The 52,042-nt window shown below is 39.9% G+C and overlaps 1 protein-coding gene across 2 annotated transcripts; it reads right to left on the minus strand.

Moving 5' to 3' along the window:
• Positions 1 to 338: 338 nt before the first annotated feature.
• On the minus strand, positions 339 to 39,534 carry LOC104586084 (Spc97 / Spc98 family of spindle pole body (SBP) component). Of its 2 annotated transcripts, none has more exons than XM_088896570.1 (21): positions 39,360 to 39,534; positions 39,175 to 39,233; positions 39,028 to 39,073; positions 38,652 to 38,774; positions 37,853 to 37,984; positions 14,411 to 14,485; positions 14,232 to 14,330; positions 13,987 to 14,078; positions 11,071 to 11,143; positions 10,803 to 10,955; positions 10,581 to 10,700; positions 10,336 to 10,389; positions 3,924 to 4,007; positions 3,730 to 3,804; positions 3,494 to 3,625; positions 2,736 to 2,861; positions 2,538 to 2,645; positions 1,801 to 1,863; positions 1,547 to 1,621; positions 762 to 967; positions 339 to 631 (listed from the first exon to the last, which is right to left on the minus strand). In XM_088896570.1, exons 1-21 carry the CDS (start codon positions 39,378 to 39,380, stop codon positions 505 to 507), a joined length of 2,043 nt encoding a protein of 680 aa, XP_088752696.1. In that variant the 5' UTR covers positions 39,381 to 39,534; the 3' UTR covers positions 339 to 504. The 2 variants fall into 2 exon arrangements, with proteins under 2 accessions (XP_088752696.1, XP_010241500.1); XM_010243198.3 differs by having other exon boundaries at positions 14,411 to 14,494.
• Positions 39,535 to 52,042: the final 12,508 nt, after the last annotated feature.

Consider the following 52,042-nt stretch of genomic DNA (forward strand, 5'->3'; position numbering starts at 1 on the left):
AGTGAGAAATATAGCTTTTATTCACCTTTACAAAAATATGGAAAATATTGAGGTTAATATTTTAAATCAACTCATAAAAGCTTATCCAAAACACTCAAAGCAACTGAACCAGCTTAACCAAATGTTCAGCTCAGCTCCCCCAAACAGGGCCTAACTGCAAACATATGCCATGTTTGGCTTGGATAGATTATCTGTATCATTTGATCATATTTAGAAAGAGCAAAAAAAATTGTGTTCTACGATTGTAAACAATCCTATCTATTTTCTTTTTCTATCTTGTATTTTCTCTTTCCATGCATCACACGGGTTTGTCGCTAGTAAATCATTAAGCCAAAACATTGTAATGAATGCTTACCCATCCTACTATGACATGTCTTGGTCTGTACAAAAAACGGATATAATATACACAATAATAAAAATACTTATGTTGCCATGGAACGAAAAATTCTAGCACTGTTCATAACAAATGGAATACACAATAATCAGGCTCATAAAAGCCACGAGTTACTGGTCATTTCCAACACCAAGAATAGACTGTGCAAGATGCGTCAAGTATGGTTCTACTTGGGAACTGTTGCTCAAGATTGGTCCGAGACTCAGGAGCTCGAACTTGAATTCCTTCTCAAATTTCCTGTAATCCATATATGTAGATGTATAAGCTCAAAAAAGAGAATCTAAAAAATGACATTCTAACTATGAAAGAGGGTGCGTAAATGTGCAGTTCATTTGATTATTTACACAGATGGTTTTATCAAACTCACAGAACAGAATCAGTCACAGTTGTTGCATTTTGAGCCGTTAATCTTAGTGCCTGGGATTTACTCCTGGGTCTCCATTGTTTTGATTTCTCCAATCCAATAGAACCTTCGCATAGTACATCTGACTTATGAATGTTGATGGATGATGAGACCAACCATTGACTTGCTGCCGCATATTGAAGGCATATTGACTTCAGCTTCTCCACCTTCTGCAAATAGACAACTTTGATATGAGAACTAACCATGGCAAGGAAATCAATGTGAAACATGGTACCAACTCAAGAATAAATAAACATAACTCCTGAGACTAGGAGTCCATATTTCAAATTTTATGGTGCGTTTGATCAAAATTTTGAGTTCAGAATTGATGGCAGCAGTTCCACTAAAAAGTAAAAAGTACTATGTAGAGAAGAACTTAGAAACTGGGTGGCAACTTTTTCTATCTGCCAGCCCCAACATTATCATTTATATGAAATGATTACTCTAACAAGTACATTACAGCCCAAAAACCCATATAACTTGGGTCTCACAACACCAAGGTAAAATAGAAAATAAAGAAAAAGAATAGGAGGGAGATAAATAGAAATTATTGTTTAAGGAAAACAGAATAGGGCTATCAGCCATATTTCTTTATTTATATCATGATGTCTGGAAAAAAAATCCACTAGGGGCAATGTAGTAATATCAACATAACTAAGATGTTTTGGCATAGAACCATCCCTGTGTTTTTACCAATTGCATAATTGATCCTTCGTTCAAAATCAATGATATTAGGACCTATTGCTTACCTTCACAAGTTCGGGCAAAAGAAGCAGGCATTCTTTCAGACACTTGTCAAGGAAAAAATCATGGTATTGAATAACCTGTTAGGAGAACTATTATTAAACATTCATAAAGAAAAAAGAAACATACATTACAATGTAAGAATGAAGTGTTTATTTTATACACAACACATGTATTTTGAAAAAAAAAAAAGACACGTTGACATTCAGATGAAATTCCAAGGAGAAAAATAAGTTTAATAAGAGAATAAGGAGTAGACCTCATCTATGCTTTTTGCTGTTTGAAGTCTATCATGCATTGCGTGCCAATTAGGTTCCAGAACCTGATAACAAGAGATACCCATGTAATGTTGTGAAAGCTAGCAAGCCTAGCATACCACATATGTTTCTTCAGAATTCTTAAAGAATTAAGATGAGTAGTTGGGTGAGTTAAATCAGTGATAAAAGCAATATATTCCAAATTCATGTAGTACCAAGATGAGCATTGGTGTCCATTTAAGAAGTAATAAAAGGATCATAGGACCATTACCCAATGTTGATCCCAGTTATCAGAGGTCTTCAGCATTTTCTTTTACGAAGTGGTTGTCTCAGACTCAAACCACCATTCTCATACTTGTCATCCCAAAATTTTACCATTTCACAAAGTGATAAATGCATTGATTAAAAACAAAGGGACAAAAGCAGTCATACTCATAAGGAGATCAAACAATGACAAGTCAAGCATCCACACATAGGATCATATGCAAGAAATCAAACTAGAAGATGCCATTGCTTCCTTGATTGCTGTGGTTAAGCAGAAAGGTTAACTCAATCATGAACGGGATTTTCCAGAACACTTCAAATACTCTCTTAAAATTTCCAAAACACTTTGATTAGATAAACTGATTTAGACCTATAATTGTTAAAATTTTGAAATTGCTTGAAAAATGGAAAAGAAAATTCCTGAAATATAGTCAAGTGTAAGATAATGAAGGCAAAGGAAAAGAATAACACCTACCTCAAATGTTAGATAATGTAAGAGGCTAGTAATAAATTTGAGCATTCTGCGACAGAGAATTGATGATCTTGAGATGACAGTTCCTTGCATGTTAAGTGCACGAACTCCCTAAGGATACGTAATATAATTACTAAATGAGAAAAGAAAGAAAAATATACTACTTTACCAGAGCAATTGCAACAGATGCCAGTGTCTTACTTGGTGTACTTGCCATGCCGCACAAAGCTGACGGTGAACATGTTTACAGTGAAACAGGAAGCAAAAAATCAACTGATACTTTGTTAAGGCTTTTCTTGAAATTACGAGGGACAATGGCCATTGAACCTGGCCCATGAAACCAAATATTCAGATCAATAGAAGTGGGTTACCATGAGAAAATAGAATGATATGTGGTAATCATATGAGATTATGACAATGAGACAACAGATGTAGACAAATGGCACTCCAGGATGGCTTTGCAGGAGTCAATGCAATCATTCAAGGAATCCTCCTAGGAGATCAATCAAGGTGCATAAAATTTTGAAATGATAAATAACCAAGCCACTTCACCTCCTCATCATCATCCAAGCCTTATCCCAACTATATTGGGTCAGCTACATGAATCCTGTTTCACCATTCCATTCTGTTTAATGCCATATCCATTGTTAAATTATTGGGACTTAAATCATTTCTTACTACTTCTACCCATGTCATTTTTGGTCTTCCCCTAGCCCTTCTAGCCCCTTCAACTTGCAATAAATCACTTCTTACAGGTGCTGTTGATGGTCTTCTATGCACATGACCAAACCATCTTAGTCTACTTACTCTCATTTCACCTATTAATTACTTACAATTGTAAACAGCATTACCTGAAACACAAGCACCACAATGCAGGCCGACTATCCTTAACACACTAATCAACAATTGAAGGTTCTCCATAAAAAGGGCACAAATACACCAATGAAGTACCAACTGACCTTGTAACTCAAGGAAAATGTTTCCAAGCCAGTAATGCTTACTGGTTCCTCAGTATCATTACTATCAGAAACAGGCCTACTAATTTTGAGATCTTTGAGTGTGCCCAACCTTTTGAGCAATGATGATCTTTCCTGTAACCACATACAAATATATCAAATGAGGACAGGTAAAGGAAACAAAACTATCCCATTTTAGGTCAAACAAAAGAAGGAAAATAAAATACTAAATCGCTTACCACACAGCAGGTCAAGTCCTCATGACAAGGATCAGCTGCAGCAGCCGTGGTTCGCAAAGCAAGATCCAGGAGAGACTACTTTGTCAGAGAAACATCATGCACAAAGAAATATAGGTTTCCCTTGGATTTAATATAAGTCCCAAAATAAAAGATTTCTTTTAAAAATCCATCATGAGAAAGAAAAGTGGTCCAACCTGCAGTTTCTCCACAGAAATCTCATCAACCCTTTTCACAAGCTCATCCCGAGCTATGTCCATAAAATGAACCAAAAAGTCACCCTGTGAGATGGTGGACAGCTCGTTCAAAGACATTTATAGAAACAAGTTTGTGAAGTGACAAGATGAAAGGAAATTAGGGGCAGCGTTGCATATCCATATCAAGCATGCATTTTCCAAGTTCCCAACAAGTTTGTGATAATGGATACTTTTGTATGCAATTCGAAATTGAAAAGTATAACATTATAAATTATAATGTTATAAATGCACCTCACTTGTATAAAAACTATTGAAATTGGCATATTATCCAAGAAAAACTATTGTACACCCTGACAACACTTGATCTAAAAAGTTATTACATTTAAAAATACAGTTTTCAGTTTCACAATGTATTGGTGCCCTGTATGATATTTTCAGGATCATTAGCTGTGGCGATTTGATCTGAAAGACATTTTCAGAGAAGACAAAGTTATCTCACAAAGATTAGTAGAGTTTGGCTGAGCTATACTGATTTCTCCTCTCCATATTTTCTGTCACTCCTAGTTTTCTTCTGTTTGGGTTCTGCAAGAGATGTTGGTGACATCAATTTACTTAACATGTCTACCAGTGAAGGATGACTGACATTATGTTAGTTGGTAGGATTACAATGAATTCATGGCTGTTCATTCAAGATTCAACTGCACTCTTACAATTGTTCTTGGCAAGTTGGGATAGCAGTCATATGGGAATTGGTGATAGTTCTAATATTCAAATAATGACAATGAAGCTGGGTGGAAACACTTTACTGGACTATTTGCAGACAAAAAGCTGTCTGTCAGTGATCAAGGTAAATTAGGGTACCTCACCGAGGAGGTAAAGCCCCACACTAGTGACCACTCTTAAAATTAAATTGGGGTACCTCAACTAACTAATTCTTGAAGGATGAGTAAAGCCCAAGCTAATGAACAGGAAAAGGCTGATGTGTTCCTTTGTACTAGTTTTGAGTCCCCCCCCCCGTCTATCCCAGATATGAAGTTGAAGGCAGAAGTGAGGCTGCAAGAATTGTAGACGAAGACAGAGGAAGGGGAATTTGGTAACTGATAGAGGAGTTGTTTGAATATTTAAAAAAGAAAAAGTTGGAGAAAGAGGGGAGTCTTGAAGATAGTAAAGATGACAGAATTTCAAATGAAAATAAGGAGTGGAAGGTAATGCTAATTATAGTCTAAGAAGAGATAGCTCCTGAGTGCTGAATGGAGGAAGAAAACCCTGTAGAAGGGTCCTTGACTAGGATCGTTGAAAAACTTGGGTGCAAAATTAAGAATCCAAGAGATCTGAAGATGTTTATTAGGAAGGAGGAATGCAAGGCTAGGAAAAAGAAACGGAGTGAAGTTGAAAGATTGAAATTGGACATTGAGGGGGGATAAGCATGCCAACAAGAAAAAGGGTAGGAGAAGAGGGAACAACTGGGGGGGGGGGGGGAAGTAAGGGGTTTTAGATTTATAGGTGGACATGAAGGTCGCCGATTAGAACGTTTGAGGTTTGAGAAATGGTAGAAAGAGGTCTACAATTAAGGAGGTGTTGAGAAAAGAGGATCCAGATGTGGGGATTATCCAGGAATCGAAATCGGCAGAATTTGATAACAGATGGGCTAGGAATGTGTGGAGGGCTCGGGGAATTATGTGGTCATAATTCCTTCTTGGGGAGCTTCTCGAGGTGTTGTAACAATGTGGAAAGAGGAGTTTGCAAAGGGAGTTGAAGAACTTGTGGGTAAATTTATTGTATCTCTTAAGTTCAAGCAAGTGACTGATGGTTTTGAATGGATGTTGACAAATTTTTGTGGCCCCAATGGGTATAGGGAGAGAAATAAGATGTGATAACTGGGAAGAACTAGCGGATATCAAAAGGCTTTGGGATGGGCCATGGTGTATAGGGGGGATTTCAATGTGATCAGTTGATCACATTTAATGTGACAAATATGGTCAGGCAAAGAATTATCACTAGTATGAGGAGATTCAATGAGTTTATCAATAATTTCAAATTGAAGGAGCTACCTCTTCTGAATAATATCTTCACATGGTCCAACCTGAAGGTTAACCCAATCTGTTCCAAACTAGATAGACTCTTATTCTCTATGGATTGGGAAGAACGTTATGGTAATTTAATTTGTAGGGATTTACTAAGAGTAACTTCTGATCACTCGCCAATTTCCATTTGCTAGGATGATTTAGGAGGTAGGCGTCCAACCCCATTTAGATTTGAGAACATGTGGTTGGGTCACCATGGATTTAAAGAAAAAGTGAGTGAGTGGTGGGAAGAAAGCAAACCAAGGGTGAATTGGGAGGGGATGAATTTTATAGGAAGCTGAAAAACTTGAAAGCCAAAATTAGATTGGAAGAAAGAAAACATAAAATGATTGATAAAATTGAAGAATTGGATGGTAAAGAAGCTTATGGCACTTTGAGGAAAGAAATAAGATAGAGAGATGGGAGCTTAAGAAGCAACTGGAGGGCATCCTTTTTAAAGAAGAATTAGCTAGAGATAGAAATCCAGACATAAATGGGTGAAGGAAGGAAATATAAACACTAAAATTTTCCATGCCTTGGCTAATGGCAAAAGGAGGAAAAATTATATACCCAACTTAGTGTTGGATAGGGATTTTGTTGATCACTCCAAATCTATTTTTAAAAGGTCCCTAAATGAGAGAGTCTAGATTGAAATCATATTGGCCTACTTTGTCTGAAGATCACAATGCTTGGTTAGAAGAATTGAGTTGGAGAAAATTAAAGAAGCAATTTTCTCAATTGATAGATCTAAAGCACCAGGTATGTTTGGGTTAACAATGGCCTTTTACCAAAATTGTTGGGAGTTTCTAAAAATTGATATTCAAAGAGTATTTAATGAGTTTTTTAGGAGAGGGTGATAAACACAGGGTTGAACTCCACCTTTATTGCTTTAGTCCCTAAGAAATCTAGGGCAAACCATCCAATAGAGTTTAGACCCATTGGTGCTTCCATCAATCATTTCTCTTAACCAAGGGGCTTTTGTGTAGAATGGGCAAATGATTGATCAAATTTAATTGCTAATGAATGAGTTGAGGAGCTAAAAAGAACTGGAAAAAAGGGCATTGTCTGCAAGCTTGATCTAGAAAAAGCCTATGACTTGATTGATTGGTCCTCTTAGATGAGGTGTTAAGAAGTTTTTGGTTTGGAGTAAGGTTGTTTAAAGACTTATCACTACTCTATCTTGGTGAACGACACTATTATGGATCACTTACCTGCTATTAGGGAAATTAGGCAAGGGGATCCTCTTTCTCCCTTTCTTTTTACCTAATTGCAAAGGTTCTTGGGAAACTAATTACTAGAGCAAACTCTAGAAACCTTGTGAAGGGTTGGAAAGTTGGTAGGATATGGTGTCGGTTACTCATCTACAATTTGTTGATAATACTATTCTTTTCTGTAAGGGAGATGATTTAAGGAAGGTTAGGAGTCTAAAGTTGGTGGTTCAAATATTTGAGAAAAGGACAAACTTAAAGATCAATTTCAACAAGAATCGTGTGGTGGGGGTGAATATGGTTGAGAGGAAAATGTTTGAATGTGAAAAGATTTTGGGGTGTGAGATCTCCATTGGCCATTGAAATACTTAGGGTTACCATTGGGAGCTAACCCAAGTAGTAGCTTTTGGAGTCTGGTGCTTGAGAGATTCACTAAAAGTTTAGCATCTTGGAAGAAAAACTACCTCTCTGTGTGGTAAAATAACATTTGCAAAGGCTACATTGGCTAATTTGTCGGTGTACTTCCTTTCTGTTTTTAGAATCCCAAAAGAGGTGAGTAGAAGGATTGAAAAATGATATGGGACTTCTTGTGGGAGCCAGGGGAGGAGTAGAGGGACCATAGAGTAAGATGGGAGGTGGTAAGTAGAAGCAAAAAGTATGGGGGAATAGGGATAGGTAACATTCAAAAGAGGAATGCAGCATTGGTGGGCAAATGGCCTTGGAGGCTTCCAATAGACAAAGATCAATTATGGATCAATGTGATTTTGAGCATTCATGGGCTGCGGCTAATGGTTGGGATGTGGGAGTATTGGCTAGGGCTACAAGAACTTCTTCACCTTGGAAATCCATACACGACATTCTTTCGTTTTTCCTTTCCTTTATCAGGTATAATCTTTTCTCTAGAAATTGTGTAAAATTTTGGGAACGCACTTGGATGAGAATCTTGGCTTTGAAACAACAATACCCTTCTTTGTATTTCTATATCAAACCGTAAAGATGAACCGGTGTCTAATTTCTAGGTCCCTTCTAACTCAAGATCTGGTTTTGATTAGGACTTGGGTATAAGAAGGGGGGTTAAAGAATGTGAATTCATTGATGTTTTGGCTTTATTACAAACTTTGGAAGGGGTGTTCTTGGATCAGTCTAGAATGGATAGTCATCTTTGGACCTTGTCTCCCTTGGGTTCCTTTTCTTGTGCTGCTTTCTTTAAGCTTGTCCAGCCATCTATGGGCAACCTTTTCCTATTAAAGAAATTTGGGGTAAATCTATCCCTCCTAGGATTACTGCTTTTTGCTAGGAAACCTTGCTATTACTCATTAATCACCTACCCCTTTGTTCTGTCTATTTGGGTTTGGTTTCTCTCTCTGATTATAGGTGGACTTCTCCGCCAAATACACAAAGCTTGTTTACTTCCTTTTCTGTATGTTGGACTATATGGGAAGAAAAGAATTTGAGAATTTTCTTGGAAAAAGTGAGAAGCAAGGAAGCTTTAATTGAAAAAGTGAGAAGCAAGGAAGCTTTAATTGAAGTTATTACTATCAGAGTGGTACAGTAGGTGAAATCTCTAGAAATCTTTGAGGATATTTCTACAGATGCTCTACTTAGCAATTGGAAGGAATGTCTGACTCAGCCCCCTCTATGGCTCAAATCAGATCCATTGGGGACCAGCTGCATGTCTTATAAGCTAAATTTTGACGGGAGTAGTTAAGGGAAACTAGGCCCTTCAGGTATTGGAGGTCAATGTTTTAAAACATGAAGGCGTGACACAAGGCGTCGCCGCGTTCCACTACCTAGAGGCGTGAGGTGTAGGTCAGAACGTAAGAGGCATAAGCCTCCCGAACACAAGGAAGCATAAGCCTCCCGAACACAAGGAGGCATAAGCCTCCTTAAGAGGAGGGGGATCAAGAAGAAGGAGGAGGAGGAAGGGGGGATCTCATTTTTTCTTTATTTAGAAATCTTTTATACTAAGAAGAACAAAGATGCATGGCACTAGTTTCTTTCCCCTTATCCTTTCTTCCCTTCCCTTTTGTTTTCACTTTTTTCTTCTCTTTCTTTCTTTTCTTTCCCTTCCCTTTCTTTTCTTTTCCTTTCCTTTCCTTTCTTTTTTTTCTTTTTTCTTTTTTTTTCTGTCTTTTTATATGAGGTGTGCATTGAGGCGCATGAGGAGGTGTACGCCTCTAGCACCTGAGGCGTACACCTCAGAGGTGTCAGAGCCTCTGGCATATGCCTCGAGGCGTTCTTGGAGCACCTTGCCTGGAGGCGCACCTCCAGGCATACACCTCCCACGCCTTTTAAAACACTGTTGGAGGTGTTTTCAGAAATGAAGAAGGAAAAGTTGTTGCATTCTTCTCAGGACCAATTGGCACAAGCAACTCTCTTAGGGATGAGATCATGGCTGTTGTGGAAGGAGCACAAAGGGCGAAAGAACTTAATATCAGTAGACTAATTGTTGAAGGTGATTCTGGTTTGGTGATTAATTGGCTGCAAAAAGAGGAACCTAGATTCTAGCTTATGTGAATGAGCAAAGGATGTTCAATCTGCAAACTCAGAATATGGGAGATTTTAGTGGGTGAAGAGAAGTGCTAACTCCTTTGCTGATGTACTTAATATTGTTAAAATCTTACGATTTATGATTTGAATCATGAATCCCAAGGGTTTTGATTCAAATCTTACGTTCGAATCCTTTTCTGCAAAATTCTTACAATTTATACACTTCATTGTGATTCAAATCAATTCAATTAAGAATTAGTTCTCTACTCTCATTTTGTTTTGATTATATTTATTTTTGTCAATGGTGACTTGTTTTAAAGACATTACTAGAAATTGATTTATTTATGTTATTTAAGTCCATAATTTGAGTTTACTTTCTATCATATGTTGAATAAAGACTCATTGTATGTGGATTATTTGAGTTTCAAGTTAGACTTGATTATATCATCTTAGACTTCTATCGTATATGTGGAAAAATTCTACTGTTTTAGGTATATATATGGTAGACATAACTTAAAAAAAGGGTAGAACACTATTCTATATGTATTTAGCCTTTTAGCTTATGTATATTTATTTTTTTGACAAATTTGTAAAAAATAGAAATGATCTTACGATTTACAATTCCTATGAGACTGATAATCAGAGACATACCTGATCAAGAAGAAAATAATGTTTTATAGACCGCAGTTTTCCTATGAGATCATACTGCATCAGGAAAAACAAGAAAAAAATGTATAGCATAAATATTTGATACTTATAACACTTGCTAGAAAAGGCAATTATTTTAGCAAAGTAAATAATTGCAACGAATATCTTTTTTATCTATCAGAGAAAAAAAAAAGAATTGCGAATGAATATGCCCATCAAACTACCATGCAATAGAAAGTGCATCTCACCTTCTCTTTTATGAGATTCAAGAGCTCACCACTGGCAAAATCATAGGCAGATTTTATGCACTCAAGGTAGTGATGGTTTGATCCAAAGCTCACAAACTTTGAATTTTCAGATGCAGGAACCTACCAATGACAAACTTATCATTGCCTTACACAAAAAAAACAGGATGAACATTGAAGAAAGGTGTGTCAAAGAAATTTTAGTACAAAATATAAAGTAAGAACCTGAACATTGTGCCCACATTCTCTCATGACATTTAAATATTTTCCTGTGGTCAATATTGTGCCTGAAACATTTGTAAGGAAGCTAGGAATACCATCCTTGAGGCTATAACGTTGTTGCCAATATTTAGCATCATAATCTTGAGTGAGACTTTCCTGCCAAAAATGCCATCATCATTATCTTGAGTGACTTTCCTGTCAAAATGTAAAGCAAATAAAAATACAAGCCCACAGTGCACGCCATCCTTATTGTATGGAAAAATACTTTTACCTTTTTGAGCAATTTGTTCTCAGCAATGAAAAATTCTCCATAAGGATCATCAATCACCCCTTCATAGACCCACCTAAATATTGATTTAAACGAGTAAAGTAAAATTTATTAAGTGTTGCTTAAACTATCATAAGCATCAAACCAATAACACAGAACTAGACTATGGATCAAAAAGAAAATAACACAAAACTAAGGTAGGCAAAAGTCAGTCTAGATTGGTAAATCCACAGCACCTAATTCCAGCACAGATTCAAACCACATTGAAACTTGGGATTGGGTTGGTATGGGAAGTACAAACCAAAACGAAATCAGATAATTAGCCAATATGAAACTATAAAATACATAAATTGATGTGGCAGCTCAAAATTTTCCATTATTTGTATTTTGTCAAAACTGTATAAAATTATAAATATAATATATCTGGATTAAGAATCTACTAATGATAAGCATGAAGCACTAAAAAAGGCATATTTTTTTAGTGCAAGAAAAAGGCATACTTTCTACTAGTGTTGTATCTCCATACCTTTGTGGGTTGAAATCCAACCGGTTGTAATTGTACTACTCCCAATCATATCAGGTGTGTTTAAACTATACATATCCCTCTAAACAATCTTATGATGAATAAAATTGAATTGTTTCATGAAATTCTATGGTTTGGCATTGACTCTTTCTTCTCTAGGTGTTCACTATTAAAGAAAACTAATGGTGCTAATTTCATTAGTCTAATCATTATGATAGGTACTTTTATTTCCTTACTGCATGTCACTTGTTGAATATGTGCTACTAGTCTCAATTTATGCTTCCTTTTCTTAGCAAGGTTTAAAATATCAATATTGTTAAAAATCTCAGTCATCCAACCATAGGAAACATGTAAGATATGTTGATAATGTCATATGGTATATCTTAAAAGTTATAGAACGGTGGAGACATTGTAAACTACGAAAAAAATATACAATGATATTTTCTTAAATGATGAAAGAAACATAGACACACCCTTTTCTATTATTATCTTGTTCCAAATCATTAAAGTGAAGTGGCTGGTAGTGAGAACAGCACACCTCATCCAATATGGCCAGTAGTGCGAGCAAATAAGTTAAACTACACTGAACTCCTTAAATCCCAGGGAATAGTGAGGCGGAATTAAACTGGGTCAAAACAAATGAGTTGGATTAGGAGCAACCATTTCTTTCCTCGAATCAAAATGGTAGAAACCCCAGTCTTCTGCGCGTTAACTATGTAGTTCTCAAAGGGGGAGGCAAAGATTAAAGAAAGTGAGTTTAAGTTCTAATTGGACCCAGGTTTTGATTGGATCAAATGGGATTAATTCACATCCAATCGGATTATTAATTTAATTCAAGTTCTAATATCCAAATCCGGAATAATTGGATTTGGTGAAGAATTGGGTGTTGGGCTTTTGGAGTCCATTGACATCCCTACCCAAGAACAAAGACTAGCTTTGAGAAATAATAAATATTACCTTCAGCCCGACATACTACTTAAAAGCATAAAGACCAAACCCCACTCGAAACCCCAACTTCAGAAGCATTAGAGCATTGATCATCACCTTAAATTCCATTAGTTAAACTCTATCACTTATCTCGTTCAAACATTTGAACAATAACCTCTTTACTTTTCTTAATAATTATCTTGGTTGTCTTCACCTCCTCATAGGGCCAATCCCAAATAAATCTCCTCTTAATCTTGCAAAAACTTTTGACACCTAAATCGGTGTTTCTTCTGATTCCTAAAGCAACTCACAGCATTAAAATTCTGTCTAAAAACTTTCTGGTCCTTAGATCTCTCAACTATCCTTTCTAATTCCACAACTGCATTCTTCTCAAATGCATGAGCTGCAACTGAATCTCCATCCTCTTTTCAACTTCCCCTGGAAATCCAGTTGACCTCATTCTAATTTGTGCATCTTCAACCCTATGATTAACACCTTTCTCTCCCAACTCCATTTTCTCATTCTCACGATCTTTTTCCTCCTACTTCTTGAACAACTTCCTTGCCTTGCCTTTGTTTTTTTTTTTTTTTCTACACTTTGTTTGGGACCCCAGAATTACTCAGCGACCCCCTTTTAGTACCAAATGAACAATTTCTCTTCAATGTAATGCAAACTAAAATTTCACCTCCAAAGTTATGAACCTCATTCAAGAGTTTGCTGAAAGCATGATTCAATAACACAGTACATGAAACTAACATCTTCATTGATCTCACACTAATGTGAGGATAGCACATTAGGGAGTAACCATGAATTCCATTTTAAGAAGATGGGCTCCTGTGGCAGGTTATGGACCAAGAAGGCATAATGCAGCAATGACTTTGGCTGAAACATAGAGGGAAGAGGAAAGCTAAATTTTGATGGTTGCAACCTAGGTAAACCAGGCCCTTGGAAATTGCTATAGTAAGAAATCAGGTCAGAGGTACAATATTGAGCTGAGTGGTCCTGTGGACAAGATCAAATCTTTGAGAGCAGAAATTATGGCTCCTGTACAAGGCTCAAACTAGGCATTTGATGGGACTCACAGATCTAATGGTAAAGGGGACTGTCAAGTTGTAACAGGGTAGGTTGTTTCCAACTAGAGAGGAGGGACCTCAGACCCTAAGTAAAAGAAACACCAGTGCTGGCAACCTAAATGAACTGACTATTTAATTCAGTCCCTCATAGTGCCAAATTGCCAATAGCACAACCAATTCTCCACTGAGGAAGGTATATTTAGATGAGTTAAGTTAGGGTTTACCAGGCCCACATAGATTTTATTGAATGCAAACAGTATAATGGTTGGCTATCAGAATGTTGTATCAGCATCCATCTTTCTCTTGTTAGATGCAATCATATTTTTTTCCATCTAAAAATAAAATAAAAAAATTACAGATAAAAAAACATCACAAATAGACCATCACAAAAATTACCTTTCTAATATGCCAAGATATGCAGAACTTGCACATTGTGTCATTTTCTCCAATAAGGACCTAACCGTGTGATCACCAGCCATGGCCTTGGCCTAAAATTAGCAGGGGTAACAATGATAACACAAGGCACAAGAATTAAGCATTTCAAGTAGGGAAAAGGATAGGACATTCACCATCACAAAAGTAGTAATTACTGGAAGCTTTTCTAATTCAGCCATTGGAATTATTGATGCAAAATGCTTTACCTGACTCTGCAACAGGTTAAGAACTGCAGAACCCATGAGATTATCAGCAGAAGCCTTCTGTACCACAGTTGCCAACGCTTGCATTGATCCCATCATTGGCTGGAAATAATGACTTGAAGTAGTTGAGTGGACACCAAGGAAATCATTTACTAAGAAAAAATTTTAAGACCAGTCAAAACCTGACAGAAAAACCATAGCCCTTGCATAGAAAGCCTCCCAAGTCGGAATTGGTGTTCAAGCTGTGCCACCATAGCCTGGTAATCCTAATAAGTTAGAAGTTCTCAAAAGTCAGATTAAGTGTATGGAGGAATTTTCATTTAGACTAAGCGCAGTTAAGTACATATCATATTTTAAGTTGAAGCCAAATCTGAAACCTTAACAAAGAATTTACATTGGAAGGAGTCTAAGTCATTACAAGGATTTGCATCATAAAAAGCCACAATCTTAGCACAGAGACAGTTATGAACCATAGTGCTCAGAAGATCAACTCGGTCTGAGAAGTTTAATTGCAGGGTTCAAAGAGTGCTTAGTAAGGAGCCAAAGTGATTACACACTATTTGTGAAAAGGACTGATAAGTCCACCACTATCCCCATTATTCATGTTGATGATATTGTTGCCACGAGAAAATGGGTGGCAACTCCCTTCAGAGCTGGCCATGCAAGCTTCCCAGAGCTCACAACAAGCCATGACATTACAATGTAGTACTTTTGGACCTATCTGGCATGTAGTGGATCTGTAGGGGCTGGCTTTGTTGTATCAATAAGGTTTTCATCGAAGGAGGGAACATTCTAGATAGGGTGTTAATTGCAAATGAGTTGATAGACTTGCAACTAAAGAGTGGGAGAAGAGTTCTTTGTAAGGTGGATATGGAGAAGACCATTAACCACATTAGTTGAAATTTTATTGATTACATCCTTAAGAGGATGATTTTTGGCACTCTTGGGCAGAATTAGAAGAAGATATGCACTAATATTCGATTTTACAGAATGGTGTAGCAAATGGTCACTTCCACAGCCCTTGCCCCTTGGGGACAAAGACAGGGGGACCCTTTCTCACCATTTCTATACATTTGTGTCATGGAGTCCCTCAACAAAGGATGTTGTAGCTGGATGAAAGGATACATTAGCTCTTGCCATTACTCAATTTTGATAAACAGAGTTGTAAGAGATTTTCTCCCAACTAAAATAAATGAATCAAGGAAGGTGACAGAAACACTAATTTTTTTCATGCAATGGCAAATGGTGGGAAGAGGAAAATCATGTTTCAAAATTGGTGGTGGATGGAACTACAATCACTAATTCAAGTGAGATAGTTGGGGCCTTTAAGGAACACTTTAGATCCACCTTTAAGAGACCCTTGAATGATAGGGTCTCGCTTGAAGGTCTTGAGTGGGCAAGATTACTTAATGATATCAAAGAGTGGTTGAAAAGGAGGTTTCAGTTGGAGGAAATTAAGGAGGTTGTCTTCTCTATGGATAGGTTTAAAGCACCAAGGCCAGATGGGTTCACAATGGCATTCACTTGAATAAAAAGAAACAAAAAAGATTTGTTTTCTGATGTAATTTCAGAGAGAAAAGAAAAGAAAGATCAGTCCAGAACCGAAGAGGAGAGAGAGAGAGAGAGAGAAAGGGTGTGGATAGATCTATCTGGCCATCCCACTAATTCTTATTTATACTTGTAAGTTGTAACTTAAACAAGGGTAGAATTCCTCTAATACCCTTATTAACTTCATAAGAAAACAAAACAAACAAACAATGGCCTAACTACCATAACTGTCATGAAATAACATAAGGAAATAAACAAAAATAAAGTGTGGAACCACACACTAACAACTATCTCTACACTCCCCCTCAAGTTGGGAGTAGATATTCGTCATTCCCAACTTGCCTTAGTGAAGAGATCAGCTAGCTGCATATCTGAGGCAATATAGGGAAGGAACACTTCTTGAGATGCAACTTGCTCTCGGATAAAATGTCTGTCCACCTCAAAATGTTTAGTTTTGTCATGTTGTATCGGATTGTGGACAATGTTAAGGGCAGCCTGATTATCGCAATACAGCATCTGAGTTTCTCATATTCAACCCCCAGGTCATCAAGTATTAAGCTTCAACACTGGAGCGAGCAACAATTTTGTTTCTTACTTCTCCAAGAAACAAGATTTCCCCCTACAAAAGCACAATACCCGGAGGTAGATCTCCTATCATCAATACATCCAGCCCAATCAGCATCCATGTATACTTTTATCTTCATGTGACCACTATTCTTGAAGAGTATGCCTCTCCCTGGGCACCTCTTCAAGTAAGAAAGTATCCTTTCCATTGCAAGAAGGTGGGTGATTCTAGGAGAATGCATGTACTGACTAACACTGATAGCACAAAAAATATCTGGTCATATTAGGCAAAGATAAAGAAGCTTTCCAACCAACCTTTGATGCATAACCCTGTCTTTAAGGGGCTCTCCACCTTCTGCACTTATCTTATGATTAAGCTCAATGGGTGTGTCAGCAGGCTTCACTCCTAACTTTCCAGATTCTTCCAAAAAGTCAAGAACATACTTTCTTTGGGAGACAAAAATGCCATGTTTAAATCGAGCTACCTTAATCCCTAGGAAATAGTGAAGTTCCCCCAAATCTTTCACTTCAAACTCCCGGTGAAGATGTTGCTTAAGAGAGTCAATCTAACTAATATCACTTCCTGTCACTACAATATTATCTACATAGCAAATAGAGTCGCAGAGTAGTATGTTTTCTTAAAGAAGAGTGTGATCTGACTGAGCCTGCATATAACCAAACCTTTCCACAGCTAGTCTAATCCTATCGAACCAAACCCTTGGAGATTGCTCCAACCCATATAAAGCCTTCTTCAGTCAGCACCTTTCCTGCTTCTGTACTATAAAAACCCAGAGGTAACTCCATGTACACCTCCTCTTGCAAATCTCCATTGAGGAATGCATTCTTAACATCCATCTGAAATAGTGGCCATGAGAAATTTGCAGCAATGCATAACAAGGTTTAAAATGTCGATGTCGATGGAAATGTCACTTACCAAAATATAGGACATGATGTCAGAAATGTCGAGGGGAAATGTTGTAAAAATTAGATACATTGTGGAAATATAATGAAATATGTGGAAATATGCAATGATATTTTGTAAAATGATAAAAGAAGAATTAATACATATTTCTAGACTATTACCTTAATCCCAACCATTATATAAAGCTAAGAAATTAAGATCAATAACAAATTAGTAAATGACGATTTACTGATTTATTATGCATTTTGATGTTTTTACAAGGTTATCCAATATTTTCTTTTCTTATTTTTAATTCTGATTTATTATAATTTCTAATATATTTATTTCACACTAGTAAATAGAAATACATTTATTTTGATTTTTTAAATATTAAAGTTATAATACATTATATTTTATTATAAATTTAATAAACTGATTCTCCTTTTTGTAGCATTAAGATTATGATAAATTCTGATTTCTTATAAAACATAATGAATTTATTATGACTTTTAATACTAAATTTATAATAAACTATGACTTAGTATAAAATTTAATAAATTTATTCTGATTTTTTATATTAAATGTAGAATATGATTTATTATAAAATTTAGTAAACATTTTCTGATTTTAATAAATATTTTAAAAATACTAACTAGTTAATATTTTATTACTTGAAAAATATTTTATGTTTTCTATTATAAAGTAATTAATTTATTCTTTTGTTTTTATTTTTTGTTAATTCTTTTTATAAATATTTTATGTGAAATATTAAATAGAAATTATTAATGGAATAACTTATATTAATATACTGTATTATATTAATATAATATACTAATATATTAAATTATTAATGTACATTAGTCGACATCCTATCAACATAATAGGAAAAACTGTGTTTGGTAAGGCATCTGCAACAGTGGGCTCAACAATGAAAATGGAGTTTGGATCTAGGGTCGTAGAAGAGATTGGGGTCAGCCTAGACTATTGAGGATCGAAGTCAACCTGCCTCCATTGCCTGAGGTACACCCTCAATTCCCTGCAATTCCGACAACCCACTTCACCACACTCCCCCATAGTGACTAGAACAGGTAATGGAACTTCTGGGGCTGAAATCCCTACCTCACTACTCTCCCCCTAAGAAGAAATCTTATGATAGTAAGGCACATCGTCAAAGAATGTGACATCCATAGACACAAACTGTCTCCTAGAAACAAGCTCATAGCAGCAATACCCCTTTTGGTTTTGTGCATACCCAAGGAAGATACATTTGGCAGCTTTGGGATCAAATTTGGAAAAATTAGGTCCAAGGATTTGAACAAAACAAGTGCACCCAAATGTTTTAAGGGGAATAGTGAATAAGTCCTTGTCTGAATACAAGAGGTTGAATGGTGTTTTCATGTCTAAAACCCATGAAAGAATTCTGTTAATAAGGTAAACAGTTGTACGAATTGCATCCCCCCATAAGCGTATAGGAACATTAGAATTTAGCATGATGCTTCTGGCTACTTCCAAGATATGTTTATTTTTTCTCTCAGCAACGCCATTCTACTGAGGTGTATGATGACAATTGCCCTAATGAATAACTCCATGATCAAGGAAATATGAGGCCAAGGGTTTTGCAAAATACTCTTTGGCATTATCGGATCTGAGAATTTTGATCCTAATTCCAAATTAAGTCAGCCCCATCTGATGGAAAGCCTGGGTCAAAGAAGGGACCTCATCTCGATAGTGCATAAGGTAAACCCACGAGAAATGAGTATAATCATCAACAAACAACAAGAAGTATTTGTACCCCTAGGGGTGTTAATGGTATTCAAAAATTTGATTTCGAATTCAAGATTCGATATAATCAAATCGAATTTGAATATCTAATCAGTCGAATTCGGATATCCTATTCATACCGAATAGTTAATCGGATTCAAATTCGGATATGACCTGATTCGATTCGATGAATATCCGAATTCGACCGATTATTTAATTCTTATATATAATATGTAAAATATTTAAATGTCTTATATAATTATATATAATAATTAAACTATATAAATAATTTATATATTTATATACTTTATATAAATAAAATATTTATTTTATATATTTATTAATTACCTAAAATAATTAATTAGTCGAATTCAAATCGAATCGAATATTTAATCAGACTCAAATTCGAATATTAACTTTTAATATCCGTCAGATATCGAATCAAATTCGGATATTGAATTTTCTAATTGGATTCGAATTCGATCTGTTTACACCACTATGTACCCCCCATAGAAGGAATATGATATAGTCCCCAAACATCTGTATGCACAATTTCGAAAGGAATATTACTTTTTTTATTGCTCAAAGAATTAATCTACAATGTTTTGCAAGTTCACAATTCTCGCACCTCAAACTAGACAATTGGACCGATTCAAACAAATTAGGAAACAAACTCTTCAAAGACCCAAAAGATAAAGGACTTAAATTTCCAACAGTGTGATAACCATTGTAAAACATGATGGGAGCAACTTTTTGGAATGGTCCCAATCGGCCAAACTTACCATCACAAGGAGAGATAAGTTGGGATTCATTACAACCAAGGAGGTGAAGCCAAAAATTGAAGACACTCAATTTGCAAAGTGGGAACGGGATAACTCACCGGTAACATCTTGGTTGGTCTGTTCAATGCAACCTCACATTGCTCGTAACTACATGTTCCTCTTGACTACAAAAGATATTTGGGACAGAGTTGTTGCCACTTACTAAGGCATACTAAGGAAAGATGCTGGAAACTCAATCCTCACTTGAAACCGGACAAGTTTATAACTGAAAAGAAAGGCAATGCTCATTTGGCCACAGTTAATAACAAGGGTCAATCTTCTGATGTGATCATTCCCTCTCATGACTCCTCTGACGTGATGGATAAAGTCTTCTATTGCACTTGGAAAAGAGTGAAGCATCCTCCTCATCTGGTTCTGGTAATTCATCTAGTGCATATGCTAACACAGGTACTACACTTGCTTGTTCCACCTCCTCCAACACATGGATTGTGGACTCTAGGGCTAGTGCCCATATAACTAGTATGCCTTCACACTTTACTCCATATAAGTTAACCCCTGGGAAGGGCAAAGTTACTGTTGTAGATGGATCTCATACCCCTATTTTAGGTCAGGGAGAAGTTAAACTTACCCATAACCTTTCCTTTGGATCATTTATCAAAAAAAAAAAAAAAAAACACCTTTCCCTTGGACCTGTTCTTCATGTTCCTCAATTGCATAAAAACTTATTATCTACCAGTCTTTTACAATGTCACATATACCATTCCTTGTATGGATGGGTATAGATACTCCATTCTCTTCATTGATGACTACAATCAATATACATGGCTTTACTTGATGAAATATTGTAATTGTTGTAAGGCTTATTTAATTGTTACTGTATAAATGTTGTTAGTAGGTTGACCTCTTAAGATACTGTCAGTTAGGTACTTGTCTTTTTTTTCTTATTAGTTTGGTTCTAGGGTGTGCCGCCAGGGGCATACTTGTAATTTCTATTCTTTCTATTAAGTTAATATAAATAGAGAACTGGCGGCAACCAGGAGTACCTTTTCTTCCTTCTCAATCGTATCTCCCTCTTCTTCTCTTCCTCTCTCTCTCGTCTCCCACTCTCCATGAAAGGTTACATGGTATCAGAGCAGGTTTTCTAGGATGTAAAAGACCTATGATCCCTCCTGGTTTGAGCAAGGTTTCCTTCTTTAAATTCTTGGACGTGGAAGACAGAGAAACCCTAGTAGGTTTTTTGGCGGAAACCCTAGCAGATTTCTGGCGGCACTTCCTGTGTTTTTTTTCCTTGGTCATAATACCAAGGAAACCCTAGTCGAAGAAGGGCGATGCTGATAGAGACTCTCTTCCTTCTCTGTTCGATGCTATGAAGTTGATTTCAGGTTGGCACCTTCGTACAGGTGCTGGACAGGTGTTGGACAGGTGTGTTCTTGTTTGTGTCTTCTTTGGCCAATGGTATGAAGGGTTGGATTGTTAGACTGTATGAACTGCAGTCGGACTGATAGCAATGTCTGCCTTGGTTGTGTTGAACTAATTACCGGGCTGGTTTAATGACTGAACCATCTCAGAGTTGATTTCAGCAGTGTCTTGTTCTCTTCCTCACATCCTAGAAGTAAATTCCTTGAGGACCGGTTTTCTGTTTGTGGCTGTTGTGTAGTTGTGTGGTGTTTGGACTGGTTTTCAGTAGTATCCTATGGCGAGTTATGAATCAACCTCATCGGACAGCTGGTATGGGAGATGAAAACATGATTTTTCCCATGCCAACTACCCCTTTAAATGGTCTGAACTACCTGGAGTGGGCTAAAAGCGCAAAACTCTATGTAACGGCAAGGGGTAAAGCTGGTTACATTAATGGAAGGGTGAAAGAACCCAAGGATGAGACAGCTGAACATGATAGGTGGGACCAAGAAAACAGTATGGTGATGTCTTGGCTCCTCGCAGCCATGGAACCTGATGTGAAGACCTTTATGTGGGCAGACACCGCTAGTGAGATCTGGGAACAGGCCAAAACTACCTATTCTGAGCAAAGGCATTATGCCAAGGTTTACCAGTTACAAGCTGAATCTTCAACCTATAAACAGGGAAACCGTAGTTTGTCTTCATATTATTCAGCCCTTACCTCCATATGGGAAGAATTGGATCATTATCAGGCTATAGAGTGGAAACATGATGATGATGCTAAGGCCTACAGGAAGTTGGTCTCTTAGCAATGTGTGTTTGCCTTCTTGTTGGGACTAAACCCTGCATATGAACCGTTGAGGGTTCAGATCCTAGGAAGCAAAGAGTTGCCTACGGTTCACGAGGTATACTCCCTTGTTCAATAGGAAGAAAGCAGGCGGAGTGTGATGGTTACAGCTAAGGGGGAGCAACAAGTTGCTTTGGCTGCAATAAATAATAACTCCACGGGGAAGAAAAGTGACACTAAGAAGACTGATGATAAAGATAAATTGTTTTGTACTCACTATCGGCGTTCACGGCATACACGTGACACTTGTTGGGACATCCACGGGAAACCCAAGTGGGCAGTGAAGAATCAAGAACAGGGTAAAAGTCAAGGTCATAAGAAGGTGAACACAGCACAGAATGCAGCACATGTGGCAACCCAAGAAACTCAGGTTACCGGTAGTACCCGGGACCACCCTAATAAGTCTAACCCCAAGGAAGAGATAATGAATTCCTTCAGAGAACACCTGGAATCTTATGGTAGGGCTTTGCGACAAATGGACAGCTCAGTCACTGGTACTCCCTCTACTTCATTTGCATCTACTTCAAGTAATACGGCTTCTGCATTCCATGTCACTCCCACGGATTCCCCTTGGATCATTGACTCAGAGGCCTCCAACCACATGACCGGTAAGCCGAACTTGTTTCAGACTTATAGCCTTTTGTCAAGAAGGGATAGAGTGAGACTTGCAGATGGTTCTTTTTCCTCCATTGCAGGCCAATGATCAATATCTCTTCCACATGGCCTTAACCTGAATTGTGTATTGCATGTCCCTCAACTTCCTATAAATTTGCTTTCAATTAGTAGCATTACAAGCTCTTTAAACTGTAGTGTAACCTTTTTTGCTGACTCATGTGTTTTTCAAGACCTAACTTTTGGGAGGACGATTGGTAGAGGGAGCCTAGTGGATGGTCTCTACATTCTCGACAACAAAGCTGGTCTCTCGATGTCATCCTCAGAGTCACATAGTCAGTCAAATAAGAGTCAAATTTTTTTGTGGCATAGTCGTTTAGGTCATGTTTCTTTCGAAATATGAAAGTCTTTGTTTCCGGTTTTATTTAAGTCATATTCAGTGTCAAAGATCCAGTGTCAAACGTGTCAGTTAAGCAAACAACGTAGAACAACTTTTCACTCAAGTAATAAAAGATCAAATGTTCCTTTTCATGTTGTGTATTCTGATGTATGGGGGCCTACCAATGTAATCTCTGAGGGCGGATATAAGTACTTTATCACATTGATCGATGATTACTCTCGCTATACATGGGTAATTCCTATGCGTAGTAGAGACGAAGTTCCAAAGATTGTGAAAGACTTCCAGAGGATGGTATTTACGCAGTTCCATGTTGAAATACAGATCTTCCAATCCGACAATGCAAAAGAATACTTCCATGGGGAGCTCAACGAGTTCTTTGTCTCCCACGGATTTATTCATAGGAGCTCATGCACCAGAACACCACAACAAAATGGTGTTGCCAAAAGAAAAAATAGACACCTCCTTGAGGTAGCTCGCGGGATGATGCTACATATGAATGTTCCAAAAAGGTTTTGGGTGGATGCTATACTTGCAGCTGCTTATGTCATCAATCGCATGCCCTCCAAAGTGCTGAACTACATGGCCCCTCATCAGTTATTGTACCCTCAATCTCCTTTATTTTCCATTCCCATGAGAGTCTTTGGTTGTCGTGCCTTTGTCCATGATTTGTCTCCACCTCGAGGTAAGTTAGACCCTCGGTCCATTCCTCGTGTCTTTCTGGGGTATCCCTCCTCTCAAAAAGGGTATCGGTGCTTTGATCCCGTTAGTCGTAAGTTTTTTGTGTCTATGGATGTGTCCTTTGAGTCTGAGCCATTCTTCCCTGCTTCTCCTCAGGGGGAGAGTAGTAGTGTGGAAGAGAAGCAGGTTCAGGTATCTCTTCCTTCTATTCCAGACCTTGCTCCCTTTCGTGTCTTCCAACGTACACGCCGTAGAGATCAACGATGTGATAGAGATGTGGAGCAGCCAAACACTAAGCAATAGACACTGTTAGACTCCCAGGAGGTAAGTCTACTCCCTAACCCTACTCCTACTGTGGATGACCTTGACATTCCTATTCCTCAACGAAAGGGAGTCAGCTCATGCACTACCAAACACCCCATTACCCATTTTGTCTCCTATGATCACATTTCCCCCTCATTACAAAGCAAGATTAGTAGCTAAAGGGTACACACAAGTATACGGGGTTGACTATGATGAGACTTTTGCTCCAGTAGCTAAGATGAACTCAATTAGGGTTCTCCTGTCCTTAGCTGCTAATTTTGACTGGGAATTGCATCAACTGGACATAAAGAATGCTTTTTTTAATGGTGACTTAGAAGAGGAAGTATACATGGTTCAACCCCCTAGATTCTTTGCCAAGGGAAGTGAAAATAAGGTGTGCAAGCTGTGAAAGTCTCTTTATGGCTTAAAACAGTCTCCCAGAGCCTGGTTCAGTAAGTTTCATATGGTGGTTCAACAGATGGGCTTCAAACAGTGTCAGACTGATCATATACTCTTTGTGAAGAGATGTTAGGAACAGGTTGTTGTATTGATAATGTATGTGGATGATATCATCATTACAGGAAGTTGGAGCTTAGAAATACAAAAATTGAAACAATTCCTTGCATCTAAATTTGAAGTGAAAGATCTAGGTCCCCTGAAGTATTTCCTTGGGATTGAAGTTGCCCGCTCAGAAAATGGTATCTTTATCTCTCAAAGGAAATACACCCTTGATCTATTACAGGATACAGGCAAATTAGGTGCAAGGCCGGCAGATACTCCCATGGATGTTGACCACAAGTTAGGTGACTGTGTTGGTGAACCTCTGAAAGATGTGAAACAGTTCCAAAGGTTAGTGGGAAAGTTGATTTATTTGTCCATGACCCATCCAGACATTGCCTATTCCGTTGGGGTCCTAAGCCAGTTCATGCACTCTCCTAAGAAACCACACATGGAATCAACGGAGAGAGTTCTTAGATACTTGAAGAAATATCCCAGAACAAGTCTACTATTCAGTAAACACAATCACCTAAAGGTGGAAGTCTTTACAGATGCTGATTGGGCAGGAGCTATGGATGACAGAAAGTCCACAAGTGGGTATTGCACATTTGTGGGAGGAAATCTAGTGATCTGGAAGAGCAAGAAACAAAGTGTGGTAGCGAGGTCAAGCGCTGAAGCTGAATATAGAGCTATGGCACATGGGGTGGCTGAAGTCCTTTGGCTAAAGAATCTTCTAGGGGAGCTTGGAGTTGTTATTCATAGTCCTATATCTCTTTACTGTGATGACAAGGCTGCAATAAACATCGCTAGCAACCCTGTCCTACATGAGAGGACCAAGCACATTGAGGTGGACAAACACTTCATAAGGGAAAAATTGGAAAAAAGGGAAATTTGCATCCCTTATGTCAACTTCAAGGAACAACTTGCTGATGTCCTCACAAAGGGGCTTCTATACTCGTGGCAAAATGAGTTATGTGACAAGCTGGGCATGATAGACATATTCAGCCCAACTTGAGAGGGAGTGTTGTAAGGCTTATTTAATTGTTACTGTATAGTTATTGTTAGTAGGCTAACTTCTTAAGATATTGTCAGTTAGGTACTTGTCTTTTTTTTCTTATTAGTTTGGTTCTAGGGTGTGCCGCCAGGGGCATACTTGTAATTTCTATTTTTTCTATTAAGTTAATATAAATAGAGAACTGGCGGCAGCCAGGAGTACCTTTTCTTCCTTCTCAATCGTATCTCCCTCTTCTTCTCTTCCTCTCTCTCTCTCGTCTCCCACTCTCCATGAAAGATTACAGTAATCAAATTCCTATGATTGTTCAAAATTTCATGAATCTTATTAACCAGCTACCATTGGTGTTCCTACTCATTTCTAGAGAGGTGTTGTTGAGATTGTTATGAATCTTATTAACCAGCTACCATTGGTGCTAAACCTTTAGTCCCCTAACCAGCTTCTCCTTTCTGATGAACCCACCTTCAATTTACCTCTCAGGGTCTTCATATGGTTTGCTTTGTTCATGATATGATTCCTTCAAGACATAAGCATGATCATTTATTAAATGTGTTTTCTTTGGTTACACGCCTGTTCAGAAAAGGCTATAGATGTTTTGACCCTCAATCTGGTCGGAGGTATGTTTCTAAGGATGTTACCTTCCTTGAGCCCTCATCCTTTTTTCAATTATCTCATCTGCCTCTTCAAGGGGAGATTGCTAATGAAGATCAAACTCCATTCTGCTTTCCTGTTCATGTTTTTGTGTCTACTAATTCTTCTTCTTCCTCTCATCCTTGTAGTGAGGGTATTCCTCCCCTCCTCCTCCACCTCCTATATATCAGCCTCAACCCTAGCAGCAACTCTTCATCACGCACAGTAAGAGGGTGGCTCCTGAAGCTAGATGCCCACTACAATCTAGTCCCCTAGACTCAGGTAATCATGAACCTCCTAGTACTTTCATTAGAGATAAATTAAAACTGAAATACAAAAGGCAACCTTATTAGAAAAGGTTGATCCAATAAACATCAAACATTACAGCCCTGCCCAAAAAAGTCTCTCCCTTACAATCCCTTGTTTTGCTAGGGCGTCAGCAAAATCATTTGTTGATCTCCTTACCCACTTGAAACAAACACCCACGACCCATCTCCCTTGTTATGCCAAGTATTTCCCTTATCATCTATCTATACTACCAAATTCCCAACTGCCCTAATTGCATCTACCCAATTACCAATTTGGAGTCCCCCTCTATCTCAATCTGCTGTAGCCCTAATTGCTTGGCCAGTTTTACACCTTGATGTAGTGCCAAGATTTCCACTCTTAAGGAATCTCCAACTCCTATTGGACCTGAATACTATTGATGACCCTGATCTTGATCTTCCTATTGCCCTTCAAAAGGGAAAGAGAACATGTATCAAGTATCGCATTACTAATTAGATGATGCATGATGCCCTCTCACCCTCTTATTATGCCTATATATCTACCATCTCCTTTCTATTCTTCATAATGTTACAGAAGTAGTGCAGTCTCCTCACTGAAAGGAAGCTATGAACCAAGGGATGAGGTGGCGTCAAGTATTCATGGCTGCTCAGAAAATGGTTGGGATGCCAAGATATCTCATCGAGCTACGCTCACAACACCTTGGAAGGCTATACATGGTATTCTCCCTCGCATCCTCAGGTTTATCAAGTATGATGCTTGCTCCGGTGATTCTAGTCAATTCTGGGAGGATGTTTGGGTGGGTAATCAACCCCTCAAAGATCAGTTCCCTTCACTTTACTCTCTCTCCCTTTACAAAAAATGAGCCAATTGCGAAGTATCTTACGAACCCATTTATTCCCTTGTCTTTAAACTGGAACTTTGGATTTCATAGGGGATTAAGGGATGGTGAGTTGACTTGTATCACTGAGCCGCTTCATTTACTTTTATCAGTTTGTTTGGACCCTAAAACTTCTGATCAAAGAGTTTGGACTCCTCTTCCAAAAGGTACCTTTACTTGTGCTTCTTTTCTAAAATCCCTTAATTCCAACCCTAGTCCCAATGTGTTCCCTATTAAAGAAGTTTGGGTGAGACCTATTCCTCCAAAAATTGTTGTGTTCTACTGGGAAGTTTACTATGGGAAAATCAATACTTTGGAAACCTTGGAGAAAAGGAGACATTTTCTTTGTCTTTCCCCAAATTAGTGTTCCTTGTATAAGGCCTAGAATGAGGACTATTTCCATTTGCTATAGCCTTATGAAGTTGGAGCCTTAGTTTATTTGGAGGTAGGTGGTCTCTGCCATCTGTGTGACACACAAGAAGAGGTAAGTTCATGTGGAAACGTATCAGGGCAGCTACTTTATGGACTCTCTAGGAGGAAAAGAATGCAAGAGTCTTCTTAGAGAAGGAAATAAGCTTGGATGAAGTGAAGGACTATAGTTTAACAAGAGCAATCCACTGGCTGAAAACCTTGGCTATATTTGTTGGTTTCTCTTTTGATGACCTATGGAGGAATTGGTCAGTAATAGCTAATACTTCTACTAAGAAGAATAGAAGGTGTCATCAAGTTAAATTTTGATGGGAGCAGCCAAGGCACCCTAGGCCTTCGGGTATACAGGTGTTCTAAGGAATAAGGATAGCAACATTATTTCCTTATTCCCAGGACCGGTGGGAGTGGAAACTCTACAAGGGCAGAAATACTAATTGTACAAGGGATCCAGATTGCCAACCAGCTTAGGATGGAACATCTTCTAATTGAAGGGGATTCTCAAGTGGTAAACTGGTAACAAGGTGGCTTCTAAACCTCGATGATGCCATTTGGGGCTACAAAGACCTCCTAAAAAAAGTAAAGTGGTTAACTAGTAATATGAGAGTTGAGGTTAAATGGGTAAGCAAGTCGACTAATACTATGGCTAATTCTTTGGCCAAACAAGGGGTTTTCAAGGAAGATCTTTTTTGTGCTACCTTGTACCTTGTTCTAGTAAATTGGAAAGTTGTACTTAATTAGCTTGGAGAGGTTGCATTGCATGCCTCTCCTTGGGGACCTTGTACTATTTATCTTTGCTAATTAATAAATTTCATTCAATTATTAAAAAAAAACAAGGGATGAAAGCCTTGATAAAGAACCAAACTTTGGAGATTGTGCCTCATCCCAAGGATAAGGCCCATGTTGGGTGTAAGTGGGTGTACACTATTAAGCACAAAGTTGATGGTTCAATTGAAAAGTATAAGGCTTGCCTTGTGACCAAAGAATATACCCAAACCTATGGCATTAACTATCTAGAAACCTCTGCTCCAATTGCTAAGATGTATTCTACTCATGTGATTATGTCACTTGTTGCCACTCTTCTTCACCTTTATATCAAATGGATGTGAAGAATGCCTCTGCAAGAAGTGTATATCGACTTACCTCCTAAAATAACCTTCCTTAACAGTGAAAGGAAGGTTTGTCATCTAAAGAAATCTTTGTATGGACTCGAGCAATCTCCTAGAGCTTGATTTGACATATTTAGAAATTTTGTTTTGAAGATTGGATTCTCTCAATCTTAGGCTGATCACACCTTGTTCATAAGAAAGTTTGATGGTCAGTTAACTATATTGATAGTATATGTTGATGACATTGTTGTGACTAGGGATGACATCTTAGGTATCTCTCAGTTAAAGTCCTTTCTTGCTTCGGAAATTGAGATTAAGGATCTTGGTGATCTTAAATACTTTCTTGGAATTGAAGTTGCAAGATCCAATAAGGGAATCTTCCTCTCTCAAAGAAAGTATGTTCTTGATTTGCTCTATGAAGTTGGGGAAATTGGGATGCAAGCCTACAGAAACCCCAATTGATCCCATTCACAAGTTGAGTACTACTGAAGGAGATGTTCTTCATTAATGAAATTTTTCAGAGTTATTGATCAAAAAAAAGGAGATGTTCTTCTAGACAAAGGGGGTCTTTCAGAGAGTGGTTGGCCGCCTTCTATATCTCTGTTTAACTAAACCTGATATATCATATGTAATCGGGTGGTCAGCCAATATATGCATGAGCCAAAACTTTTCACATGCAAATTGTTAATAGAATCCTAGCTTATTTGAAGGGATGTCCTGGTAAAGGGATGTTTTACTCCAATCATGGGCATCTAAAGGTTGAGGCCTACATAGATGCAGACTGAGCAGGTTTTGTTGATGATAGAAGATCTACATCCGGTTACTATGCCTTAATTGGAGGCAATGTGGTTTCATTTTCATGATGAAGCAAGAAACAATCAATTGTTGCTCGATCTAGTGTTGAAGCAGAATACAGGGCAATGGCCTATGGAGTGCCAGAACTACTCTGGTTGAAGACCTTATTGGCTGAGATAGGGATCCAAGCTAATACTCCAATGAAACTATTGTAACAATCAAGCAACCATAAACATTGCCCACAATCCTATGCAACATGACCGTACAAAACATATCAAAAGTGATAGACATTTTATCAAAGAAGGATAACTAGTAAAGAGATTTGCCTACCCTTTGTATGGTCAGAAAACCAACTCGCTAATTGTCTCCCTAAAGGCCTTTATCATCTAAAGTTTGCCAAGAACCTAGACAAGTTGGGCATGATTGACATATATGCTTAGCTTGATAGGGAGTGTTAAGATTGTTTGGGGGGCATGGGTATTTTTGTTATTTTTGCCCTTTTGCATTTGGGTGCCCATATGAAAGCTTACTTGTAATTTCTCTCAAAAATATAAAATCTCAAGTTTGAGAGGGTGAACTGAACAGTAACTCTCTCTTCTCCATTCATAACTCCCTTTCTCCTCTTCTTCCTCTTCTTCTTCTTCTTCTTGTTTTTTTTCTCAATAAAACCCTAGATAGTTTCTCAACACAACTGATATATGATAGACTGCACTAGCTAAACAGGGGTGTGGAGACATGGAACTAAGAATTGGATGGGTTAAAAGAGATGTTGATTCCTCTTCCTCTCCTTCTGAGCTAAATTGGAAATTGGGCCTTGTTAGGAATCTTAGAGAGTCTAAAATTCCCCTTTGCTTCCAGTTTGCTCTCTATACTGAATTCAATGGTTCTTTGGGTCAGGGGTGAGGACAGCAAGGTCTGGAACCTTGATTCTTCTGGGGCTTTCACTTGTAAATCCTTCTTTTACTCCCTTGTAGCTTCCTCACCTTCTCCTTCCTCCTCTTTCCCTATTAAAGAAATTTGGTGTTCTCCCATCCCTCCTAGAGTTAGTGCTTTCTATTGGGAAGTGTATAATGGTTGCATTAATACTTGTAATAAGCTTCAAGGGAAGAGGCCAAATTGGTGTTTGTCCTCCCCCAACTAGTGCAGTTTGTGTAAGCTTAATGGTGAAACTACAATTGATCTTATAATCTTCTGTCCTTTTGTTGGCTTTATTTGGGAGTGGTTTGCCTCACCTTTTGGTTGCGAGTGGCTCTCTCCTATTAACTTGGAAGGGATGTTCAACCCTTCTATTTGTAGGTGTTCTACTAAAAAGGGTAAGCCGATGTGGAAATGCACAAGGGCAGTGTTAGAATGTTAGAGTGATGTTCGGCTGATAAGAGTTCTTATTAGCCCATTCTTATGTTTAACTTATCTTGTAACTGGGCTTGTGTTAATGGGCCTAATCCTGTTTAATGATTTAAGTCATCTGGGTGTCCCATCACTAATCAGGGGCATCCCAGTAATTTCTTGTACCTTGTACTATATTCATCTATAAATAAAGAACTGGTCGACTGGCTAGTACAGTTCGACATTTTCAGCATCTCTTCTTCTTCTCCTCTTCTCTGCTACTTAGACTACAGTGGTTCAGCTTACATGGTATCAGAGCATTGAGCACTTTCCCGGTTACTGCCGGCGCCATCTCATCTTTCTTGCTGTAGTTCACCTTTTTTTTATCTGGGTTGCTGCTGTGAAACCCTAGGGGTGCAGGAGAACAACACAAGGTTCGACCTAGGGTTTCCCTTGGTTGTAGGGCGCAAGGGAGGTAAGACCCTGAAGCTGGAGTCCTACTAGTTTCTAGCAGTTAGCAGCTATTCGGCTGCTAAGAAGAGGTCTGTATAGGACAGACCTAGTTGAGGACTGATTTCAGCAGTCCTAGTGTTGTCTGTAAGGAGGGAAACTCCCTTTACAGTAGCAGTACTCGAAGTGCAAAGTGGAGTCTACATAGCACAGGTTGGTTACCAGCCCAGAACATTTTTTGCTGCTGTAACAGAGCTGCTTCAGAACTGTGACAGTCTCGGCAAGTCTGAAACTGTGTTGCGAGCTGTCAGGACCTGCTGAGGTTACTTCAGATAATCAGAACCTGCATCAGAACTGGTTCAGAAAAACCTTTACAAGACTGTGGCGACTTCAGTTACTGATCATTTCCAGGTCGGTTACCAGCCCTACTCCAGCTCTGTGAACTGGTTCAGTTACAGGATTTTTTTTTTCTTGCTGCTGTACCCGAACTGGTTTAGTCCAAGTGAAGCCTATCCGGTGTGCTATCAGCACTGTGAACTCTGTGACTACTTCAGCCAGCCCTAACCAGAACCACCAACAGTACTGTAAACAACTCCTTGACTGAAGTTAGGATGTCATCACTATCCAGTGAAGTTTCTTCTAAAGATAACAGACCTCTTATAAGGTCTTCAAACCTGGAGAACCCTAATCTGCATAGCTTGCAGATTACAAGTGTGCTATTTGATGAGTATAACTTTAGAGAGTGGTCTGTCTCAGCAAGACTGTTTATTACCTCTCGTGACCTCACTAGCTATTTGGATGGAGACAAGAAACAACCAGAAATTGGCAGTCCTGAATACACTGTGTGGCATAAGGAAAATGCCACAGTCATGTCTTGGTTGCTGGCCTCTATGACTCCTAGGGTGGCCAGAACTGTTCATCACTTCCCCATAGCTGCTAAAATTTGGGAGAAAGTATCTAAGACATATGGCCAGAAAAAGAACAATGCTAGAATCTACAGGCTGAACCAAAACATTGCAGCCCTAAGGCAAGGAGACATGTCCGTGGCAACCTACTTTGCAACACTGGAAGGCCTCTGGGAAGAGCTTGACCACCATTTGATTTTGGATTGGGAAAATGCTAATGATAAGGGGAGGCATGATAAGCAGATTGAGGAGGGCAGAGCCTTCAAGTTTCTGGCGGGTCTTGACCCTGTATATGAAGGTATAAGGTCACAGATTCTAGGGAGAGATGAATTACCTGAGCTTCACCATGTCTACTACCTGGTGAGGAATGAAGAAGTAAGGAGAAAGGAGATGCAAGTTGACTCCCAGACACAGTCAACAGAACAACCTGGAGAGCATTCAGCCTTAATCTCCACTAAGGGGAATAGATTTTCAGACAAGAAGTCCCTCAAGTGTACACATTGTGGTGGTGAGAAACACACAAAGGAGAAATGTTGGGTCCTGTACCCTCATCTGAAGCCAGCTGCTCTGAGAAAGGACAAAAGGCAACAGAAGGGCCACACAGCAAGTGGGAATCTTGCCACCAATAACAGTAGTGACAACTCACAGAGTATTCAGACAGTGTCATCTTCCACCGCAAGGCAGGCTGCCGACTCCTCTGGACCAAGTACTTTGGGCTTCACAGCTAGTGAGGTAGAGATTCTCAGTCGGGCATTGGCCCGTCTGAAGAACAATTCTTTAGCTTCCACCTCTCTTGCCAAGTCAGGTACAGCCTCTGCATTTAGTGCATCTAGTTCCATTAATTCTACCTCTTGGGTGATTGATTCCGGAGCCACTGACCATATGACACATATGTCCTCCTTATTCTCCGCATATCATTTGTTGTCTGGCCAGGATAAGATGAGAGTAGCTGATGGGTCCCTCTCCACCATCTCTGGAAAGGGGGTGGTTGACCTAAGCAAGGATCTCTCTCTTAAATCAGTCCTACATGTTCCTAGTCTTACCTCAAATCTGTTGTCTGTTTCAAAGCTTACAAAAAACTTGAACTGCAGTATAACTTTCTTTCCTTCTCATTGTGTCTTCCAGGACAGATTGACGAGGAGAACGATTGGGAGTGGTCATGAGTATGGGGGCCTCTACTACTTTGATGAAGATGTCAGCTCAGCCATGCAAGCTTCTACTACTAGTCCGGAGAGTGTGGAGTCAATAGCTAGGTTGCACTTGTGGCATGCTAGGCTAGGTCATTTGTCCTTTTCTTCCTTAGCAATGTTGTTTCCCGAATTATGTAAGGGCATTTCGAGTCAAAGTTTAATTTGTGATGTGTGTCAAATGTCAAAACAATGTAGATCAATGTATCCAATTTCTAGTAATGAAATTCAAGCCCCTTTTGACTTGGTTCATTCTGATGTTTGGGGTCCTTCACCCATTGTTTCCATTGATGGCTTCCGTTACTTCATCAGTTTTATTGACCATTATTCTCGGTGCACTTGGATTTATCTATTGAAAGGACGTGAAGAAGTTCCCCGGATAACTATGATGTTTTGCAAGATGGTTGAAACACAATTTGATAAAAAGATCAAGCAATTCCGTTCAGACAATGCAGCTGAATACTTTGAGAGATCCCTGAACTCATTCATGGAAGATGCAGGCATGTTACATCAATCATCGTGTGCTTACACCCCTCAGCAAAATGGGGTCGCTGAGCGCAAGAACAGACATCTATTGGAGACAGCTCGAGCCCTTCTTTTCCAGCACAATGTGCCCAAGCAATATTGGTCTCAAGCTGTTCTCACTGCATCATACCTGATAAATCGGATGCCATCTAAGGTACTGGGTATGAAGACCCCTTTCTCTGTTTTGTGTCCCACTCTTCCAGAATTTCCTCTTCCCCCGCGGGTTTTTGGTTGTACATGCTTCATACATATGAAAGATCCAAAGAAGACCAAGCTGGATCCTAAGGCTACAAAGGGAATATTTTTGGGGTACTCTCCTACGCAGAAGGGGTATAAGTGTTATGATCCTGTCTCCAAGAAAAAATATGTCACCAGGGATGTAGTCTTTTTTGAGTTTCAACCCTATTTCAAGTCTTCTCAGAATCCTCTTCAGGGGGAGAGTAGTGGGTTGGAAGAGGATTCTCATTCTCCCTTCCTTTTTGTTCCCATTTCAGCACCCTCCACTACTACTAGCTATAACATTCCGGGTCAACCTAGTGAGACTTCCACTGTGCCAGTTGCTTCTCCAGATTCGGCTGATACTTCTGAAGGTTCCAGTAAACAAGAGAAAGAGATACTTACATACAGTAGAAGGAAGAAGGCCCCTCAACCTCATGATTGCAACCAGTTGAACTCAGATCAATCTGTCTCTGCAATCCAAGGTAATTCTGATTCACTCAATTCAGATTTGGATCTTCCTATTGCTCTCCGTAAGCCTGTTCGTTCTTGTACCACTCGGCATCCCATAGCCGATTATGTTTTTTACCCACACTTATCCCCTGCCTATCATTCCTTTGTGTCTGCTCTTTCCTCTGTATGTGTCCCTTCCAGGTATTCAGAGGCGGCATCTGATCCAAGGTGGAAAGAAGCCATGAATGAGGAGATGAAAGCCCTAATGAAAGCAAGGACATGGGAATTGGTGGACCTGCCAGAAGGGAAAGGCACTGTTGGGTGCAAGTGGGTATTCACAATAAAGCACAGGGAAGATGGGTCAGTTGAGAGGTACAAGGCCATACTCGTGGCAAAGGGGTTTACACAAAAGGAAGGAATTGACTACAAGGAAACCTTTGCCCCAGTAGCAAAGCTCAACACAATCAGGGTTCTACTGTCACTAGCAGCAAAATTCTCTTGGGAACTTCATCAGTTGGATGTGAAGAATGCCTTCCTAAATGGTGATCTTCATGAAGAGGTATTCATGGAACCCCCACCTGGATATGATGCTGGAAAGAAGGTATGTAAACTAAGGAAAGCATTATATGGTTTGAAGCAATCTCCCCGGGCATGGTTTGAGAGACTTTGTTTGGCCATGAAGAAAGTAGGGTACACTCAGAGCAGTGCAGATCATACATTGTTTACAAGGAGACAGGATGACAAACTTACAGCACTCATTGTGTATGTTGATGATATGGTGATTACTGGAAATGATGTGAGAGAGATGAAGAGGCTGAAGGAGTTCTTAGCTTCAGAGTTTGAGATCAAAGACCTGGGAAATCTGAGATACTTTCTTGGAATTGAAGTTGCTAGATCAAGAGAAGGAATCTACATATGTCAAAGAAAGTATGTGCTAGATCTCCTAGAGGAAACAGGCATGATGGGGTGTAGGCCAGCAGACACTCCAATAGAACCAAGCCATGGATTACAAGAATCAATGGGTGAGGAATACTGTGATAAGGAAAGGTACCAAAAGTTGGTAGGAAAACTGATATACTTATCCCTTACTCGGCCAGACATTGCCTATGCAGTGCATGTTGTCAGTCAATTCATGCACTCACCAAAGACCCCTCATATGAGAGCAGTGGAAAGAATCCTCAGATACTTGAAGACTTGCCCAGGGAAAGGAATTTTATTCAGAAAAAACAACAGACTTGAAATTGAAGCCTACACTGATGCTGATTGGGCTGGGTCTGTTGGAGACAGAAAATCAACCTCAGGTTATTGTACATTCTTGGGAGGAAACCTAGTCACATGGCGTAGTAAGAAGCAAAATGTTGTGGCTAGATCAAGTGCAAAAGCAGAATACCGGGCTATGGCACACGGGGTTGCTGAACTCTTATGGCTCAGGACTCTCCTTAATGAGCTTGGTATCAAGACAGAGGGTCCTCTCAAGCTGTATTGTGATAATAAAGCTGCTATCAACATTGCCAACAATCCTGTGCAGCATGACAGGACAAAACATATTGAAATTGATCGACACTTTGTCAGAGAGAGAATTATTTCAGGAGAACTCTGTGTGCCTTATACTCCATCAGAGATGCAGATTGCAGACGTATTAACTAAAGGGCTGGCATCAACGAAGTTCAGGGACATACTTGGCAAGCTAAACATGATTGATATCTATGCTTAGCTTGAGGGGGAGTGTTAGAATGTTAGAGTGATGTTCGGCTGATAAGAGTTCTTATTAGCCCATTCTTATGTTTAACTTATCTTGTAACTGGGCTTGTGTTAATGGGCCTAATCCTGTTTAATGATTTAAGTCATCTGGGTGTCCCATCACTAATCAGGGGCATCCCAGTAATTTCTTGTACCTTGTACTATATTCATCTATAAATAAAGAACTGGTCGACTGGCTAGTACAGTTCGACATTTTCAGCATCTCTTCTTCTTCTCCTCTTCTCTGCTACTTAGACTACAGTGGTTCAGCTTACAGGCAGCAGTTATTTGGTCAGTTTGGGAGGAAAGAACTTCTAGAATCTTTGGGGGAAAGGAGAGGAACAGGGAAGCACTGATCAAAGTCATAACTCTAAGAGTGGCTCATTGGGTCGAGACTCTCAACTTGTTTTCAGACTTTAAGATTGATGATTTTTTTAGGGCTTGGGGGGCTATAGAAGCCTCTTCTTCTAGAAGACAGATTGCAACGGGTGGACTGGTCTCCCCTGCCTCATAGTTGGTTGAAACTGGATTTTGATGGGAGTAGTGTGGGTAATTCAGGCCCCACTGGAATTGGAGGAGCTATCAGGGATGATGAAGGCAATATATGTGCCTTCTTCTCGGGCCTAGCTGGGCAAAATGATGTGGCATCAACGTAACTCTTAGCAGCTGTCTATGGGCTTGAGAAAGCCAAGGAATTGGGCTTAGAGAGGCTAATTATTGAAGGTGATTCCAAAATAGTTGTGGATTGGTTAAAGAAAGGGGAAGGAGTTTCGTGGCACCTAAGAAATGATTTTAGGAGGTTCAAAAGGCTCTCCAGGGATATGTTGATTCAAATTAATTGGACTGGAAGATCGGCCAACAGTTTGGTGGATAGTTTAGCTAAACAAGGGGTACATAGGCATTCTATGTTTTGGATTCAATTGTAATTTTGGGGGTTTGGAGTCTTTGGACATTAGGTGTCTATTTGTAACCTTCACAACTTCTTAATGTGCCTCTTTAATCAGTTTAATGAAATCTTTTTTCTGAATATTGATAAAAAAAAGAGATGCTAATTCTGTAGTTTGCCATGTGATTATGTCACCCCCTAGCTAAATAGGGGGTGGGGAGAGAATCTCTGTTTTGGGCACAATTGTAAGGGAGTTGGGTTTGGTAGGGGAGAGATAAGAGGTTTTATCTCTCATAGTCTTTGTTCTGTACCTCTATGTCCTGTACCTATTACTTATTGCCTTAATTAATGAAATCTTTGAGTTATTGATAAAAAAAAGATACTATGCCTAGATGTAAGTGTTGAAATGTGTATCACATTCAAATATGACAATGTCTGAAATGGTTAGGTGAGAAGTCAAAAAATAAAATTTCCATTATACATAGCTTACAAGACAATAGAACTTACCAGAAGGAGTGACCTTAGAGCAGCAGCAAAGGCATGATTAACCAGACCATTCTTGAATTGTGACCTCGACTCAACAAACTGATTGATCAACAAAAAGTTATTGCACAATGGAAATATCCGTTTTGCCAATTCCTGCAATGGTAAAGTCCTGGTAATCAGATCTTAACCAGACCATTCTTGAATTGTGACCTCGACTCAACAAACTGATTAATCAACAAAAAGTTATCGCACAATGGAAATATCCATTTTGCCAATTCCTACAATGGTAAAGCCCTGGAAATATCCATGAGCATTAGAGATGCTGTTCTTGTAGGATTTCTAATTGGTTTTATGATTTTTCTTCTGGCACATAGTTTTGAAAGAGGGTGAGGGATCTTTTCCCTTCTTGGGCTGGGAATATTTGTAAGTTGAACTACAATAAAAGTTTAAACACTTTTAACTTATACAGTTTTTCAAGAATCCAATTCCATCATCATCACCCTAGCTTTATCCCAACTATATGGGGTCAGCTACATGAATCATGTTTCACCATTCTGTTCTGTTTAATGCCATAACTATTGTTAAATTATCGGCTCTTAAATCATTTTTACTACTTCTACCCATGTCCTTATGGGTGTTGTTGATGGTCTTCTATGCAAATGACCAAACCATCTTAGTCTACTTTCTGTCATTTTATCACCTGTTGGAACTACTCCTAGATTCCTTATAATGACTTCATTTCTTATCCAATCAAAATGTATAAAAATAACCCATTGAATTAAAATCCCTACATTACTAATATTACTAGTTATATTCTCACCTGAAGTGCCAAATCCATAGATGTATCAAATTGGAGATTCATTTCATCCTCTTTTCCACGAATCGTGTATCTTCCCTCAATTCCAACCAAGCCAGAGAGGAGATCGTCAATAACCAAGAGTTCCTGCTTAACAAGAATAAAGAAATCCCTTATTTCCGCAAAAATCCTCATAAAATATTACATCCAGATTATTAAACAAGGTCAAAATTACTTGTCAAATCCAAACAGCAGAAAAAATAATAACCATAAGATCTCATTTTAACTTTCAGAATGAAGTCTGGATAGTTTCAGATAGAAGGGGGACTCATACAGAAGAAGAAAACTACATTAAATTATACTCTTTGACATTTTTATTCTCATCAGTCAGAAGATATACCTGAACAGAAGCATGATAATACCCAATTGGATTTTCCGAACACGGGCTGCTTGATTAAGTCACAGAAGAATTATTAAATATCAAGAAAAGAGTATCTCCTTTTAAGAAAATAACAACTACAATAGATAGAAGCCATCGATTCTATACCTAAACGAATCGGAGGAAAATGCTTTAGTTCCTATCTGTTGAGAAGGAGCTTTTATTTCCTGGAAAAAAAAAAAACAATGACCGAATAATCAGCATTTTATTGCAAAATAAAAACAAAAAGGAAACAAAATTAAGAGTTCATTGAGAATAAACCCTACGAAGAAGATCGTAAAAGAAAATGAGACCTGATAGGAGGCGGCGTCCATGGAAACGCAACTTCACTAAGCGATTCGGATCAAGCAAACACTGGTTTCAAATTTAAGTAAAGTGGCGGGTTTTCTTCATGATACGACTTCCATTTGTTTTATACTTTTATTTTATTTTTAGGGTAAAATATAAAAATTTCCCCTGAAGTTTCTGACAATCATCAAACTTCCCCTATAGTTTTATTTTAGCAAAAATTTCTATTTTTGATAAAATTAATAAATACCTCCCTTCTATAAGACAGAAAACGTTAAAAATGATATTTTATCAAAATATCTATTTTACCCTTTTTTCAAATACTTCTTCCCCGTTCCAACCCAGAAGCATAGCAACGGCAGCGGCACCCCCTCTCAGCCACTCCTTCCTCCCTCTCTCTTTTCTCTCTCATTTTCTTCTTCTTCTAGTTAGTTGGAAATACCCCATATTCATCGCCTTCCATTTGAGACTGAGCGGAGCAACGATGACAATTTGAAATAATTTCCAATAGAATGCCTTTTCCTATATATCGCATTCAAACGATGTTTTTTTTTTGCCTATAAAAGGAGATGAAGGCAGGATGATAACACGACCTGAGCCCAGGAAAAAAAAAGGTATAGAGAGAAACTGTATACAGCAGGAATAGAGGCAAATCCGGTTGATGAGAGGAAAGAAGTTAATGGAGAGAAAAATGAAACTAATCTAGAGGAAGAAATAGAGATTACAAAACCGGAAAAAAACTATGCAAGACCAGAAGCTGTCATGGGTGAAGCTTCGCCATGTAGACTCGCTCCACAGGCTGTGAGAGTTTCAAATGGTTGGATGAACCACACTGCGAAGGTCTGAGAGTAATTCATCTATTCTTTTTTTCTTTGTTAATCTCTGTTTTGGGGCTGAAAAAATACAAATTTCTGTTGACTGACTAACCGTGTGTGCTATAATTATATATAACAGATGGGTTGGAGAACGATGCTGAGTCTGGCATTCCAGAGCATAGGAGTGGTGTACGGGGACATAGGGACATATCTCCACTTTACGTGTATGCAAGCACCTTCAACGATGGAATCCATAACAATAACGACATACTAGGCGTATTGTCACTCATAATTCTGCTACCGCTGTCATCGTTGCTCCGCTCGGTCTCAAATGGAAGGCGATGAACAGGGGGCATTTCCAACTGATTAGAAGAAGAAGAAGAAAATGAGAGAGAAGGGAGAGAGGGAGGAAGGGAGTGGCTGAGAGGGGGTGTCGCCGCCGCTGCTATGCTTCTGGGTTCCAACGGGGAAGGGGAGGAATAGTGCCTTTTCGATTGATTTATATTGAGGGGGAGAGGAGCAATAGGAAAGAGAGATTGGGAGGGAGAGAATGGCGAAAAGGGAGAGGTTTTGCATGAAGCACCACCGTTGCTGAGAGTTGCAGCGACGGTGGTAGAAAACAGGGGTGATGGAAGGGGACAATGATAGAAGAAGAAGAAGCCGAAGAAGATGAGAAAAGAGGAAGAGATCAGATTTAGAGGGGTGTAGAGGGGTGTCGCCTCAGCTGCTATGCTTATGGGTTCCAATGGGGAAGAAGATGAATAGTGTTCGAGAAAGGGTAAAATAGGTATTTTGAAAAAAAATATCATCTCTTTTAATGTTTTTTTTTATTGACAGAAGGGAGGTATTTGTTAATTTTATCAAAAATAGAGGGGAGGTTTTTATGATTATTAAAAACTTCAGGGAAGGTTTTTATGATTGTTAAAAAAACTTCAGGGGAGGTTTTTGTATGTTACCCTTATTTTTAAATTGTCCTAATCCCCTTTCTCTTCCGCCTCCACCATTTATTCCCCCTCCCGGTGGTCGCTATCAGTTGCAGTCATTCAGTTAATCCAAACTCTTCTCTCATTTTCCATGATTTCAAAAACAAAATAAAAGAAATGGTAAATTAAAGATAGGTACCATATACTTGGGGGGCATTGGCACATAGGTACTTTGAATTTTCAATTGCAACACTTAATAACTTTCAAAAATAAACTCTTGAATCCATCTGTTAGTATTCCATCAATTAAACATTACGTAATGTTAAAAATACCATTATTGTGTATTTTTTATATCATTTTGCATAATAAAATCATCACTAGAGAATGTCAACGTCAAAAAATTTGAATATGTTATTTGCTGTCCATGTGAGAACATCATTGTGGGGAGACGTTCAATTACTTGAGAATAATCTCAAAAATACACAAAAAGGGTATTTTTGGTATTATGTAATGTTTAACTAACATAATACTAACGGATAGATCCAAGTCTTTATTTTTGAGAGTTCAAGGTAAAGTGTTGCAATTGAAAGTTTAAGATTGCCTATCTATCACTACCCCCAAAGTACAATATACCTATTCGTAATTTACCCTAAAAGAAATATTTCTTCTTTCTCATATTTGAAAACCCTCTTCAATCCCCATGTGTGAGTCCCTTCTCAATATAGACTAACGGGAGACAATGGTCTCTTGCAACTACTTTATGATTTCTTAAAAATATTACCAAACAAAGAATACAACACAAAAGGTTTACAAGCATGACAACGTTTTTGGAGAGAGAGAGAGAGAGAGGGAGGGAGAAATTTGACTCAAGGATGTCAACAGGCTCCTGATGTTAAAGCCATATGGCTCAAACGATTTAGAGTCATTTCTTGTGTGGTTTTGGACGAGGTTTCGACGGGCTCTTTCATAATTGGTTCTTGATGGTCATTGTTGTGTGATCAGCGGGGAGAGTGAAAGCAAGAGGAAAAGGGGAGAGAGAGAGAGAGGAGAGGAAGAAATAGGATTAAGAGTAGAGCAAATAAAAAAATTCTCTCTCCCATCAATCTCAATTATGAAAGGATTAGCAATGTAGCTCTGTCGCACATGGAAGTGTACTTGCGAAGCTGATGTGGAAGGTTGTAATTGGTCACACAGCCTCCGCTACAGCCTTCTCCATTCAGTTAGTTCGAAATATTGAAAAATGGGTTGAATATAATAAACGATGAAATGGTAATACTAACACCATTGGTTTGTTCAACATCAAGTTACTGACATAAGGTTCCTTGGACATTTTGAAAAGTTATAGTTAGTTTAAGAGAAATGTAGAAAAGTCATCATAAGTTTTAGCTTGCATGTGTGACAATGTGAATATGCTATTGCGTTTTTAGATTTAGCTTGTTGACGACTTCTTCTAACATAACATTCTCACAATTCTCGCTATCACTTATGAGGCATGCTATCTTCTCCCCTATATTAAAAGTATGTGTGAAAGATGCTATTTCTAAGCTAATCCTGTGATTCATCTCTTGGTGTTAAGAATGACCACTGCGTTATTAAGGCTTCACCTACATCACCATACACCAATTCATCTTCTAAAGCCTCAACATCGTAAGAGTCAAACTTAGGTTGGGTTAAAAAGTCACATGCTTCCCACTGGGATTCTCTCTCATTTTATACAAATAACACTCTATTTTTTTTGTCGTCCCTTGCACATTCATTAGATTTATGGCTTAGATCACCACATTTATAGCATTCTAACCAGACAAACCTACCTGATTTTGGTTTGGTCCACTAAATTGGGCTCAGCCCAATTGATTAGGCTTATTGTTTTGCTTTTCTATGGTTAGATCATGTTGACGAACCATAGATACATCAAAACAATCAATTAACTCTAATATATCCTCAATATTTGGTCTCAACCCACTAATGTACCAAGCCACTAATTGGTCATTAGTTTCAGTTAATCCATTATGGGTCATTAACAACTGAAACTTTCTTGTATACTCATCTACACATATTAGTTTCTTGCTTTAGATTCTGCAATTCTTGGTAAAGTAAATGATATTGAAAGGATTGATCTTGGCCCAAATAGGGCAGACTTTGCTAGGTATAGAGATGAAATTTTTAATTTTTGAATCAATCTAAGAAAGGTGAAATTGAATTTCATGGAGAAACTAGCTTTTTCCTATGATCAATCAATTTGACATCCAAAATTAGGGTTGAGTGTTACTTGATACAAATGCCACAATTAGGGGTGGATTCGAGCTGAGTCAAGCTGAATACTTGGTTATTCAAGCTCAGCTCACTAAAATTGTACTAGGCTTGAGCTCAAGCTCGAGATCGGCTCAGTTCAAAGCTCGCAATTTTAAGCTCGGTTCGATTCAAACCTCGCAAGCTCGAGCTAGACTACAAGCCAAGTTTTTTTAAAATAAAAATTATACATATAAATATATTTTTATTTTACATACAAAAAATTAAGAACTATAAAAATTATTTACTATTATAAAAAATAAAATTTTATATATAAAATATTGCTATGTATAATAAAAATTATTTATTATATATATTTATATGTATGTATGTATGTATGTATATAATAAAAAATTATTTATTTATAATACTAGGCTCGATTAGTAAACGAGCCTATATATCAGGCTCGAGCTCGACTCGAACCTCACTTGTGGCCACCCCTAGCCACAATTGCAGCTCCCTATATAGTGTAACACGCCAAAGGAATTGGCCAAACATCAATTTTCAAGATAAAGATGGCGTAACCTCCAATCAAGAACTCAATCTAGCCAACTTTGTGAATAGCGAACCTTATACGCTTATACACTAATGGACTGATTTATTTGCCAATAATGATTAGCTATTAATTACTAAATAAAAGCTTGGGTTTTGTTGGAAAAAAAGTTATAGAAAAGAGGAAGAACAAGTCTCCTCAAAGCCTAGGTTGAATTGGGGTTTGGTAGACAATCTTGGCGATGTAATCTCTCGCATGTCTCCTACACTATATCTTAAATATAAGACTTCTAGAGTCCAAAAAAGATTTTTCTCGAATACTTTTCAACTGATTTGGAGACTTTCTAATTAGGATAATATCCCAATCTCATCAGGAGTTTAAGAGAATAAAGTAATTAGCTAACTTAGCCCAAGAATCCCAACAACATAACCTCCTAGTTAAACTAGGTAAATAGTTAGTAAAACTTGCCTTGTTGGAATTTAATTAAATCTCTTAAGTGATGTTTTATTATCACATGATTGACCAACCTCTTTTGACATCTTCCTTGTATGGCATGAGAGCCACATAACTCTTAAGGCTTACCACCTCGATTTGATCCATATAGTTAAATTAAATGGGTTCAATTCACGAAAGGGTACTTAGTGCACTGCCTCCAATTTAATTGGTCCAAAATTTTACACAACACTTTATTGGAAATGGGATTTGGGTTTTAACCATCTCATGAACCCAAATCTAATGGTTTAACTTGAGAAATAATCCCATCGGGTTTTAACCCAAAAGACTTTTGCTCTCAACCTCTCAAGCCATAATATCAAAATATTACCCACATGGAATGACCTCTTTCTTAACTAAAACCCTCTACTCAGATGAATTACAAGATGAAAAAATTTTGACCCTATTATAAAATAAACTATTTAAATATAAACATATATTTTGTGAACCGACTTCAAAACAAATTGTAATCTACTGTTGATAGTTTTAGGTTTCCATCAGATATAATATATGCTTAGATATTCTCTTGTTTCACAAAATGGTTGATCAGGTCATAATGATCACCCACTCAAGTGATTTTCCAAACTACTCCAACATACTTAGATATTGGGCCCTTATAGGATCTCACTTATTGGCATATCCAAGGTTCAAAGTATCAACATGATATGCTCGACACGGGGCATATCGTATCATATATTTGGGCCCTGATACACTCGTCTACAAGTGTTTTTACAAATTCCTTTTTATATTAAATAATATATATATATATATATATATATATATATATATATATATATAATTATACTTAAAACTAAAATCTGAAAAAGAAAAACTAAAAAAAGTGCATCGGTTAAAGTACTGGTATTTTGCACTCTAGAACCAACCGCAACTAGTTTTGGAATGTTTCACAGGCTTAAACAAACATATTTTGTGTGGTCCATTCAAGAACATGCTAGAATTAACATCTACCACATTATTGAACACCGCCTTAGGCAATGGTATTCGCACGCTAACATAGCCACACATGTGGCCTTCTTAAAAGAAGATGATTAAATTCACGTGTGTTTTCCATTTTTCACTAACTATGCATTGAGAAAAGCCCAATATTTCACATGCAATTGCGCCCTCTAATGTGTTATGTGTCCTCTCTCTCTCTCTCTCTTTCTCCCTTCTAGCCTTCCTTCAAATTTCCTTATTGTCTTTTTTGTTTCAATCCTACTCTATCACTCCCTTCTTGTCTATCTCGCTTTGTCCCTCCCTCTTTCCTCCTCTTCCTAAACTCTAGCAACATTGCATCTCTCCCCCCTTTCTTAACCCTAGTGGCACCAAATCATTGCTAGTAGTATTACAACCAAAATATGTACAACAACAACCCTCTACATGGATAATATAAGGTCATGTAGGAAATTGATGCTGCGCAATCCGGGCACTCCTAACTGGCAGCCGACTGGCTCCTAACTGGCGACGGACGGTACCTGAGAAGAAGACGGTGAAGGATTTCCGGGGGACTTACCCGGTTGGGAATACTCCGATGCTTAAGTTAGAACGCTGGAGAAAACAGTAAATAGTGCAAAGGAGGCTAAGAGTGCAGGTCGCGCTAGATCATTGAGTGTTTGAGATTAGCTCGAGATCATATATGTTCAAGATACCTTTTCCCCTTCGACCATGGGGCTCTTAAATATGAGCGTTCTTGTCAAATCGAGCATAACAACCACTAGACCTCTGTTGCAACCGTTATCTGCCAGGGCTGCACAGGTAACCGTTGCAGAGTACTACCCAATTAGATGAGCGACACGTTTCGGAAGGACAGACACGTCACCATCTGTTGAGAGACGTGGGTGCAGTCTGTCGGGCTGGTAGGGACTGCACCGTTAGTCAGGAGACGTGGTGCAGTCTGACAGGTACGGTCTAATCAAATATAAGCTTTCTGAAAATATCGCGCCGCTTAGTAGCGAGCTGCCTTGTAGCGAGCTATGCTGTTGCGAGCTACCTTGTAGCGAGCTCCTAGGGGTACCTCGAGGTGATTCCTCTTGAGGTTGCCTTTGGGGCAGCTCCTCTGCCTGAGTATCGGAGCGAGCTGGTTATTGTAGCTCACGAGCTGGGATAGACTTGTCTTGGAGTATTCCCTTTCAGTAGGTCGGGGGTCCTCGAGCTCGCGTTGTAGCGAGCTCACCCTGTGGCGAGCTGTGACTTAGCAAGCTGCCCTACAAGCTCGTTACTTAGTCACAGTCAGGCTGTTGTGTTGAGCTATTACTTGTGCTGAGTCATGTCCACGTGTCACTCAAGGGGTCGGGTCAAATCACCCTCCATCAATTGTCCCCACTCCTCGGGCAAAGGGTGCTACCTTAGCGTGAGGAGTTCAAGAAGTGTGACAGGTGGATTTGACCCGAAGTTCAAACTTGATTGACTGATCGCATTAAATATGCGCGCAGAAGTCAGGGGGTCTCTGGACCTTTCGAATGCCAAAAAACATGCCGAAGCGGCTCTCAGTTCTGGAAGACGTGCAACCGTCATTACCTTAATCATGGGAGACGTGCAGGTAGTCACATTTCAGCTTCAGGAGGCGTGCGGTCAGCTTGACTGTGAACCGTCAGATCCGTTTTAATCTGAGCCATCGATTTGAGGGCACAGTGGCTATAAATAGGAGGGCCCCAGGCCTCATTTCTTTTACGCTAACTTGCCTTGCTTTCGGATTCTGAGGTCGCGTCTTCATCTAGCTGCCCAAGCTCTTCTTCTGTTCACACCATTTTTTCGGTTCATCTCTTCCCTGGTGAGTCTTATCATTTTGTCAGTATGTCTGGGTATCCGTACCACGTCTTTTCCCGAAGTGATGACCAAGATGACACCCCCTTGAGCTCAGAGGGAGCTTGGGGGCAGGCTCTAGAAGCTCGGGAGGCTTCTGGTGAAACTGCTTCTACCTCTCGGGGCAGGGAGCCAGACAGCTTTGGTCCTTCCTCCATGTCGATGGAGAGACTTAGGGCCTTGGTTCTCCAATTTAACCTCCCCAGATACCTTGTCTATAGTTTCCCTTCCGGTGACTATCCCTGGGAGCACGATCCTGATGAGATAGTGATCTTCTAGGAGCAGCTCATCGCTGGCCTCCGTCTTCCTCTACATCCTCTGATAGTGGTGGTTTTGAATCACTTCAACGTCACTGTTGACCAGCTTCACCCCAACTCCATCCGAAATGTAGTTGGAACTATCTCTTTATTTTATGAGTACTGTCTTGCCCTTAACCTTGACATCCTCTCCACCATTCTTTGCACTAAGAATGCTTCCCCCGGAGCGCCTCCAAAAAGGCGTTCCTACTATTTTTCTCCCCGCCACGGCTTCAAGCTCTTATACGAGCTGCCGAATAGGATCCCGGCCTGAAAGCAGGACTATTTTGTAGTTCGCAACCCCGAGGGGTGGCCCTTCCCAACTTACTGGAGGGCCACCATCTAGGATTCAGGGGTTGACTTGGATCCCAAAGTTTAGGAAAAGCTGTAGTCCTGGGCAGCAGTTGGCTTTCATTGGTCGGACTACTTGACCGAGGACAAGATCGTGCAGGCCGGCCTAAGCCCTGGTAGGTTGCCTTTTAGGTCGTGTAGTGTCTTGCAATTTTTTTTTTGGACTACTGCCTTTGTGATTTTTGGCAGTTATCATGTCTGGTGTTGACATGCACCGCCTTCTATCGAGCAACCAGAAGCGCAAGGCGAAGAGGTTGCATCTTGATCGAGCTTCCACTTCTGGGGGCACTGAGTTCGAGGCTGCTGATCTAGCCTTCGTTTCTCCACCGCCTGAGGTTCCACCGGTCCCGTTCAAGGGGGTAGCCACGGAAGGTGGCGCAGAAGAGCCCGAGCTCCTAGCGCAAGGGCAGTTCCCTTCACCTGAGCAGTCCCACCCCTTCGCTTTCCCGCGGTTCCCTACCGAGAACTGGGAGAGTGTCACTGACTTCACCGTGGCTTCATGAAGGGGTCGGAAGGCAGTATCCCACGAGGAGGTTGCCCGCTGGGGAGAGATGGACCCCAAGCAGCTTGCCAAGCTAGCCTCCACTCACTGTATGGTGGTAAGTGGCTACTTTTTTCCTTTTTCTTCTTTTTTCTTTTCCGACCTTGGCCTTTTGTTGGTAGGTGAACTCCGCCATCCACGCCATGGCCCTCCAGACCAACATTCACTCTGGCGATGCTCGCGCTCAGAGGTCAACCGTGCAGAAGCTCCAGGGCGAGCTCGACCGAGCCCGAGGTGAAGCCCTTCAGGCTCGAAAGGGGGGTGAGGCCCAGGAACTGCTCGTCCGGGACCAGGAGGCACAGATCGCCCGGCTATCTGACGAGAGTGCTCGCTACCGGGAGGAATCATCGAGGATGGCAGCAGAGAGGAACCTTCTTCGCTAGTAGGTTCGAGACTTGGAGTCCACGCTTCAGGACCGAACTCGGAACTTCAGGTCTGGAAGAAGTACTCCGGGTTCAACCTCGACGGCATAACAATGAAGGGTCTGGATCCTGAGATGGTAGACCTAGCGGAGGAGGAGGAGCCTGACTCTCTAGAGGATGACGAGGATGTGGCGACGGTGGATCCCTGAGGCCGGTGGCTGCTCTTCTGTTTTTTGTTTTCTCTGAATGGATTCTAGTGGTTCCCGGGTATTAGAACCCGGTTTTAAATATCTCTTTTTGATGAACTCTCTTGGGCGGTTGGGCCCTACTTTTTATTTGTTTTCTGTTGAACTTTTCCCGGGTTGTTAAGCCCGGTTTTTTGTTTATATAAATTAGTAATGAAATGTTTTATCTTTTTCTGCTAAGTATGGTGTGCTCTTTACTTTCTGCCACTCGAGCTGTTAGAGCTACATACCCGAAGTAGGATTTTTTCGGAGGTTGTTACCCCGAGCTGTTTCTTGGTGCTCGAGGTATTTTTATAGTATACCCCGAAGTAGTTACCATGTATGCCCGAACTGTATGTTCACAGGTCGTTCCTTGTTGGGTTCAACCAGTATACCGAGACAAGCTACGCTTCATAGGGTTCACACCCGAGCTGCCTACGCCTCTGGTACTAATACTTAGCCTTTGCCAATGAAGCGGTTAGGTCTTTCACAGTGCCGAGGTCTTAGTTAGCTCGGCGTTTTAACCCTTAGGCTGAGGGAGTGACTTATAATCCACTCTTGGAGTTCGCCCATGCCATGGAGGTGACTGGGTCTTATCGCGCCGAGGTCTACTTTAGCTCGGCATTTTGGCCCTTAGGATCTGAGAGTGACTCGTGGTCTACTCAGTTGTTCATAGGTAGTATTTCCTTAAGTTGACAATATTCCATGCCCGAGGTACTTGTTTACCTTCTAGGGTTTCGAGCTTGTATGTTCCTTCTCCGAGCACTCGCTTCACTCGGTAGGGTCCTTCCCAATTTGGCCCGAGCTTACCAACACCGGGCTCAAGCACCATAACTTTGCGAAGGACCAGGTCGCCAATGCAGAGGTTCCGCTTCTTGACCCTGGTGTTATAGTACCAAGATACTCTCTGCTGGTAGGCTGCAGTCCTGATGTATGCGAGGTCCCTTACTTCGTTAAGTAGGTCGAGGTTGGTACGCAACTCGTCTTCATTTGCCTTATCATTATATGCTTCCAGTTGTAGCGAAGGAACCTCGATCTCTGTTGGGATGACTGCTTCAGTACCATAGGTGAGGTTGAAGGGAGTCTCGCCTGTAGCGGTCTTCACTATGGTCCGATAAGCCCATAGAACACTGGGAGCTCGTTTGCCCATAGTCCTTTAGCTTGGTCTAACCGTGCCTTTAGTCCGCGGAGGATAGCTCTATTTGTGACTTTCGCTTGACCATTTGCTTGAGGGTGTATGATTGAAGTAAAGTTCTACCGGATTCTCATGTCTTGGCACTAGTTCTGGAATTTAATGTCTTTGAACTACTTACCGTTATCAGAAATCAGTACGCAAGGTAACCCGAAGCGGCACACTATATTTTTCCAAAAGAAGTTCTGTACGTTCCGAGCTGTGATTGTTACAAGAGGTTCAACTTCTACCCACTTGGTGAAATAATCAACTGCTACCACTAAGAACCTCCTTTGGCTCGTCGCTGGTGGAAACGGTCCGAGTATATCAATCCCCCATTGTGCGAAAGGCTACGGGCTGGTGAGGTACTTGAAGTCGGCAGCGGGCTGATGGTGGATATTGGCATGCTTCTGACACTTGTCACACTTTTTGACGAGTTCAATAGCATCTGTTTTCATTGTTGGCCAGTAGTACCCCTGTCGTAGCGCTTTTTGGGTGAGGGCCCTACCCCCCAAGTGTCCGCCGCACAGGCCCTCATGAGTGTCGCGGAGCACGAGCTCGGCTTCAGAAGGTCGCAAGCAGCACAGGTAGGGGAGCGTGTAGGATCTTCAGTACAATCGTTCGTTTATCATGACGTATTTGGCCGCCTGACGCTCTACCCTTCTGGCGGCATTGTGGTCTGCAGGGAGGGTCCCGAGTAGCAAGAAACTTGCAAGCGGATCAATCTAGCTCGGCTCTGCTTGAACGACAAGAGCGACCTCCTCTTCCCCCCCGAGAATGCTAGGCCGAGGCAGGTTCTCTATGTACACGGTTCTCATGGTATTATCACTGGTGCTGGCTAACCGAGACAAGGCGTCGGCCTCAGCGTTCTCTGACCTCGGGATTTGCCTGATGAAGTGTGACTGGAAGTTGAGCAGAGCTTCTCTTACTTTGGCTAAGTAGGCAATCATAGTTGGTTCGCGAGCTTCGTATTTGCCTGTGACTTGATTGACCACGAGCTGGGAATCGCTGCAAATGACGGTATGCTTGGCTTTCACTTCTTTGGCTAGAGCCAGCCCGGCTATTAGCGCTTCGTACTCCGCTTCATTGTTGGACGCCGCAAACTCGAAGTGTAGTGCGTACTCCAGTTTTGTGCCACTTGGGCCGTACAGAACGATTCTGGCTCCGTTGCCCTGCTGGTTTGAGGAGCCATCTACGTGAAGGATCCAGGGCTCCTCATCCCAGTTCATGCCTGGCCTAACTAGGAGAGATGCCACACTGGTTGCTACCTCACGGTGCTCGAACTCAACCGGCCTGGGAGCTTCAGGCTCGCCCGAACTGGGGGCCTCGTGCTTAACCGACTTGGGGACTTCGGAGCTAAAAGTGCATTCCGTGACAAAGTCTGCTAAGGCTTGGGCCTTGATAGCAGTTTGCGGCTTGTATTGGAGGTCGTACTCGCTGATCTCAACGGCCCACTTCGTCAGTCGACCAGAGACCTCGGGCTTGAGTAGAACTTTCCTCCGAGGTTTGTTGGTGAGGACGACAACAATATGAGCTTGAAAGTACGGATGAAGCTTTCGGGCTGCAATAACTAGTGCGTAGGCCAGCTTTTCTATCTCCGGATATCTCGTCTCTGCTCCCTGCAACACCTTACTGACATAGTAGATAGGTTGTTGGACCCGATCTACTTCTTTTATTAGTACCGAGCTGACCACTTCGTCACTTGCCGAGAGGTACATCTCTAAAACATCGCCCTCCTTGGGCCGGGTTAAGACTGGCATGCTAGCGAGGTACGTTTTGAGCTCGTCGAACGCGAGCTGGCAATCTTGGGTTCATTCAAACTCTTTGCTTTTAATCGCTTTAAAGAAAGGTAGGCAGTGGTCTGCCGTTTTGGACATGAAGCGGCTCAGAGCAACTATTCGGCCATTTAGCCTCTGAACCTCCTTTAAT

The sequence above is a fragment of the Nelumbo nucifera genome, chromosome 1 (assembly GCF_055504915.1).
Source record: "Nelumbo nucifera cultivar China Antique chromosome 1, China Antique-T2T, whole genome shotgun sequence".
Lineage (NCBI taxonomy): Eukaryota > Viridiplantae > Streptophyta > Magnoliopsida > Proteales > Nelumbonaceae > Nelumbo > Nelumbo nucifera.

What these genes read in the sequence shown, in the direction of transcription:
- LOC104586084 (XM_010243198.3), bottom strand. Translation starts at nt 39,380, where the DNA reads ATGGACGCCGCCTCCTATCAG. An exon ending in TTAACCTGTTGCAGAGTCAG is followed by an intron (nt 14,079 to 14,231) that starts GTAAAGCATTTT and finishes TGCTAATTTTAG; the next exon opens with GCCAAGGCCATGGCTGGTGA. An exon ending in AGAACAAATTGCTCAAAAAG is followed by an intron (nt 10,956 to 11,070) that starts GTAAAAGTATTT and finishes CATTTTTGGCAG; the next exon opens with GAAAGTCTCACTCAAGATTA.